General features: G+C 49.4%; 6 protein-coding genes, 1 long non-coding RNA gene and 1 pseudogene across 21 annotated transcripts in view; 1 reads left to right on the top strand and 7 right to left on the bottom strand.

Annotated features, from left to right (window-relative positions):
* Positions 1-744: 744 nt before the first annotated feature.
* Positions 745-7,360, bottom strand: LOC143827121 (uncharacterized). Its single transcript, XM_077316390.1, is given in 7 exon segments — positions 745-1,054; positions 1,057-3,156; positions 3,429-3,557; positions 5,096-5,222; positions 5,441-5,511; positions 6,470-6,602; positions 7,230-7,360. Coding segments are annotated over 6 exon segments (2,658 nt in total). The 5' UTR covers positions 6,531-6,602; positions 7,230-7,360; the 3' UTR covers positions 745-884.
* LOC143827133 (uncharacterized) lies at positions 1,761-13,145 on the top strand. Its single transcript, XR_013227198.1, has 3 exons — positions 1,761-1,893; positions 2,815-2,898; positions 13,015-13,145. It is a non-coding gene; the product is annotated as an uncharacterized LOC143827133 (long non-coding RNA).
* LOC143827123 (uncharacterized) lies at positions 11,450-15,515 on the bottom strand (annotated as a pseudogene). The gene is made up of 5 exons (XR_013227193.1): positions 15,378-15,515; positions 14,596-14,728; positions 14,157-14,227; positions 13,816-13,942; positions 11,450-13,419 (listed from the first exon to the last, which is right to left on the bottom strand). The product of XR_013227193.1 is annotated as an uncharacterized LOC143827123 (transcript).
* A 4,088-nt stretch (positions 15,516-19,603) lies between these two features.
* LOC143827122 (uncharacterized) lies at positions 19,604-24,857 on the bottom strand. The gene is given in 7 exon segments (XM_077316391.1): positions 19,604-19,913; positions 19,916-21,682; positions 21,955-22,083; positions 23,224-23,350; positions 23,565-23,635; positions 24,008-24,140; positions 24,745-24,857. Coding segments are annotated over 6 exon segments (2,325 nt in total). The 5' UTR covers positions 24,069-24,140; positions 24,745-24,857; the 3' UTR covers positions 19,604-19,743.
* A 63-nt stretch (positions 24,858-24,920) lies between these two features.
* On the bottom strand, positions 24,921-52,362 carry LOC143827499 (uncharacterized). The gene is given in 22 exon segments (XM_077317093.1): positions 24,921-28,811; positions 30,002-30,128; positions 30,334-30,413; positions 30,937-31,087; positions 32,229-32,447; positions 34,101-34,353; positions 37,150-37,282; positions 37,285-39,309; positions 39,719-39,847; positions 40,413-40,539; positions 42,073-42,152; positions 42,419-42,533; positions 42,791-43,258; positions 43,922-44,085; positions 45,340-45,393; positions 46,183-48,309; positions 48,651-48,779; positions 49,348-49,474; positions 50,219-50,298; positions 50,550-50,664; positions 50,922-51,394; positions 52,227-52,362. Coding segments are annotated over 21 exon segments (8,661 nt in total). The 5' UTR covers positions 51,345-51,394; positions 52,227-52,362; the 3' UTR covers positions 24,921-27,276.
* A 1,861-nt stretch (positions 52,363-54,223) lies between these two features.
* Positions 54,224-59,957, bottom strand: LOC143827124 (uncharacterized). 7 transcript variants are annotated; one of them, XM_077316394.1, is made up of 7 exons: positions 59,822-59,957; positions 58,517-58,989; positions 58,145-58,259; positions 57,814-57,893; positions 56,943-57,069; positions 56,246-56,374; positions 54,224-55,904 (listed from the first exon to the last, which is right to left on the bottom strand). In XM_077316394.1, exons 2-7 carry the CDS (start codon positions 58,937-58,939, stop codon positions 54,685-54,687), a joined length of 2,094 nt encoding a protein of 697 aa, XP_077172509.1. In that variant the 5' UTR covers positions 58,940-58,989; positions 59,822-59,957; the 3' UTR covers positions 54,224-54,684. The 7 variants fall into 7 exon arrangements, with proteins under 7 accessions (XP_077172509.1, XP_077172510.1, XP_077172508.1 ...); XM_077316395.1 differs by having other exon boundaries at positions 58,517-58,992; positions 59,822-59,942; XM_077316393.1 differs by having other exon boundaries at positions 59,810-59,942.
* A 1,861-nt stretch (positions 59,958-61,818) lies between these two features.
* LOC143827129 (uncharacterized) overlaps positions 61,819-68,398 on the bottom strand; it is a 14,744-nt gene continuing 8,164 nt past the window's right edge. Inside the window, exon 7 of the mRNA XM_077316414.1 lies at positions 61,819-63,247. Within this exon, the coding sequence (XP_077172529.1) occupies positions 62,280-63,247 (968 nt within the window). The 3' untranslated portion in view covers positions 61,819-62,279. The remainder of the gene's footprint in view (positions 63,248-68,398) is intronic.
* Positions 63,225-67,538, bottom strand: LOC143827126 (zinc finger protein 213-like). Of its 8 annotated transcripts, none has more exons than XM_077316409.1 (6): positions 67,406-67,538; positions 66,113-66,588; positions 65,741-65,855; positions 65,418-65,488; positions 63,841-63,966; positions 63,225-63,496 (listed from the first exon to the last, which is right to left on the bottom strand). In XM_077316409.1, exons 2-6 carry the CDS (start codon positions 66,533-66,535, stop codon positions 63,440-63,442), a joined length of 792 nt encoding a protein of 263 aa, XP_077172524.1. In that variant the 5' UTR covers positions 66,536-66,588; positions 67,406-67,538; the 3' UTR covers positions 63,225-63,439. The 8 variants fall into 8 exon arrangements, with proteins under 8 accessions (XP_077172524.1, XP_077172523.1, XP_077172521.1 ...); XM_077316408.1 differs by having other exon boundaries at positions 63,225-63,499; XM_077316406.1 differs by having other exon boundaries at positions 63,841-63,969.

The following is a 68,398-nucleotide window of genomic DNA, read 5'->3' on the forward strand; positions in this document are numbered from 1 at the left end:
TCCTGCACCCACACGGGGGAGCATTTGGCCTGGTGCACCTCATCCAGCCCCGATTTGTGCTCCTGCACGGGAGCTGGGGCCGTAAAGTTCCCAGTGCATAATCGGTCTAAGTGGCTCGCAGTTCCAAATTTTTTTGAAAAGTGATCAAACCAAGTGTTCGTGGAGTTTTGAGCTTCCAGTTGCTGATCAAATCTCATCAGCCCCCAGAAGTGTGCCTCATTTTTCTCTTTAGTGACTATCTCTAATGTCTTCCACATACCTTTTGCATAACCTTTATTTTTTGTTTTGGGCTTTTTTTGGATCAGGTTTACTTTTAACTTTGCTGCCCTTGGCATGTTAGATTCGCTCTGATCATATCTGCTCCGTCTCAGGCAATTTAGTAACTTCATTTTAGGCTCTCTGCACTCTTGATCAAACCAATTGTTCTTCCGATTTTGCCCAGCCCTTATAGGTTTGTCGCTACTGAACAGAGGTTCGAGGAAGCTAAGTATCTGAGCCACATGCAATAAAGCATCACACTCCCGGTCTGATGGTAACTGCTTTTCCTTCACAGTATGGTAAATTAGCAAAAGAATTAGGGAGGTCTTCCTCAACGGAGTTATCTAGTTGAACTGGCTCCAGTAAGGCCGGGCATTGTAAAATTAATGAGGGTATACTTGAGGAATTGAAGGCAAGAATAAAATTTTTTTTGCTGGCTGCAAATAATTGATGGGATCTACCTTTACGAGGTCTATTGAATCATGGTTCATCTTTAATAATTTTATTTATTTATTTATTTATGATATTTATATACCACCCACCCCGGAGGCTCAGGGCGGTTTACATGGAACGTATGAACAGTACATGAAACAATCCATAACATATGAATAATCATAACAATAATACTAATAACTGATAGTTGTAACTGTGTGGGTTCTTAGATGCTGCTGAACATGGAATTTCTGGCTGAATCTCCTGCTACACTCAGTGCAACTAATACGGTTCTCCCCTATGTGGCTTGTTTGATGGCGTTGAAGACCGCCATTAACACTGAAACTCTTTCCACACTCTGAGTATTCTCCCCCGTGTGGGTTCTTTCATGTTGCTGAAGAGTACTACTTTGACTGAATCTCTTTCGACACTCTAAACATTCAAAAGGTTACTCCCCGGTGTGGATTCTCTGATGCTGCTGAAGAGTGCGACTGTGACTGAATCTTTTTCCACTCTCTGAGCATCCAAAAGGTTTCTCCCCTGAGTGGGTTTTTTGATGTTCCTGAAGACCGCCACTACGACTGAATGTCTTGCCACACTCAGAGCATTCAAAAGGTTTCTCCCCTGTATGGATTCTTTGATGTTGTTGAAGACCACTGCTGCGACTAAATGTCTTGCCACACTCTGAGCATCCAAAAGGTTTCTCCCCTGTATGGATTCTTTGATGTTGTTGAAGTTCACCATTGCGACTAAATGTCTTGCCACACTCTGAGCATCCAAAAGGTTTCTCCCCTGTATGGATTATTTGATGTTGTTGAAGACCACCACTGCGACTAAATTTCTTGCCACACTCTGAGCATCCAAAAGGTTTCTCCCCTGAGTGGGTTCTTTGATGTTCCTGAAGATGACCACTGCGACTAAATGTCTTGCCACACTCTGAGCATCCAAAAGGTTTCTCCCCTGTATGGATTCTTTGATGTTGTTGAAGACCACTGCTGCGACTAAATGTCTTGCCACACTCTGAGCATCCAAAAGGTTTCTCCCCTGTATGGATTCTTTGATGTTTTTGAAGACCACCACTGTGACTGAATGTCTTGCCACACTCTGAGCATCCAAAAGGTTTCTCCCCTGTATGGATTTTTTGATGTTGTTGAAGTTCACCACTGCGACTAAATGTCTTGCCACACTCTGAGCATCCAAAAGGTTTCTCCCCTGTATGGATTATTTGATGACTTTGAAGACCACCACTGCGACTAAATTTCTTGCCACACTCTGAGCATCCAAAAGGTTTCTCCCCTGAGTGGGTTCTTTGATGTTCCTGAAGATGACCACGTTGACTAAATGTCTTGCCACACTCTGAGCATCCAAAAGGTTTCTCCCCTGTATGGATTATTTGATGTTTTAGAAGATCACCACTGCGACTAAATTTCTTGCCACACTCTGAGCATCCAAAAGGTTTGTCCCCTGAGTGGGTTCTTTGATGTTCCTGAAGATGACCACGTTGACTAAATGTCTTGCCACACTCTGAGCATCCAAAAGGTTTCTCCCCTGTATGGATTATTTGATGTTTTAGAAGACCACCGCTGCAACTAAATTTCTTGCCACACTCTGAGCATACAAAAGGTTTCTCCCCTGAGTGGGTTCTTTGATGTTCCTGAAGACCACCACTTTGACTAAATGTCTTGCCACATTCTGAGCATCCAAAAGGTTTCCCCCCCGTATGGGTTCTTTGATGTTGTTGAAGAGTGCCACTGCAACTGAACGTCTTGCCACATTCTGACCATCCAAAAGGTTTCTCCGTGTGGGTGTTTTGATGCCACTGAAGAGTGCTACTGTGACTGAATCTCTTGCCACACTGTAAGCATTCAAAGGGTTTCTCCCCTGTGTGGATGATTTGATGTCGCTGAAGAGTCCAACGTCGACTAAACTTCTTCCCACACTCTGGGCATCTAAAAGGTTTCTCCCCTGTATGAGTTATTTGATGTTCATGAAGATGGCCTTTATGACGGAATCTCTTTCCACAGTCAGTGCATCCAAAAGGTTTCTCCCCTGTGTAGATGCGTTGATGTTGTTGAAGACTGCTACTTTGACTGAATCGCTTTCCACACTCTGAGTATGCAAAAGGTTTCTCTACTCTATGAGTTACTCGATGTTCTCGAAGATGGCTTCTTTGACAGAATCTCTTTCCACAGTCAGAGAATGCAAAAGGTTTCTCCCCCGTGTGAGTTCTGTGGTGTACAAGAAGTTGTGATCTATTTTTGAAGTACTTTCCACAGTGAATGCATTTCTTTGCCTCCATTATCCTGTGGTTTGGAAAATGCACATTAATTTTTATTCCAGCTTGCTTCTCAACCACATGGCCGCCTTTCTTTCTCTGAAGTTGTCCTTGATTCCTTTCCTGGTCATTCACGTTTTCCTTTCGAACTCTCAGTTTCTCCACCTCCTCATTCCACTGGTCATCCTCTGCTGGAATAAAGAGAGAGGTCCTGTCAGCCCCTAGTCCTGCTTGGCTGATCTGAACACCCTTTCCCCAGAATATCTACTCTTTAAGGATACCTCATCCTCCCCCAAACAGCCACAGCTGCCCAGAAGGAGTTTTGAACCCCCAAGAAGGCCGCCCCTCCCACTCCTGCAGGGTGTATGATTGTATGAAACCAAATGTTGCTCAGGAGGGGGTCAGAAATACCCCAGGGCAGTTCATTGCCCCTTCCCTGTGTATCACCGTCAGAGATACTCACTCTCAGCCAGCTCCTGTGGGAAGGAAACCTGCCCTTGGGATCCTCTGGAGGAATTCGCCAGGAATTCTTGGCCTGCGAGCCCTTTGTCCGTCTCCACCAGAGTCTCTCTTGGCCTTCTGGCTTCTTTTGCTGAGGAAGGGAGAGAGAGAGAGATCATTCTTCTATGGGGAAAGCAAGAAATTCCAGCATTTAAATTCTGTTCAAAGGCTGGATCCGTGGTCAAGGTCAAAGGCCACAATCCCACCCAGTGTCAGGGGAATGGATCTGTGAGGAAAAGCACCTCAAGGCTTAAGGTGGTTATTAAGTGTCCTGGTCCCACCTGCAGGTATTCCTGCCTTGGGTCTCCCTTTTGAGCGAACAGCCTGATCTTTGTCAAGGCCGGACTTCAGTAGGTGGGAGCTGGTTCCTTGAGAGACCCTATATCCAGTCGTGAAACCGGGAGGGAGGGGGATTAAGGGGGCTCTGACAGCCTCTGGGAAATCCCATCGAGGAGGGCCCTTGATTGGGTTGTTGACCAGATGAACTTGGGGTCCCGGAAGGTATAGGCCAAAGGGAAGCGAGGTGGACGTTATCCTCATGACGTGCTAAGGGGGCTTGAGAGCTTCCTGGGTCATTAAGATGACCACTTTTGTGCATAGTAGGGTTAGGTAGCAACCGTTAACACATATACTGCTGCGAGGTTACCAATGACAGGACTCCCGTAGCACCCAGGACATCTGTACAGATGGCCACTGAATTCGATTAAACTCATGTTTGAGGTCTGACGGAACTGCCAGGGGATGTAAAGTTTCCCTCCTGTAGAACCAGGCCCAAACCCACCCACCCGCACCCCATGCCCACACCGGTTGTGTGTTCCCAGATCTCCACGGTCCTTGTCATCATCAAAGAAAGCATTAGAAGAAAAGCATGATATTTCAACACAAAGATAAGGTTTCACAGCTCCCTGGCAACCTGGGGCCACAGGCTTGAGATAGCAGCTCTACACTCGCCACCTCCAACTGGCTACGGATCCCTGGCCCTAAAGAGGCACGTGGGACCTCCACAAGGGCCAGGGCCTTTTCATTCCTGGCCCCCACCTGGTGGAAGGAGCTCCCTGAGGAGATCAGGACCTTCCTGAACTCCCACAATTGTGCAGGGCCTGCAAAAGGGAGCTCCTCCCCCAGACTGAGAGGTCGGACCTAGCTAGGGATTGGCCATCCTATTGTTTGTTGAAATGATGCTCTAGTGGGGATGTCATTGTTCTCCCTTAGATTGAAATCGTTCTCTGTAAATGTTCTACAAGGTTTAATGTAAACCGTCCAGAGCCATAGGGAAGGGCGATATCGACATCTAATCTAAATAAATTAATGAATTGAATAAAAATAAATTGTGAGCATTGAACTATGAGGACCAGGCTTTGGTTGCTGGGAGGGTCATTTGCAGATCACAGGTATTTGTAATACAGCAGGAAACGGTCTTCTGCCCTGTCAAAATGTCCTACTTGATTAGTGGAACTGGAGATGCCGGGGATTGAACCAGGGGCCTTCCGCATGCCAAGAAGGAGCTCCGCCACCCAGCCACAGGCCTCCCCAAGGCCTCAAAAGGGTGTATTGCTACTCAATATTTTGATTCAGGGCACATCAAAATGGCAGCCATTTGCAATTTTGGCCCCCGGGAGGGATCCTTACCCAGAAAGGCCAGATCCTGAGAGATCTCCCGCATGACTTCCTTGTGCAGAGCTCTTTGTCCGGGATCCAGCAGGGCCCACTCGGCCTCCGTGAAAGAGACGGACACCTCCTCCAAGGAAAAGGGGCCCTGCAGGAGAAAGGAGACCCCCCCACCCTCAGAGATCTCGCCTGGCAGATACTGAACCCCGGAAGGGAGGCATCTGGGAAGGGACAGGGCGCTTGGCTTGGTCTGGGTCAAGGGGAGGGGGCTCAGAGCATCTCCCGCCTGGACCCCTTGCAGAGACTGCAGGAGCCCCCCTGGGGGAGGAGGAGGGACCCGGGTTGACCCCCTCTCACCTCTCCTACCTGGACTGGAGGGGCAGCAGGTGCTTCCACACCTCTGAGGAGACGACTGTTCAGGGGCATCTCTGCCCTGCCTGCGAGGGAGACAAAGGAGGGAGGGAGGGTCTTTGCTAGCTTGTTCCCCGATTCTTTTATCACCTGATTCTTCGTACACTCAGCAAGCTTTTTCACACTTCTTACTAAATTCTGGGAGAGGCAGCAGGAAAGGCAGGAAGGCAGGAAGGCAGGCAGGCAGGCAGGCAGGCAGGCAGGCAGGCAGGCAGGCAGGCAGGCAGGAAGGAAGGAAGGAAGGAAGGAAGGAAGGAAGGAAGGAAGGAAGGAAGGAAGGAAGGAAGGAAGGAAGGAAGGAAGGAAGGCAGGAAGGCAGGAAGGCAGGAAGGCAGGAAGGAAGGCAGGAAGGAAGGAAGGTAGGCAGGAAGGAAGGCAGGAAGGTAGGAAGGCAGGAAGGAAGGAAGGAAGGAAGGAAGGAAGGAAGGAAGGAAGGAAGGAAGGAAGGAAGGAAGGAAGGAAGGAAGGAAGGAAGGAAGGAGGGGTGTTTGCTTGTTTGTTCTCTGCCACAAACACCAAGCTTTTTGACGCTTTTTACTAAATTCTGGGAGAGGCAGCAGGAAAGGCAGGAAGGCAGGAAGGAAGGAAGGAAGGAAGGAAGGAAGGAAGGAAGGAAGGAAGGAAGGAAGGAAGGAAGGAAGGAAGGAAGGAAGGAAGGAAGGAAGGAAGGAAGGGTATTTGCTTCTTTGTTCTCTTTCTCAAACACCGCTTTTTCACGCTTTTTACTAAATTCTGGGAGAGGCCGGAGGGAAACATGAGGTGTGCACAAGCCTCAGAGATTATAAAAGCTGAACGCAAGTTCCAGACCTTTGTACCTGGCCTGGGTGGGAGGGAAAGAGGGTGGGGGAAACGACCGGGAAACGAGGTTGCTGTTTTATGTATTATTTTATGAGTAAATCCATGGGGACACAGAGTGCCGCAAATCAATTCCGCATCGTGTGACGAAGAATTTAATTTTTTCCCTGACCGGCACCCTTGACCCACCAAATGCACCCAGGCAAGAGGAGTCCTTCCCACAGGTAGGCGCATCTTGGCCACGATCCATGGCCTGCGCCTTCTGCCCCTCCTCGGGCGGAGCTCCTTTGGTGGCTTCTGTCTTCACGGAGGGTCCCAACCCCTGGAACAAAAGAGAAGGAAGGGAGGAGAGCAAGGAATGGGTCTCTGCAACCGCAAGGATTATCTAGGGGGATAACAAATTATCCAGTCAAAGAGGCCGCTGACGGAGGCTAAGCAGATGCTGAACAATCCGGAAACGTTGCCACAAGCTGGATGGGCAGACCGGATTCAGAACAGGCTAGTGCAGTACAGTGGGGCTTCTCGGGAGTAACCCAGTCCTGGGCTGCCCCTCCCTCCCTCCCTCGTGCAGGGCTGGGGCTGCCCTTACGGCCGTCCTGGAGGGAATGCAAGGGACCTTCTCCTGTGAATGGCAAGAGAAACCCCACCGCAGTTCTGTGCCACCCAGTTCACAGCAGAGCCTCGCCGAAATGTTTCCCCGTCTGCTGCGCCCTCTGGCCCCCCCTCCCCCGTGGGGCCTTTGGAGCTTGGCTGGGTCCCAGGTCCCTCCCGAAGATGGGGCTGCCGGGCAACAGAGCCTATGGAAAGCAGCGGTCAGCTGCCTTCGTGGACCCATCCGTATTCAGAGAGAGATTATTTACTATCAAAGATAATTGGCCTGTAGTTCATAAAGGGACCCTTCCCTCTCTCTTCCAACATCTAACCCCCCCCCACCCCACGATTTACTTACAAGGAAACCTTCCCTAGATCCGGCTGCAAGCCTCCCCCACTCCTTTGCAAGGAACGTTCCCTGGATCTGCGCCTTGCCTCTTTGCTGCTGCTGCTGCAGACCTGACTTCTCTCTTGCCAAAAAGACACTCCCCCTCCCCTGGATGATCCTTTCCTCTCTTAGCCCCCCTCCCGTGCTTGGCCTCTCTAGGAAAGAAATCAGTCCCCTTAACCCTTGCAGAGCTGGACAGAAAAGAAAACAATCCCTTCTCCACCTTCCCTCGCTCAAACAGACTGACCAAGTGGATTCCGGCCGGGCTGCAGCTCAGGGGGGCTCCTCGGGAGTAACCTGCCCCGGGGCTACCATTAAGGTTGCCTACAGCATAGAAATGACCTGAGACATGCTTTCTTGAAAATATGCAAAAAGATTAACCGCTCTATGGACTAGAATCCATTGCAAAGTCTAATTGAAACGGTCTCCATATACTGTGCCCATAGCCCCGTTGGGATTTTAGGACTCAGCTGGGTCCTGAGTCCCTCCAGAGAAATATAGGCTAAGGGAGAGTGCTTGAACTGGAAGGCTCACGCCTTGAATAAATCTTTGTTGGTCTTAAAGGTGCTCCTGGACTATTGGGGCGGGGGAATAGTACTGTCTATGGACAACCAAAACCTCCACCCAAGATGTTTAACACAAGAGCCTCTTGTGGCGCAGAGTGGAAAGGCAGTAGATGTGCTGTCTGAAAGCTCTGCCCATGAGGCTGGGAGTTCAATCCCAGCAGCCGGCTCAAGGTCGACTCAGCCTTCCCTCCTTCCGAGGTCGGTAAAATGAGTACCCAGCTTGCTGGGGGGTAAACGGGAATGACTGGGGAAGGCACTGGCAAACCACCCCGTATTGAGTCTGCCATGAAAACGCTGGAGGGCGTCACCCCAAGGGTCAGACATGACCCGGTGCTTGCACAGGGGATACCTTTACCTTTAAGCACTTACATGACCTCTCCTACGTTTTCTTAGATGCCATGCAAGATTTCTTTTTTACAATTTAAATTTTCATACGCACAAACATTCAAAACATACACTATAGCTGCAGATGATTTCCACAGTGACTGAAACTCCACGCTTGGAGGATTCAAAAGGTTTTCCCAGTCTGTGAGTTCTTTAAAGCCACTGAAGAGGGCCACGGTCACTCAGTCTCTTTGTACTCTCAGAGCATCCGGAAGCTTTCCCCCCTGTGTGATGGCACGGGAGATGGTCACTCATACTGAATCATAATGAATCTTCTTATACACTCAAGACAAAAGTTATTGCACTAGGCCGTAGGCCATTAAAATTGTTAAAAATACACACAGAATAAAAAGTACACAATTCGTACGTTCTGCTCATTTGCCCACAGTATCTGCCACTAGGCTAGCTTGTATCTTTCTTGCAGCCAACGCAAAGGTGGTAAACCTTTGTGTCACAAATGGGTCCGTACAGGGAAGCAAATACCTTAATTTATCATGAGCGGAAGAAAATGCTCCTGGTATAATTTCATTTAGAAGTTTCCCCCTAGGATCTGTGCAAAGTGGGCACTCCAATAGAGAGTGTGGCAGATCTTGAACTGCTGGGTTCCCCCAGATACAGAGATGTCGCAAAAGAGGAATTTGAGCATATCTCCCAGTCAGAACAGAAGAGGGCATTGACTAAAATCTCAGGGCTAAAAATACTACCCTTAGCTTGCTCACATATATATATTATCCAGATACAGGGCTCTGCTGTGATCTTTCTTAAGGGTCTTAAACCACAGGGCACACCTGGACTGCACAATTTTTGCATCCTGGAGGAAAACACACTCTCTTAGGTCTTTGTTATTTCCTAATTTTGCTATCAATCATCTTGGACCGTGTAATGTGAAACAATACCATCTATGAAGGCAGAAAGTGGCCCTTTAACTTCTAAGGCAGAGTTAAAGCACTGATGGCTGAAAGAGTTTGCAGTAGGCAGTATATTTTTCTTCCACCATTTAGCAGGGCTAGATGAGCGCGAGCTCTAATAGAGGGAAGTCCAAGCTCTGTCCTTATCAAGGCAGCCCGGGCCCCTTTGGGAAGGGCTAAGACACATCTCATGAAGGTGTTCTGAATGGATTATAAGCCACTGAGCGCATGCTCCTTCCTGCCCCAAACTTCAATACCATACAGTAATCTGGGGATGATCTTAGTTGTGAAAAGTTTGATACCTGGTTCTATGAGGTGTCCCCCCTTTGTAGGGTAAAATCTCATGATTGCCCCCAAGGTCTTTATTGCTGAGGCTTTTAGGGATGCTACATGGACATTTCATGACAGGGTGTCAGAGAATGTCACACCTAAATACTTAAATGATTTTCATTATTCGATTTGGGTGCCCTGTATGCTCCAAGTTGATCTTTTTGGTTTTCTTTTAAAGACAATGATTTTTAGTTTTGATAGTTAACAGTTAGAGCATCCTCTCTATAGTAATCACCCAATCCGTCCAGCAGCCTACTTAATCCGACACTGATCAGAGAGAAAATTGCCATATCATCCGTATACAGCAAGACAGAGATTTTCCGCTGGCCTGTAGAGGTTGCCACAAATTGTATGCTGGCTAATCTCTGCACTATATCGTTAATGTCGTTCTTTTATCTTGTTAATGCCAGATGTTTTTATGTATCTTAAATTTGACTACTGGTCTAGTACCGTAATAATAAAGACTTGACTTGATATCGTTAATAAACAAATTAAAGAGCAAAGGAGCCAGGACCCAGCCTTGCTTGACTCCGTTTCTGATTGGAATATCCTTTGTTACAGATCCTGATGGTCCCACTTTAAGTTTTGCCAATGTGTCAGTACGTAATTGGCGCAAAAGGGACATAAGACGCTCATCCAACTTTGTCCTATCTAGCTTCTGCCAAAGCTCCCTAGCGATAGAGTCAAAGGCTGCTGCTAAGTCAACAAAGGCCACATATAAAGCTTTGGCTGGACCATTCATTCCATAAGCAGCCAGATGGTAAAGCGTTTGGCAGTGATCTATTGTGGAATGTCCTTTTCTGAACCCCGCTTGGTGTGGGAAGATTGCATTATTTTTATCGACCCAGTCTTCCAGCTTTTTAAGTAAAAATTTACCATAGATCTTAGAAGATATGTTTAATAAGCTAACTGGACGGTAATTGTATGGGTCTGTTTTATCCCCTTTTTTATGTTTTGGGACTACAATACTCGTCTTACAACCTTCTGGGAATTTACCCATGTTGTTGATTTGTATCAACATCTTGGCTAAGATCAGAGACCACCAGTCAGGAAAGGTTTTAAAGAAGTCAGAGGGTAGCAGATCTTCTCCAAGTCATTTGTCTGAAGCCAGCGCTGAAATTATATCTCTGACCTCTGTTGCTGCCACCGGGGCCCTGTGGATTGTCATCTGTCCCAGAGAGCTGGGATATGACCATTTATGCACTGGAGGTTTCATGCTGGGCTGCAGGCTGGAGTTTTAGTCGTGGCAGGTTGCTCTACCTGCACCCACACGGGGGAGCATTTGGCCTGGTGCACCTCATCCAGCCCCGATTTGTGCTCCTGCACGGGAGCTGGGGCCGTAAAGTTCCCAGTGCATAATCGGTCTAAGTGGCTCGCAGTTCCAAATTTTTTTGAAAAGTGATCAAACCAAGTGTTCGTGGAGTTTTGAGCTTCCAGTTGCTGATCAAATCTCATCAGCCCCCAGAAGTGTGCCTCATTTTTCTCTTTAGTGACTATCTCTAATTTCTTCCACATACCTTTTGCATAACCTTTATTTTTTGTTTTGGGCTTTTTTTGGATCAGGTTTACTTTTAACTTTGCTGCCCTTAGCATGTTAGATTCGCTCTGATCATATCTGCTCCGTCTCAGGCAATTTAGTAACTTCATTTTAGGCTCTCTGCACTCTTGATCAAACCAATTGTTCTTCGGATTTTGCCCAGCCCTTATAGGTTTGTCGCTACTGAACAGAGGTTCGAGGAAGCTAAGTATCTGAGCCAAAGGCAATAAAGCATCACACTCCCGGTCTGATGGTAACTGCTTTTCCTTCACAGTATGGTAAATTAGCAAAAGAATTAGGGAGGTCTTCCTCAACGGAGTTATCTAGTTGAACTGGCTCCAGTAAGGCCGGGCATTGTAAAATTAATGAGGGTATACATGAGGAATTGAAGGCAAGAATAAAAATTTTTTTGCTGGCTGTAAATAATTGATGGGATCTACCTTTACGAGGTCTATTGAATCATGGTTCATCTTTAATAATTTTATTTATTTATTTATTATATTTATATACCACCCACCTCGGAGGCTCAGGGCAGTTTACATGGAACGTATGAACAGTACATGAAACAATCCATAACATATGAATAATCATAACAATAATACTAATAACTGATAGTGGTAACTGTGTGGGTTCTTAGATGCTGCTGAACATGGAATTTCTGGCTGAATCTCCTGCCACACTCAGTGCAACTAATAGGGATCTCCCCTATGTGGCTTGTTTGATGGCGTTGAAGACCGCCATTAACACTGAAACTCTTTCCACACTCTGAGTATTCTCCCCCGTGTGGGTTCTTTCATGTTGCTGAAGAGTACTACTTTGACTGAATCTCTTTCGACACTATAAATATTCAAAAGGTTACTCCCCGGTGAGGATTCTCTGATACTGCTGAAGAGTGCGACTCTGACTGAATCTCTTTCCACACTCTGAGCATCCAAAAGGTTTCTCCCCTGAGTGGGTTCTTTGATGTTCCTGAAGACCGCCACTACGACTGAATGTCTTGCCACACTCTGAGCATCCAAAAGGTTTCTCTCCTGTATGGGTTCTTTGATATTTGTGAAGAGTGTTAGGGTGGCTGAATGTCTTTCCACACTCTGAGCATCCATACGGTTTCTCCCCTGTGTGGGTTGTTTGATGGCGCTTAAGATCGCGTCTCCGACTAAATCTCTTTCCACATTCTGTGCATCCAAAAGGTTTCTCCCCAGTATGGATTCTTTGGTGTTGTTGAAGATCACCACTGCGACTAAATGTCTTGCCACACTCTGAGCATCCAAAAGGTTTCTCCCCAGTATGGATTCTTTGGTGTTGTTGAAGATGACCACTGCGAGTGAATGTCTTGCCACACTCTGAGCATCCAAAAGGTTTCTCCCCAGTATGGATTCTTTGGTGTTGTTGAAGATCACCACTGAGACTAAATGTCTTGCCACACTCTGAGCATACAAAAGGTTTCTCCCCTGTATGGATTCTTTGATGTTGTTGAAGACCACCACTGCGACTAAATGTCTTGCCACACTCTGAGCATACAAAAGGTTTCTCCCCTGTATGGATTCTTTGATGTTCCTGAAGATGACCACTGCGACTAAATGTCTTGCCACATTCTGAACACACAAAAGGTTTCTGCCCTGTATGGATTCTTTGATGTTGTTGAAGACCACTGCTGCGACTAAATGTCTTGCCACACTCTGAGCATCCAAAAGGTTTCTCCCCTGAGTGGGTTCTTTGGTGTTGTTGAAGATCACCACTGCGACTAAATGTCTTGCCACACTCTGAGCATCCAAAAGGTTTCTCCCCTGAGTGGGTTCTTTGATGTTCCTGAAGACCACCACTGCGACTAAATGTCTTGCCACACTCTGAGCATCCAAAAGGTTTCTCCCCTGAGTGGGTTCTTTGATGTTCCTGAAGATGACCACTGCGACTAAATGTCTTGCCACACTCTGAGCATCCAAAAGGTTTCCCCCCCGTATGGGTTTTTTGATGTTGTTGAAGATAACCACTGCGACTGAACGTCTTGCCACATTCTGAGCATGCAAAAGGTTTCTCTACTCTATGAGTTACTCGATGTTCTCGAAGATGGCTTCTTTGACAGAATCTCTTTCCACAGTCAGAGCATGCAAAAGGTTTCGCCCCTGGATGAGTTGTTTGATGTTCTTGAAGATGGCCTCTCTGATTGAATCTCTTTCCACAGTCAGTGCATGCAAAAGGTTTCTCCCCTGTGTGGATGCGTTGATGTTGTTGAAGACTGCTACTTTGACAGAATCGCTTTCCACACTCTGAGCATGCAAAAGGTTTCTCTACTCTATGAGTTACTCGATGTTCTCGAAGATGGCTTCTTTGACAGAATCTCTTTCCACAGTCAGAACATCCAAAAGGTTTCTCCTCCGTGTGAGTTCTGTGGTGTGGTGCCCACACCGGTTGTGTGTTCCCAGATCTCCACGGTCCTTGTCATCATCAAAGAAAGCATTAGAAGAAAAGCATGATATTTCAACACAAAGATAAGGTTTCACAGCTCCCTGGCAACCTGAGGCCACAGGCTTGAGATAGCAGCTCTACACTCGCCACCTCCAACTGGCTACGGATCCCTGGCCCTAAAGAGGCACGTGGGACCTCCACAAGGGCCAGGGCCTTTTCATTCCTGGCCCCCACCTGGTGGAAGGAGCTCCCTGAGGAGATCAGGACCTTCCTGAACTACCACAATTGTGCAGGGCCTGCAAAAGGGAGCTCCTCCCCCAGACCTAGCTAGGGATTGGCCATCCTATTGTTTGTTGAAATGATGCTCTAGTGGGGGATCAAAATGGCAGCCATTTGCAATTTTGGCCCCAGTGTGGGATCCTTACCCAGAAAGGCCACAGCCTGAGAGATCTCCAGCATGACTTCCGCGTGCAGAGCTCTTTGTCCGGGATCCAGCAGGGCCCATTCGGCCTCCGTGAAAGAGACGGACACCTCCTCCAAGGAAAAGGGGCCCTGGAGGAGAAAGCAGACCCCCCCTCAGAGATCTCGCCTGGCAGAGACTGACCCCCGGAAGGGAGGCGTCTGGGAAGGGGCAGGGCGCTTCGCTTGGGGTGGGGCAAGGGGAGGGGGCTCAGAGCATCTCCCGCCTGGACCCCTTGCAGAGACTGCAGGAGCCCCCCTGGGGGAGGAGGAGGGACCCGGGCTGACCCCCTCTCACCTCTCCTACCTGGACTGGAGGGGCAGCAGCCGATTCCACACCTCTGAGGAGACGACGGTTCAGGGGCATCTCTGCCCTGCCTGCGAGGGAGACAAAGGAGGGAGGGAGGGAGGGAGGAAGGAAGGAAGAGTTTTTGCTTGTTTGTTCTCTGCCTCAAACACCAAGCTTTTTCACGCTTTTTACTAAATTCTGGGAGAGGCCGGAGGGAAACATGAGGTGTGCACAAGCCTCAGAGATTGTAAAGGCTGAATGCAAGTTCCAGACCTTTGTACCTGGCCTGGGTGGGAGGGAAAGAGGGAGGGGGAAACGAGGCCGCCCGGGGAAAGGAGGTTGCTGTTTTATGTATTATTTTATGAGTAAATCCATGGGGACACAGAGTACCGCAAATGAATTCCGCATCGTGTGACGAAGAATTTAATTTTTTCCCTGACCGGCACCCTCGACCCACCAAATGCACCCAGCCAAGAGGAGTCCTTCCCACAGGTAGGCGCATCTTGGGCACGATCCATGGCCTGCGCCTTCTGCCCCTCCTCGGGCAGAGCTCCTTCGGTGGCTTCTGTCTTCACGGAGGGTCCCGACCCCTGGAACAAAAGATGAGGAAGGGAGGAGAGCAAGGAATGGGTCTCTGCAACCGCAAGGATTATCTAGGGGGATAACAAATTATCCAGTCAAAGAGGCCGCTGACGGAGGCTAAGCAGATGCTGAACAATCCGGAAACGTTGCCACAAGCTGGATGGGCAGACCGGATTCTGACCAGGCTACTGCAGTACAGTGGGGCTTCTCGGGAGTAACCCAGTCCTGGGCTGCCCCTCCCTCCCTCCCTCGTGCAGGGCTGGGGCTGCCCTTACGGCCGTCCTGGAGGGAATGCAAGGGACCTTCTCCTGCGAATGGCAAGAGAAACCCCACCGCAGTTCTGTGCCACCCAGTTCACAGCAGAGCCTCGCCGAAATGTTTCCCCGTCTGCTGCGCCCTCTGCCCCCCCCTCCGTCCCCCGTGGGGCCTTTGGAGCTTGGCTGGGTCCCAGGTCCCTCCCGAAGATGGGGCTGCCGGGCAACAGAGCCTATGGAAAGCAGCGGTCAGCTGCCTTCGTAGACCCATCCGTATTCAGAGAGAGATTATTTACTATCAAAGATCATTGGCCTGTAGTTCAAAAAGGGACCAATGACCCCCCTTCCCTCTCTCTTCCAACATCTAACCCCCCCCCCACACACACACACACGATTTACTTACAAGGAAACCTTCCCTAGATCCGGCTGCAAGCCTCCCCCACTCCTGTGCAAGGAACGTTCCCTGGATCTGGTTCCCTCTTTGCTGCTGCTGCTGCTGCTGCAGACCTGACCTCTCTCTTGCCAAAAAGACCCTCCCCCCCCCTGCATGAGCCTTTCCTCTCTTAGCCCCCCTCCCTTGCTTGGCCTCTCTAGGAAAGAAATCAGTACCCTTAACCCTTGCAGAGCTGGACAGAAAAGAAAAAAATCCCCTCTCCACCTTCCCTCGCTCAGACTGACCAAGTGGATTCCGGCCAGGGTGCAGCTCAGGGGAGCTCCTTGGAAGTAACCCGCCCCGTTAAGGTTGCCTACAGCATTGAAATGACCTGAGACATGCTTTCTTGAAAATATGCAAAAAGATTAACCGCTCTATGGACTAGAATCCATTGCAAAGTCTAATCGAAACGGTCTCCATATACTGTGCCCATAGCCCCGTTGGGATTTTAGGACTCAGCTGGGTCCTGAGTCCCTCCAGAGAAATAGAGGCTAAGGGAGAGTGCTTGCACTGGAAGGCTCACGCCTTGAATAAATCTTTGTTGGTCTTAAAGGTGCTCCTGGACTATTGGGGCGGTGGAATAGTACTGTCTATGGACAACCAAAGCCTCCACCTAAGATGTTTAATACAAGAGCCTCTTGTGGCGCAGAGTGGAAAGGCAGCAGATATGCTGTCTGAAAGCTCTGACCATGAGGCTGGGAGTTCAATCCCAGCAGCCGGCTCAAGGTTGACTCAGCCTTCCATCCTTCCGAGGTCGGTAAAATGAGGACCCAGTTTGCTGCTGGGGGGTAAACGGTAATGACTGGGGAAGGCCCTGGCAAACCACCCCGTATTGAGTCTGCCATGAAAACGCTGGAGGGCGTCACCCCAAGGGTCAGACATGACCCGGTGCTAGCATAGGGGAGACCTTTACCTTTACCTTTAAGCAGTTACATGATCTCTCCTACGTTTTCTTAGATGCCATACAAGATTTCTTTTTTACAATTTAAATTTTCATACGCACAAACATTCAAAACATACACTATAGCTGCAGATGATTTCCACAGTGACTGAAACTCCACGCTTGGAGGATTCAAAAGGTTTTCCCAGTCTGGGAGCTCTTTAAAGCCACTGAAGAGGGCCACGGTCACTCAGTCTCTTTGTACTCTCAGAGCATCCGGAAGGTTTCCCCCCTGTGTGATGGCACGGGAGATGGTCACTCATACTGAATCATAATGAATCTTCTTATACACTCAAGACAAAAGTTATTGCACTAGGCCGTAGGCCATTAAAATTGTTAAAAATACACACAGAATAAAAAGTACACAATTCGTACGTTCTGCTCATTTGCCCACAGTATCTGCCACTAGGCTAGCTTGTATCTTTCTTGCAGCCAACGCAAAGGTGGTAAACCTTTGTGTCACAAATGGGTCCGTACAGGGAAGCAAATACCTTAATTTATCATGAGCGGAAGACAATGCTCCTGGTATAATTTCATTTAGAAGTTTCCCCCTAGGATCTGTGCAAAGTGGGCACTCCAATAGAGAGTGTGGCACATCTTGAACTGCTGGGTTCCCCCAGATACAGAGATGTTGCAAAAGAGGAATTTGAGCATATCTCCCAGTCAGAACAGAAGAGGGCATTGACTAAAATCTCAGGGCTAAGAATACTACCCTTAGCTTGCTCACATATATATATTATCCAGATACAGGGCTCTGCTGTGATCTTTCTTAAGGGTCTTAAACCACAGGGCACACCTGGACTGCACAATTTTTGCATCCTGGAGGAAAACACACTCTCTTAGGTCTTTGTTATTTCCTAATTTTGCTATCAATCATCTTGGACCGTGTAATGTGAAACAATACCATCTATGAAGGCAGAAAGTGGCCCTTTAACTTCTAAGGCAGAGTTAAAGCACTGATGGCTGAAAGAGTTTGCAGTAGGCAGTATATTTTTCTTCCACCATTTAGCAGGGCTAGATGAGCGCGAGGTCTAAAAGAGGGAAGTCCAAGCTCTGTCCTTATCAAGGCAGCCCGGGCCCCTTTGGGAAGGGCTAAGACACATCTCATGAAGGTGTTCTGAATGGCTTGTTAGCCACTGAGCGCTTGCTCCTTCCTGCCCCAAACTTCAATACCATACAGTAATCTGGGGATGATCTTAGTTGTGAAAAGTTTGATACCTGGTTCTATGAGGTGTCCCCCCTTTGTAGGGTAAAATCTCATGATTGCCCCCAAGGTCTTTATTGCTGAGGCTTTTAGGGATGCTACATGGACATTTCATGACAGGGTGTCAGAGAATGTCACACCTAAATACTTAAATGATTTTCATTATTCGATTTGGGTGCCCTGTATGCTCCAAGTTGATCTTTTTGGTTTTCTTTTAAAGACAATGATTTTTAGTTTTGATAGTTAACAGTTAGAGCATCCTCTCTATAGTAATCACCCAATCCGTCCAGCAGCCTACTTAATCCGACACTGATCAGAGAGAAAATTGCCATATCATCCGTATACAGCAAGACAGAGATTTTCCGCTGGCCTGTAGAGGTTGCCACAAATTGTATGCTGGCTAATCTCTGCACTATATCATTAATGTCGTTCTTTTATCTTGTTAATGCCAGATGTTTTTATGTATCTTAAATTTGACTACTGGTCTAGTACCGTAATAATAAAGACTTGACTTGATATCGTTAATAAACAAATTAAAGAGCAAAGGAGCCAGGACCCAGCCTTGCTTGACTCCGTTTCTGATTGGAATATCCTTTGTTACAGATCCTGATGGTCCCACTTTAAGTTTTGCCAATGTGTCAGTACGTAATTGGCGCAAAAGGGACATAAGACGCTCATCCAACTTTGTCCTATCTAGCTTCTGCCAAAGCTCCCTAGCGATAGAGTCAAAGGCTGCTGCTAAGTCAACAAAGGCCACATATAAAGCTTTGGCTGGACCATTCATTCCATAAGCAGCCAGATGGTAAAGCGTTTGGCAGTGATCTATTGTGGAATGTCCTTTTCTGAACCCCGCTTGGTGTGGGAAGATTGCATTATTTTTATCGGCCCAGTCTTCCAGCTTTTTAAGTAAAAATTTACCATAGATCTTAGAAGATATGTTTAATAAGCTAACTGGACGGTAATTGTATGGGTCTGTTTTATCCCCTTTTTTATGTTTTGGGACTACAATACTCGTCTTACAACCTTCTGGGAATTTACCCATGTTGTTGATTTGTATCAACATCTTGGCTAAGATCAGAGACCACCAGTCAGGAAAGGTTTTAAAGAAGTCAGAGGGTAGCAGATCTTCTCCAAGTCATTTGCCTGAAGCCAGCGCTGAAATTATATCTCTGACCTCTGTTGCTGCCACCGGGGCCCTGTGGATTGTCATCTGTCCCAGAGAGCTGGGATATGACCATTTATGCACTGGAGGTTTCATGCTGGGCTGCAGGCTGGAGTTTTAGTCGTGGCAGGTTGCTCTACCTCCTCTTCCTGCACCCACACGGGGGAGCATTTGGCCTGGTGCACCTCATCCAGCCCCGATTTGTGCTCCTGCACGGGAGCTGGGGCCGTAAAGTTCCCAGTGCATAATCGGTCTAAGTGGCTCGCAGTTCCAATTTTTTTGAAAAGTGATCAAACCAAGTGTTCGTGGAGTTTTGAGCTTCCAGTTGCTGATCAAATCTCATCAGCCCCCAGAAGTGTGCCTCATTTTTCTCTTTAGTGACTATCTCTAATTTCTTCCACATACCTTTTGCATAACCTTTATTTTTTGTTTTGGGCTTTTTTTGGATCAGGTTTACTTTTAACTTTGCTGCCCTTAGCATGTTAGATTCGCTCTGATCATATCTGATCCGTCTCAGGCAATTTAGTAACTTCATTTTAGGCTCTCTGCACTCTTGATCAAACCAATTGTTCTTCGGATTTTGCCCAGCCCTTATAGGTTTGTCGCTACTGAGCAGAGGTTCGAGGAAGCTAAGTATCTGAGCCAAAGGCAATAAAGCATCACACTCCCGGTCTGATGGTAACTGCTTTTCCCTCACAGTATGGTAAATTAGCAAAAGAATTAGGGAGGTCTTCCTCAACGGAGTTATCTAGTTGAACTGGCTCCAGTAAGGCCGGGCATTGTAAAATTAATGAGGGTATACTTGAGGAATTGAAGGCAAGAATAAAAAATTTTTTGCTGGCTGCAAATAATTGATGGGATCTACCTTTACGAGGTCTATTGAATCATGGTTCATCTTTAATAATTTTATTTATTTATTTATTTATGATATTTATATACCACCCACCCCGGAGGCTCAGGGCGGTTTACATGGAACGTATGAACAGTACATGAAACAATCCATAACATATGAATAATCATAACAATAATACTAATAACTGATAGTTGTAACTGTGTGGGTTCTTAGATGCTGCTGAACATGGAATTTCTGGCTGAATCTCCTGCTACACTCAGTGCAACTAATACGGTTCTCCCCTATGTGGCTTGTTTGATGGCGTTGAAGACCGCCATTAACACTGAAACTCTTTCCACACTCTGAGTATTCTCCCCCGTGTGGGTTCTTTCATGTTGCTGAAGAGTACTACTTTGACTGAATCTCTTTCGACACTCTAAATATTCAAAAGGTTACTCCCCGGTGTGGATTCTCTGATGCTGCTGAAGAGTGCGACTCTGACTGAATCTCTTTCCACACTCTGAGCATCCAAAAGGTTTCTCCCCTGAGTGGGTTCTTTGATGTTCCTGAAGACCGCCACTACGACTGAATGTCTTGCCACACTCAGAGCATCCAAAAGGTTTCTCCCCTGTATGGATTCTTTGATGTTGTTGAAGACCACCACTGCGACTAAATGTCTTGCCACACTCTGAGCATCCAAAAGGTTTCTCCCCTGTATGGATTATTTGATGTTTTTGAAGACCACCACTGCGACTAAATTTCTTGCCACACTCTGAGCATCCAAAAGGTTTCTCCCCTGAGTGGGTTCTTTGATGTTCCTGAAGATGATCACTGCGACTAAATGTCTTGCCACACTCTGAGCATCCAAAAGGTTTCTCCCCTGTATGGATTCTTTGATGTTGTTGAAGACCACTGCTGCGACTAAATGTCTTGCCACACTCTGAGCATCCAAAAGGTTTCTCCCCTGAGTGGGTTCTTTGATGTACCTGAAGACCACCACTTTGACTAAATGTCTTGCCACACTCTGAGCATCCAAAAGGCTTCTCCCCTGTATGGATTCTTTGATGTTGTTGAAGTTCACCACTGCGACTAAATGTCTTGCCACACTCTGAGCATCCAAAAGGTTTCTCCCCTGTATGGATTATTTGATGTTTTTGAAGACCACCACTGCGACTAAATGTCTTGCCACACTCTGAGCATCCAAAAGGTTTCTCCCCTGAGTGGGTTTTTTGATGTTCCTGAAGATGACCACTTTGACTAAATGTCTTGCCACACTCTGAGCATCCAAAAGGTTTCTCCCCTGAGTGGGTTCTTTGATGTTCCTGAAGATGACCACTGCGACTAAATGTCTTGCCACACTCTGAGCATCCAAAACGTTTCTCCCCTGAGTGGGTTCTTTGATGTTCCTGAAGACCACCACTGCGACTAAATGTCTTGCCACACTCTGAGCATCCAAAAGGTTTCTCCCCTGAGTGGGTTCTTTGATGTTCCTGAAGATGACCACTTTGACTAAATGTCTTGCCACACTCTGAGCATCCAAAAGGTTTCTCCCCTGTATGGATTCTTTGATGTTGTTGAAGTTCACCACTGCGACTAAATGTCTTGCCACACTCTGAGCATCCAAAAGGTTTCTCCCCTGAGTGGGTTCTTTGATGTTCCTGAAGATGACCACTGCGACTAAATGTCTTGCCACACTCTGAGCATCCAAAAGGTTTCCCCCCCGTATGGGTTTTTTGATGTTGTTGAAGAGTGCCACTGCGACTGAACGTCTTGCCACATTCTGAGCATGCAAAAGGTTTCTCTACTCTATGAGTTACTCGATGTTCTCGAAGATGGCTTCTTTGACAGAATCTCTTTCCACAGTCAGAGCATGCAAAAGGTTTCTCCCCCGTGTGAGTTCTGTGGTGTACAAGAAGTTGTGATCTATTTTTGAAGTACTTTCCACAGTGAATGCATTTCTTTGCCTCCATTATCCTGTGGTTTGGAAAATGCACATTAATTTTTATTCCAGCTTGCTTCTCAACCACATGGCCGCCTTTCTTTCTCTGAAGTTGTCCTTGATTCCTTTCCTGGTCATTCACGTTTTCCTTTCGAACTCTCAGTTTCTCCACCTCCTCATTCCACTGGTCATCCTCTGCTGGAATAAAGAGAGAGGTCCTGTCAGCCCCTAGTCCTGCTTGGCTGATCTGAACACCCTTTCCCCAGAATATCTACTCTTTAAGGATACCTCATCCTCCCCCAAACAGCCACAGCTGCCCAGAAGGAGTTTTGAACCCCCAAGAAGGCCGCCCCTCCCACTCCTGCAGGGTGTATGATTGTATGAAACCAAATGTTGCTCAGGAGGGGGTCAGAAATACCCCAGGGCTGTTCATTGCCCCTTCCCTGTGTATCACCGTCAGAGATACTCACTCTCAGCCAGCTCCTGTGGGAAGGAAACCTGCCCTTGGGATCCTCTGGAGGAATTCGCCAGGAATTCTTGGCCTGCGAGCCCTTTGTCCGTCTCCACCAGAGTCTCTCTTGGCCTTCTGGCTTCTTTTGCTGAGAAAGGGAGAGAGAGAGAGAGATCATTCTTCTATGGGGAAAGCAAGAAATTCCAGCATTTAAATTCTGTTCAAAGGCTGGATCCGTGGTCAAGGTCAAAGGCCACAATCCCACCCAGTGTCAGGGGAATGGATCTGTGAGGAAAAGCACCTCAAGGCTTAAGGTGGTTATTAAGTGTCCTGGTCCCACCTGCAGGTATTCCTGCCTTGGGTCTCCCTTTTGAGCGAACAGCCTGATCTTTGTCAAGGCCGGACTTCAGTAGGTGGGAGCTGGTTCCTTGAGAGACCCTATATCCAGTCGTGAAACCGGGAGGGAGGGGGATTAAGGGGGCTCTGACAGCCTCTGGGAAATCCCATCGAGGAGGGCCCTTGATTGGGTTGTTGACCAGATGAACTTGGGGTCCCGGAAGGTATAGGCCAAAGGGAAGCGAGGTGAACGTTATCCTCATGACGTGCTAAGGGGGCTTGAGAGCTTCCTGGGTCATTAAGATGACCACTTTTGTGCATAGTAGGGTTAGGTGGCAACCGTTAACACATATACTGCTGCGAGGTTACCAATGACAGGACTCCCGTAGCACCCAGGACATCTGTACAGATGGCCACTGAATTCGATTAAACTCATGTTTGAGGTCTGACGGAACTGCCAGGGGATGTAAAGTTTCCCTCCTGTAGAACCAGGCCCAAACCCACCCACCCGCACCCCATGCCCACACCGGTTGTGTGTTCCCAGATCTCCACGGTCCTTGTCATCATCAAAGAAAGCATTAGAGGAAAAGCATGATATTTCAACACAAAGATAAGGTTTCACAGCTCCATGGCAACCTGGGGCCACAGGCTTGAGATAGCAGCTCTACACTCGCCACCTCCAACTGGCTACGGATCCCTGGCCCTAAAGAGGCACGTCGGACCTCCACAAGGGCCAGGGCCTTTTCATTCCTGGCCCCCACCTGGTGGAAGGAGCTCCCTGAGGAGATCAGGACCTTCCTGAACTACCACAATTGTGCAGGGCCTGCAAAAGGGAGCTCCTCCCCCAGACCTAGCTAGGGATTGGCCATTCTATTGTTTGTTGAAATGATGCTCTAGTGGGGGATCAAAATGGCAGCCATTTGCAATTTTGGCCCCAGTGTGGGATCCTTACCCAGAAAGGCCACAGCCTGAGAGATCTCCAGCATGACTTCCGCGTGCAGAGCTCTTTGTCCGGGATCAAGAAGGGCCCATTCGGCCTCCGTGAAAGAGACGGACACCTCCTCCAAGGAAAAGGGGCCCTGCAGGAGAAAGCAGACCCCCCCTCAGAGATCTCTCCTGGCAGAGACTGACCCCCGGAAGGGAGGTGTCTGGGAAGGGACAGGGCGCTTGGCTTGGGCTGGGTCAAGGGGAGGGGGCTCAGAGCATCTCCCGCCTGGACCCCTCGCAGAGACTGCAGGAGCCCCCCTGGGGGAGGAGGAGGGCCCTGGGCTGACCCCCTCTCACCTCTCCTACCTGGACTGGAGGGGCAGCAGCCGATTCCACACCTCTGAGGAGACGACGGTTCAGGGGCATCTCTGTCCTGCCTGCGAGGGAGACAAAGGAGGGAGGGAGGGAGGGAGGGAGGGAGGGAGGAAGAGATTTTGCTTGTTTGTTCTCTGCCTCAAACACCAAGCTTTTTCATGCTTTTTACTAAATTCTGGGGGAGGCCGGAGGGAAACATGAGGTGTGCACAAGCCTCAGAGATTGTAAAGGCTGAACACAAGTTCCAGACCTTTGTACCTGGCCTGGGTGGGAGGGAAAGAGGGAGGGGGAAACGAGGCCGCCCGGGGAAAGGAGGTTGCTGTTTTATGTATTATTTTATGAGTAAATCCATGAGGACACAGAGTGCCGCAAATGAATTCCGCATCGTGTGACGAAGAATTTAATTTTTTCCCTGACCGGCACCCTCGACCCACCAAATGCACCCAGCCAAGAGGAGTCCTTCCCACAGGTAGACGCATCTTGGGCACGATCCATGGCCTGCGCCTTCTGCCCCTCCTCGGGCGGAGCTCCTTCGGTGGCTTCGGTCTTCACGGAGGGTCCCGACCCCTGGAACAAAAGAGAAGGAAGGGAGGAGAGCAAGGAATGGGTCTCTGCAACCACAAGGATTATCTAGGGGGGCAACAAATTATCCAGTCAAAGAGGCCGCTGACGGAGGCTAAGCAGATGCTGAACAATCCGGAAACGTTGCCACAAGCTGGATGGGCAGACCGGATTCTGAACAGGCTACTGCAGTACAGTGGGGCTTCTCGGGAGTAACCCAGTCCTGGGCTGCCCCTCCCTCCCTCCCTCGTGCAGGGCTGGGGCTGCCCTTACGGCCGTCCTGGAGGGAATGCAACGGACCTTCTCCTGCGAATGGCAAGAGAAACCCCACCGCAGTTCTGTGCCACCCAGTTCACAGCAGAGCCTCGCCGAAATGTTTCCCCGTCTGCTGCGCCCTCTGCCCCCCGTCCCCCGTGGGTCCCAGGTCCCTCCCGCCTTCGTAGACCCATCCGTATTCAGAGAGAGAATATTTACTATCAAAGATCATTGGCCTGTAGTTATAAAAGGGACCGATGACCCCTCCCTTCCCTCCCCTTTGTTACATAGTGGAGGAAAACCTACTCTCTCCCTTCCAACATCTAATCCCCCCCCCCCACACTCCATGATTTACTTGCAAGGAGACCTTCCCTAGATCCGGCTGCAATCCTCCCCCGCTTCCTTGCAAAGTGGGATCCCGCACTGGATTCTTCGCTGCTGCAGACCTGACCTCCTTCCTCTCTCTGGCCAAAAGTCACTCTCCACCCCCCTCCCCCAGAGGAAGCCCCCCCCCCCATTGCTTGGCGTCTCTAGGAAAGACATCTGTCCCCTTAACCCTTGCAGTGCTGGAGAGAAAGAAAAATGCTTCCCTTTCCACCTTCCCTGACTTGGACAGACAGATCTGCGGACCAGATTCCGGCCAGGCTGCCCACGGCAGAGAGGCTGGGACATGCTTTCTTGAAAACATGCAACTGACATTATTTTTTTTTTTAAAGATTAATAGTTCTATGGACTGGCATTCCTTGCAGAGTGTAATCGAAATGGTTTCCATGTATTGTGCCCACTGGCCCCTGTTTGGGCTTCTGGCCTTGGCTGGGCCCTGAGTCCGTCCAGAAAAACAGCGCTGCAGAAGAACGGAGCATTGTGAAAGTTTGCAGTCATTTGTCGCCTTTGTGGATGAACCCACAAATAGTCTGAGGAAGAGTGCTTGCCCTCGAAAGCTCACGCCTTGAATAGATCTTTGCTGGTCTTAAAGGTGCTCCTGGACTCTGACTTCTTTGTGGATGAGGTCCTGAACCAGACTCACAGACAGCCTGGAAACGCCTCCCCCAAACCAGATTTACATGTTCCTTTCAATTTTCGGACTTCTGTAGGAATGAGAAGATCATTATTTTGGCCTTTTGATTTCATTGTTGGCTTATCTACAGGGATTGCTGACAAAGTTTGCCAAGGAAAAGGCACACAGAATGAGATTTTGATGTGCCTGAAATTGAAACGTTCAAGACATCCAAATTTAAACAAGCCCAATTCACAGGACTATTCAAAATCATTTTTGTGCGCGAAAAACAGAGATTGTGGCATTATTTATTCCCACGATTTTTAAAGATTCGGCCCTTTCAAATTTGGTGCTTTTCACCATTTTTCTACAAGACGTGTATATTTGAAAATCGGTAGGAAAGGAGGGTGTGTTTGCAAGTATTTAGGAGAAAAAGAATTGTTTTTTGTACCCCTTTTCACTGCTTAGAATTGCCTTCACTCCCTCTGCATCCCATAATAGTTCCCCTGTGAGGTAGATGGGGCTGAGAGAACTCTCACAGGACTACTCTGTCACAACAGCTCTAACAAGATTGAAGTGCAGTACAAGAGCTTAAAGAATAGTTACAAAGGCAGCACATTGCTAGCCTTTATGGCTGGGCAGCAAGCAGACTACATGCCCGCACATCAACCGATGGAGAGAACAGAGAGTTTAAATGAAGGACACTGCTCTTCCTCAGTTTGGTGTAGTGGTGAAGTGGTTAGGAGTGCAGACTTCTAATCTGGCGAGCCGGGTTCGATTCTGCACTCCCCGACATGCAGCCACCTGGGTGACCTTGGGCCAGTAACAGCACTGATAAAACTGTTCTGACTGAGCAGTGATATCAGGGCTCTCTCAGCCTCACCCACCTCACAGGGTGTCTGTTGTGGGGAGAGGAAAGAGAAGGCGATTGGAAGCCGCTTTGAGCCTCCTTTGGGGGAGAAAAGCAGCATATAAGAACCAACTCTTCCTCTTCCTGAAGGAGGATGGCATGTTAACAAAAGGAATCCCACCTAGCTGCCTGAGATATTTCCAGTCTGAACTTTCTTTTTTTTCCAATTCAAATATTTTATTGTGATAGCAAACAAAATATCCAGACCCATTACTGATTCACCAATTCGCTAACCTAACATTCAATCACAACTAAATTCAAATATAGAATCACGACTTCTCTCCTAGTCCTGACAAATGAAATAGTAAAGCCTAAATCTGTGACATAACTATACTTAAAACCTGCTGTTGCTATATAAAATTTTAGAAATCTTCACAAAGTCTGAATAGTTTTTTCATATAATTCCAAAATAATGTCCGTTGTTTTACATATTTTTCGGGATCTTTGTAGATGGCCGACAATTTGGCAACTTCAGCATAGTCCACCAATTTCTTTAACCACTCTTTGTTCGAGGGACTATCGGGGCTCTTCCATTTAGAAGCAAAAAAATTCTGGCGGCAAAAGTCGCATGCATAAATAAAACTCTATGATCGTTATGGACCCTGCCCTCCAAAAGGTTCAATATTTTAGCATTTTTAAAAAATTCCTCAAGTTTAAATCTAATCCTGCTTTTTTTCCCATTTCCAAATAAAATCTTGAATATCCTTTGGCCAGATTTTTAAATATTTTATGGAGATAACTTTGTTAATGTCTGGAACAAGAATATTAACTTCGGAAGTAGAATCAGTCTGATAGCTGCAATTGGCCCCAATAGCAATTCCCAATCTGATCTTTCAAGTCTTCATAACAGTGTAAATATAAACAAATGATTTTGTGAACTACAACTGAATTGAAGGCAACTGATTGGCTATTTTGGCAAAGAATTATACGTCATGTGGCTGAATTTGGATGTCGTGACATAGTTTACTAATTTAACCTAATTAGCTTTTGCTTTGTGGGTTCTTTGCTGTGTGGGTTCTTTGATGTCGTTGAAGAGTGACACGCTGACTGAATCTCTTTCCACACTCTGAGCATCCAAAAGGTTTCTCCCCTGTGTGGATTCTTTGATGAGTTTGCAGAGCGCTACTGCAACTGAATCTCTTTGCACACTCTGAGCATCCAAAAGGTTTCTCCCCAGTGTGGGTTCTTTGATGTGTTTGCAGAGCACTACTGCAACTGAATCTCTTTGCACACTCTGAGCATCCGAAAGGTTTCTCCCCTGTGTGGGTTCTTTGATGTTGTCGAAGACTGCTACTGCGACTGAATGTGTTGCCACACTCTGAGCATGCAAAAGGTTTCTCCCCTGTGTGCGTTCTTAGATGCAGTTGAAGATGGCAACTTTGACGGAATCTCTTTCCACACTCTGAGCACACAAAACGTTTCTCCACACTATGAATTAATTGATGTCCTTGAAGATGGCTGCGCCGACGGAATCTCTTTCCACAGTCAGAGCATTCAAAAGGTTTCTCCCCTGTGTGGAAGTTTTTATGTGTTCGAAGAGCGCTACGCTGACCGAATCTCTTTCCACACTCTGAGCATTCAAAGGGTTTCTCCCCTGTGTGGAAGTTTTTATGTGTTCGAAGAGCGCTACGCTGACGGAATCTCTTTCCACACTCTGAGCATTCAAAGGGTTTCTCCCCTGTGTGAATTCTCTGATGCTGCCGAAGAGTGCTACTTTGACTGAATCTCTTTCCACACTCTGAACATCCAAAGGGCTTCTCTACTCTAGGAGGGATCTGATGTTCTTGTAGATGGCCTCTGTGATGAAATCTCTTTCCAGAGTCAGATGATGCAAACAGTTTCTCCCCTGTGTGGAAGTTTTGATGTGTTCGAAGATGGCTACTCTGACGGAATCTCCTTCCACACTCTGAGCATTCAAAGGGTTTCTCCCCTGTGTGGAAGTTTTGATGTGTTCGAAGATGGCTACTCTGACGGAATTTCTTTCCACACTCTGAGCATTCAAAGGGTTTCTCCCCTGTGTGGATGTTTTGATGTGTTCGAAGATGGCCTCTCTGACTGAATCTCTTTCCACAGTCAGAGCATGAAAAAGGTTTCTCCCCTGTGTGGGTTCTTTGATGGTTTTTAATGTGGCTACTCTGACTGAATCTCTTTCCACACTCTGCGCACCCAAACGGTTTCTCCCCTGTGTGGGATCTTTGATGTCTTTTATATTGGCTTTTGTTAATGAATCTCTTTCCACACTCTGAGCATCCAAAGGTTTTCTGCCCCATGTGCGTTCTGCGGTGCACAAGGAGATGTGATCTATTTCTGAAGTACTTTCCACATTGAATGCATCTCCTTCCCTCCATTATTCTGTGCTTTGGAAAATGCACATTAATTTTTCTTCCAGTTCGCTTCTCAACCACATGGCCACCTTTCTTTCTCTGAGGTTGCCCTTGATTCCTTTCCTGGTCATTCACGTTTTCCTTTCGAACTCTCAGTTTCTCCACCTCCTCATTCCGCTGGTGATTCTCTGCTGGAATAAAGAGAGAGGTGAATGTTATCCTCATGACATGCTAAGGGGGCTTGAGAGCCCCATCAAGATGACCAGTTTTGTGCAGAGTCACGTAGGTGGCCACCGTTACACATATACTGCTGTGAGGTTCCTGCCGAACTTCCCCAACGACAAGACTCCCGTAGCACCCAGGAAATCTTTACTGATGGGCATTGAATTCAATTGAAGGCATGTTTCGGGTCTGACAGGACTGCCAGGGGATGTAGCGTTTCCCTCCTGTAGAACCAGGCCCAAACCCACCCACCCACACCCCATGCCCACACCGGTTGGGTGTTCCCAGATCTCCATGGTCCATGTCGTCATCAAAGAAAGCATTAGAAGAAAGGCACGATATTTCAACGCAAAGATAAGGTTTCAGAGCTCCCTGGCAACCTGAGGCCACAGGCTTGAGATAGCAGCACCGTCTCCTCCAACCCCCACACCATAAGAGACAAGGCCCCAGGCCCCCAGGAGTGACATATAACAGGAATCCTGGCCCAGACAAGGCAGCCTGGGATAGCTTTAGCAAGGGGTGCCGTCTAACGCCAGGTATTCCACGCTTGAGATAGAACAGCTAGCGGTTCTTGTTTTTCTGCAGCGGCTCAGCTGCCTAAACTCTGCTGTGCAGAGAAAGCGTATTTTTAAATCCTTCGTGATGCTCTCTGTATTTTGAAAAGGAGCCTTCTTGTGAATCCACTGAACTGGGTGCAGCTCAGGTGCACAGAGTAGTGACCCATGAGGACCAGGGCTTCAGTTCTTGGGAGATCCTTGCAATACAAAAGGGTGTATACTAAAGGCTGGCAACAGAGAAATGAAAGTCTGGCCCCTTCCAGAGTCTTTGGGAGGGATTTCCATCCCCTTTGCAGCAGGCCGGGACAACTTCTCTGGCTTAGATTAAAGCAACAACACTGGCCTCAGTTGCCCCTGGGCTGGTACATATGCGAGAACGCAGGGAATGGCCTTTTACGCTGTCTAAACCTCCTACCGGATCTGTGGAACTGGAGATGCCGGGGATTGAACCAGGGGCCTTCCGCATGCCAAGAAGGAGCTCCACCACCCGGCCACAGCCCTCCCCAAGGCCTCAAAAGGGTGGACTGCTACTCAATATTTTGATTCAGGCCACATCAAAATGGCAGCCATTTGCAACTTTGGCCCCCAGGAGGGATCCTTACCCAGAAAGGCCAGATCCTGAGAGATCTCCCGCATGACTTCCCTGTGCAGAGCTCTTTGTCCGGGATCCAGCAGGGCCCACTCGGCCTCCGTGAAAGAGACGGACACCTCCTCCAAGGAAAAGGGGCCCTGAAGGAGAAAACAGACCCCCCCTCAGAGATCTCGCCTGGCAGAGACTGACCCCCGGAAGGGAGGCGTCTGGGAAGGGACAGGGCGCTTGGCTTGGGGTGGGTCAAGGGGAGGGGGCTCAGAGCATCTCCCGCCTGGACCCCTTGCAGGGACTGCAGGAGCCCCCCTGGGGGAGGAGGAGGGACCCGGGCTGACCCCCTCTCACCTCTCCTACCTGGACTGGAGGGGCAGCAGCCGATTCCACACCTCTGAGGAGACGACGGTTCAGGGGCATCTCTGTCCTGCCTGCGAGGGAGACAAAGGAGGGACGGACAAAACTTACTCACATCTGAAGCCTTGAGGGTAATCTGGATGAGTTTTAAGAGTGCCCTTGGGAATGCTGACTTCCCCAACCCGATTTCCAGCCTGACGCAACCTCCACAGGAGACCACATCTGCCCTAAGCCCCTCCCCAAAACTCCTGGGGGGGGGGACAGGCCACAGCCTGCCCCCCCTGCTCCAGCATCCTGCTCTCCCCAGCAGCCCACCAGATGGCCTTTTCAGTACGGGCAGAGAAGTCAGCTTTTCTCCATTAGTTTTCTGGGGCCCTGAGAACTGGTGTTCTGAGCTCTACTGCGCCAGAGGCTGGAGGCTCCCTTGATTCCCCAGGCGGGTTTCTCTTAGGGAAGGAAGGTTAGAAACTAATCCTACGGGAGGAATTCCCCGCTGCGCATTTGTCTAATTTCCCTTTAGAGGAATCATCGCAGTTCGGGGACACAGAGTGCCACCAAAGAACTGAATTTGTTTCCTGACCGGCACCCTCTACCCACCGGATTCACAGGGAGCCCCAATTGCACCCAGACAAGAGGAGTCCATCCCACAGGAGGGGGCATCTCGGGCACGATCCATGACCTGCATCATCTTCCCCTCCTCAAGAGGAGCTCCTTCGGTGGCTTCTGTCTTCATGGAGGGTCCCAACATCTGGAACGAAAGAGATGGAAGAGACCAAGGAATGGGGGCCTGCCCCGGTTTTCTTTCTTTCTTTCTTTCTTTCTTTCTTTCTTTCTTTCTTTCTTTCTTTCTTTCTTTCTTTCTTTCTTTCTTTCTTTCTTTCTTTCTTTCTTTCTTTCTTTCTTTCTTTCTTTCTTTCTTTCTTTCTTTCTTTCCGGGGAACAGGGACCACCAACAGAATCCTAGAGTTGCAAGGGACCTCATGTGTCATCTAGTCCAACCCCCTGCACTATGCAGGACACTCACCACCCTCTCGCTCATCCACTGTCACCTGCCACCCCCTTGAGCCTTCACAGAATCAGCTGCTCTGTCAGATGACTCTCCAGCCTCTGCTTAAAAACCTCCAAAGATGGAGAACCCACCACCTCCCGAGGAAGCCTCTTCCACTGAGAAACCGCTCTGACTGTCAGGAACTTCTTCATATCAAGCTTTTACGGAGATGCTTGTCTGGTCGTTTTGCAAACCGAATCACCTCTACGTGGCTCTCCTCAGTTTGGCCTCCGATGATCCTCCTGAAGGTCAACCAAACTGAAGGCCGAAGGATGGGTGTGAATGATGGTGGACATCTCCTAAGGAAGCCCATGGCTCTCAGAGGGGGACGGGGAGAGGGGGCCACGCTCCTCCAGGTGAGGCAGAAGGGCTGCCCGGAGGGAGAAGGGGCAGGCCAGAAATACCCAAGGAAGTGGCAGAAGGGGGCAGGGCATTGGCTCAAGTCTTTGGCAATCAATCGGCACCCATCGTTCCACCTGTGGCACCCCACCTGGGACTGCCCTTTGGGCCTCCTGGCTTGCAAAAGAGGTTCTGCCCTTAGCCGGAACCTGAACCCAGGCCTTGCTGGAAGAAGTGGGGGACGGAGGGAGGGGGCAGGCCTGTTGCCCTCTCCCTTTCCAGGTCTTCCTGGGGTCTGCACGCCTGGCAAAAGGCTACCCTTCCAAACCCCAGTGGCAGAGGGAGGGTCTTCCCCCAGAATGGTGTGGCTCTGTTCTCTGTGCCTGCCTGCCTTGGAGTGAACATGATCACCCATCGAAGGCCAGTTTGCTACACCGAATTGTCCTTGCACGCTTCCTCCAACCGCCCCCCGCCCTCCCCCAAATCCCCCCACCCTTCTTACACAGTGGAGGGAAAGCCATGCGGAGAGCTGCGTTTCTCGGGTCGAAGATCTAATCCCCTCCGCGACTTCCTTGCAAGGAGACCTTCCCTGGGCCCGGCTGCAATCCTCCCCCCCCCCCTCCTTGCAAGGGGCTCGTCCCCTGGATCGGGCTCTTGCCTCTTCCCTGCTCCTGCTGCAGCTGCTGCAGCTGCAGCTCTGACCTCCTTCCTCTCTCTGGTCCTAAAGGAGCTCACCCCCCCCCCCAGCAGAAAAGCCAGCCTCCTCTCCCTAGGCGTCTCTAGGAGACAGCTCGGTCGCTTTAACCCCTGCACCGCTGGACAAGAATTCCCGGGATGGGAATTCGCAGTAAATCCAATGCGTATGGGCAGCATGCGAAGCAGATTTGCTGCTCTTTTCCCCATCCATGATGTGCTTTCGTGGACTTCCGAGCCTGCCTCTCTGCTCCCCCCTGTGCCCTGCCCTTTATTGTGTTGTTGCTTTGTATTTCTGGTCGCATTTATCATTTTTTGAGAAAGCAACGCGTGCACAAAATACAATCCCAGAAGAAGAAGAAGAAGAAGAAGAAGAAGAAGAAGAAGAAGAAGAGTTGGCTCTTATATGCCACTTTTCTCAATCCGAAGGAGTCTCAAAGCGGCTTCCAGTCGCCTTCCCTTTCCTCTCCCCACAACAGACACCCTGTGGGGTTGGTGAAGCTGAGAGAGCCCTGATATTCCTGCTTGGTCAGAAGAGCTTTATCAGAGCTGTGACTAGCCCAAGTTCACCCAGCTGGTTGCATGTGGAGGAGCAAGGAATCAAACCCAGCTCACCAGATTAGAAGTCCGCTCTCCTAAGCACTAGACTAAGCTGGCTCCATATCTCTATTTGGTGACCTGAAATCAGCCCAGATCAACCACCTAATGTGTGTTCAGAGCTTTTAGGAACCCCTCTAGTCCCCACCCACCCATGGCACTAGAGGTGTGGTTTCCGAGATACGTTTTCTTGGTTTCTTCCTGCTTTCTGATTGCGCTCAGACGCATGATCTTGATTGTGATTCAGTGACAGGAAAGAAAGGGCTGTCCCCCAGTGAGCATAGGCCATCCCTAGCAGCTAGATGTTCTACGGTGGTCACCATTATGCTCCTCCACCACCCCCACCACCCCCAAAAACGGGGGCTTTCCCAAAGCAATTTGTGGCACGGCGTTTGTTGCTTTTGAAAAACTGGGCATGCCGCCATTTTTGGGGTGGCCTATGTGGCCACAATGGTTTTCCTCTGTGGCGAGATTCTCAATGGTGAACCTCTGGGGAGAGGCAAGGGTGCAGGAAGCACCGGCATGACGCCCTTGTGAATCAAATGCTCCTGACACTATTGAGCATGTTTTACTGGATTATCCCTTGTTTCTTGCCCAGTGACGGCCCTGTTCTGCCTCTTATACCCAGACGGAGAAACCATTCGAAAGACCCGATTGGCTCGTTTTTATTGCGTGATAAGGATGCCGATGCCACAGAATCCTGGAATCCTAGAGTTGGGAGGGACCTCCGGGGTCATCTAGTCCAACCCCCTGCACTGTGCAGGACACTCACGACCCTCTCGCTCCTCCACTGTCCCCTGCCACCCCCTTGAGCCTTCACAGAGTCAGCCTCTCCGTCAGATGGCTCTCCAGCCTCCGCCATTTTTAATATGGCTGAATTTCTGCCTTTGGTTTTCAAATGAAAACCTACAGAGCTATTTGGAGTCTTTCTGCTAAGCTTGCCCCTAACCTGCTTTATGCCAATAAAGTGGTTCTTAGGGCCATTTCCAAAAATAACGCACGCCTTAGGACACAGCAGAAGTGCCCCGGAGAGCCGAAACCTAGTCAAAGTCCACGGGGCAGGAGCGCAAAAGGAGTGCAAAACCCGGGAATTCCCCCGTAAGCTTCCCTCATGAGGGGGACCTCGAGAAATTCCTGCAATGAGGGTTTTGCTGGGCATCCATAGCGGGTGGCCAATCTCCCCCTCGCCATCCTCGGAATTCTTGCTTGGCGCCCTGAGGCTGAAGCGATGCATGATGGGAGTGTTCCGTTTGGCGGTTGGCTTTTGACGGTTGGTGGCTCGAGAGTCCAGAGATTTAACTGACTGAGGCGCTCTCTGTGTCCGTGTCGGGCTTGACCTGTCCGAAAACGCCAAGCAATCCCTCGTGAAACCATGTCCTAACCAGAGCCTTCGCTTTATGTGAACAAAGGGGGAAAGAAGGCGCATACCTGAGGCCAGGTTTTTACCTCAGAGAACAGGTCACTGTTCAAAGATGGCGCTTGACCGTTCTCTAGTGGCGCAACAAAATCAGCGTCCAGTGGGACCTTTAAGCCCAACAAAGATTGATTGATTGATTTGATTTCTATACCGCCCTTCCGTGTGGCTCATTCGTCTATTCAAGGTGTGAGCTTTCGAGTGCAAGCACTCTCCCTCAGACTATTTATTTGTTTATTATATTTATATACCGCCCTCCCCGGGGGCTCAGGGCGGTTTACATAATAACATAAGAACAATACATGGAACTGACCGCCATTCATTTGAATCTGTTGTCTAGTATGCCAGCAAACCCACCCATCATTACTGCGGGCGAGGATATACATTATTATTTGAAATAAGGAGAAAATGGCTTAGAAACTGCTGTTAGCACCTGGCGGCTTTTGTATACATTTTTCTCACTCCGCCGAACAAACTTTGATGGGGAAATTGAGAGGGGGGGGGGAATTGACCAGCTCCCACAAAAAAGATTTCATCCTATTTTAATTTCCCCCCAGCGAAGATACTGATAGGAATCAAGTGTTATCCTCAATATTTTTAGCATCAGACCCGAATAGTCGTGTCCCAGGGCCCACCACTGCTGTCACAATTTTATGGGAATTTCCAGCAGCCAGGTGCAATGCTGGTTATTTAGCATTTAGAGGGGTTTTTTAAAACCTTTTGAGATGCAGGTATGGCAAGGGAACCTTTGGCAGAGGGTTAGACGCCCACGTACGGATCTAGGCCATCGTGAGGTTGGTTGAACCTGATTTCAAAAGTGAGAGGAACATCTCATGACGTGGGACATGTTGTCACTGCTTTACAGATTGCTGGGCTCAGGATTGGAGACGCATGTGCTCCAGGAATTGGTGACCATGATGACACCCAAATCTCTGCGCAGCAACCATTGGGTAAGTTCTCTCTTTGCAACCCGGTGGCCTTTTACTTCTGCAATAAGGGAATTATCGTGCTATTATCTTACTGGCCGTCATCGTTGAGCTATATGACAGATTTTTGGCTAAGAAACGCCTGGAGAAATGCAAATGACATGCAGGGACCCAAACAGATTGGCTTCAGAAAAGGGAATTCGGTTTTCGATCGTTGTTCAGCGCTTGCCTTCCTAAGAGAGGGGGAAAACGAGACCTGCAAAAGGGAAACTTTTTGCAGCGTTTATGGATTTAAAACCGGCTTCTGACCTTATTCCCAGGGAACCTCTGTGTGAGAAGCTTGAATATCTAAAAACAGACCAAATACTTCTCTTTCTGACCACCCAACTGCATAAAGGAATCATGTGCCAGGTCAAATATACAGCAGGAGGACTGCTGAGGAAGGAAGCAAACATTGATATTGGGGCAAAACAGGGATGTATCTTGGCTCCGCAGCTTTTCAATCTCTTTCTATAAAGGTAAAGGTATCCCCTGTGCAAGCACCGAGTCATGTCTGACCCTTGGGGTGATGCCCTCCAGCGTTTTCATGGCAGACTCAATACGGGGTGGTTTGCCAGTGCCTTCCCCAGTCATTACCGTTTACCCCCCAGGAAGCTGGGTACTCATTTTACCGACCTCGGAAGGAGGGAAGGCTGAGTCGACCTTGAGCCGGCTGCTGGGATCGAACTCCCAGCCTCATGGGCAGAGCTTCAGACTGCATGTCTGTTGACTTACCACTCTGCGCCACAAGAGGCTCTCTTTCTATATGATCTTCCAAAAAGCGGAGGTCATTGGACATCCACCGATCCTAAAGAAAAGTCCTGGGCCGTTTAACTGAAGGGGAGAGTGTTATATTTGGAATTTTCACCACCTAGGGAGGGATGACTGCTTTATTGTGATTTTAATGTGGCCTTTTCAAGATGTTCCCTGCCATAAGCCAGAGGTCTGGGAGTGGTGGTCTTAGAAGTTTTTCAAACAAATAAATAAATATGAATATGCTGACGACACAGAAATACTATCAGGGACGAGAGTAAGTCTGTTGAGATACCCCTGTGCCTATATGTACCATTGCCAGAGCAATGTCCCACAAATGTGATAAATCTAAAATAATGGGGTTCCCCCCATTATATTATAAACATAGGTGGAAAATAGGGTCGAATGAGATTGAGCAACCCCCTCATTTTAAATATCTGGACATAACTTTGTCTGTTCTGTGTTGGGCAGAACACAGGAGATGTGTCAGAGAACCTACGAAAAGTTGGCTGGCATTGTTATCAGCCAGAGCCAGGGCCTTTTCGGTCCTGGCCCCAACCTGGTGGAATAAGCTCCCTCTTCCCAATCCTCTCTATAGATTTTTTTTTTCGGGGGGGGGGTTAGTGGGTTGAAGACCGCCATGTTTTGTTAGGAATCTGTTTCATTGTATGTGTGTCCGGAATTGTTTCAATGGGGTTTTTACTGGGTTTTTACATGGACAGATTGTAAACTGCCATGAGCCAGTACAGGAGTGGCATGTGATAAGTAAAAATAAATCCCATCATTGTAAAGGTAATCTTTGGATGCACTAAGCAGTTACATGTTCTCTCCTTCTATGGTTTCTTAGATGCCGTGCAAGATTTCTTTTTAAAAATTATTTAATTTTCATACACACAAAAACAAAAAAACATATACTATAGCTGAAGATGATTTTCATGTTGAGTGAAACTCCACGCTTGGAGAATTTGAAAGGTTTTTCCAATCTGTGATTTCTTTAAAGCCATTGAAGGGGGAAACAGTTTCTCAGTCTCTTTCCACTCTCTGAGCATCCGGAAGGTTTCCCGCCTGTGTGGGTTATCTGATGGTACTGAAGATGGTCACTCATACTGAATCTTTTCCCACACTCTGAGCTCCAAAGGTTACCTCCCCTGTGTGGGTTCTTAGATGCCGCTGAAGATGGAATTTCTGGCTGAATCTCCTGCCACATTCTGAGCAACTAAAAGGTTTCTCCCCTGTGTGGGTTGTTCGATGGCGTTGAAGACCGCCATTGTCACTGAAACTCTTTCCACACTCTGAGCATTTAAAAGGTTTCTCCCCGGTGTGAATTTTTTGATGTCGTTGAAGACCGCTACTGTCACTAAATCTGTTTCCACACTTTGAGCATCCAAAGGGTTTCTCCCCTGTGTGGGTTCTTTGATGCCGCTGAAGAGGGACTCTCAGACGGAATTTCTTTCCACACACACTGCATCCAAAAGGTTTCTCCCCGGTGTGGATTTTTTTATGTCGCAGAAGAGCAGGACAGTGACTGAATGTCTTTCCACACTCTGAGCAGCCAAAAGGTTTCTCCCCAGAGTGGGTTGTTTGATGCTGCTGAAGAGTACTACTGTCACTGAATTTTTTTCCACACTCTGAGCATTCAAAAGGTTTCTCCCCCGTGTGAGTTCTTTGATGTCGATGAAGACTTCTTCTTTCAGCGAATGCCTTTCCACACTCTGAGCATCCAAAAGGTTTCTCTCCTGCATGGTTACGTTGATGTTGTCGCAGATGGCTACTCTGATTGAATCTCTTTCCACACACTGAACATTCAAAAGGTTTCTCCCCTGTGTGGGTTCTTTGATGTTGCTGAAGATGGACTCTTTGACTGAATTTCTTTCCGCACACTGAGCATTCAAAGGGTTTCTCCCCTGTGTGGGTTCTTTGATGTTGTTGAAGATGGACACTTTGATTGAATCTCTTTCCACATTCTGAGCATCCAAACGGTTTCTCCCCTGTGTGGGTTCTTTGATGCACATGAAGAGTGACACTGTTACTAAATGTCTTTCCACACTCTAAGCATCCAAAGGGTTTCTCCCCTGTGTGGGTTCTTTGATGTTGCTGACGGGCGCTACTGTTACTGAATTTCTTTCCACACTCTGAGCACTGAAAGCGCTTCAACCCTGTGTGAGTTGTTTGATGTTGTTGAAGATGGCCTCTCTGACTGAATTTCTTTCCACACTTTGAGCATCCAAAAGGCTTCTCCCCTGTGTGAGTTCTTTGATGTTGTTTAAGTTTGACGCTCTGATTGAATCTCTTTCCACACTCTAAGCAACTAAAGGGTTTCTCTCCAGTGTGAGTTCTTTGATGTTGGAGAAGACCGCTACTATGACTGAATCTCTTATCACACTCTGAGCATCCATACGGTTTCTCCCCTGTGTGGGTTCTTTGATGTCGTTGAAGATCGCCACTCATACTGAATCTCTTTCCACACTCTGAGCATCCAAAAGGTTTCTCCCCTGTATGGGTTCTTTGATGTTTGTGAAGAGTGTTAGGGTGACTGAATGTCTTTCCACACTCTGAGCATCCATACGGTTTCTCCCCTGTGTGGGTTGTTTGATGGCGCTTAAGATCGCGTCTCTGACTGAATCTCTTTCCACATTCTGTGCATTCAAAAGGTTTCTCCCCTGTGTGGGTTATTTGATGTTGTTGATAGTGGCCACTCTGACTGAATCTCTTTCCACACTCTGAGCATTCAAAAGGTTTCTCCCCTGTGTGGGTTCTTTGATGCTTCTGAAGAGTGCCACTGTTGTTGAATCTCTTTCCACACTCTGAGCATCCGAAAGGTTTCTCCCCTGTGTGGGTTCTTTGATGTTGTTCAAGTTGGCGTCTCTGATTGAATCTCTTTCCACACTGTGAGCATCCAAAAGGTTTCTCTCCCTTGTGTATGCTTTGGTGCACAAGGAGGAGTGATCTATTTCTGAAATAGTTTCCACACTGAGTGCATTTCCTTGCCTCCATTATTCTGTGCTTTGGAATATGCACATTATGTTTTCTTCTGCTTCGCTTCTCAGCCATACAGCTGCCTTTCTTGCTCTGATGTCGGCCTCGATTCTTTTCCTGGACTTTCAAGTCTTCAATTTCAACTCCCAGGTCCTCTCCCTCCTCCTTCTTCTGGTGATCCTCTGCTGGAATAAAGAGAGGTCCTGTCAGCGTCCGTGAGGGCTAGAAGGTCCCCAGAATATCTTCTATTTCAAGATAACTCCCATCCCTCCCCCCTACTAACAGCCATAGTAGAGCTCTTGTCCAGAAGGAGTTTTGATGGCTCCTGATTTCAGGCCCCCAGAAGACCTCCCTCCCCCTCCAGCAGGCTGTCCAATTGTACCCACTCAAATCAGAAATCCCCCAGAGGCTAGTTCATTGCCCCTTCCCTGGGTATCACCGTCACTGGCAGTCTTCAAGCAAAGGCTGGAAACACACTTTTCTTGGATGCTTTAGGATGCTTTGGGCTGATCCTGCGTTGAGCAGGGGGTTGGACTAGATGGCCTGTGTGGCCCCTTCCAACTCTATGATTCTATGATTCTATGAGATACTCACTCTCAGCCAGCTCAGTTGGGGAGGAAACCTGCCCTCGGGATCCTCTAGAGGGACTCTCCAGGGATTCTTGGCCTGCAAGTCCTTTATCTGTCTCCACGAGAGTCTCTCTTGTACTTCTGGCATCTTTCACTGAGGAAGAAAGAAAGAGAGAGAAAGGGATCGTTCTTCTATGTGGAGAGAAATTAAAGCATAAAGATTCTTCCCAATGGCTAAATCCGTGGTCAAGATCAGTGGCCAGCATCCCAAGCATTGTCATGGGATTGAATCCATGAGGAAGAGCACCTGAGCTCCCTCAAGGGTTAAGGTGGTTACTAAGTGTCCTGGTCCCACCTGCAGGTGATCCTGCCTTGAGTCTCCCCTTTGAGCAAACAGCCTGATCTTTGTCAAGGTCAGAGTCCAGTAGGTAGGAGCTGGTCCATCAAGAGACCCTGTATGCCAGTGGTTCTCAACGTGGGGGTCGGGACCTCCTTGTTGGAGGTCGAACAACACTTTCAAAGGAGTCGCATGACAGGCAGAGCAGATGTTCATAACCTCATCCAGGAGGAAAAGACCTTCCGGGTGCCAAGATGATGCTCTGCCACCAGGCAGGTCCTTCCCCAAGGCCTCAAAACGGTGGAGTGGTATTCGATATTTTGATTTGTGCCTCATCAGAATGGCCGCCATCCACACCTTTGGCCCCATGAACGATCCTTACCCAGAAAGTCCAGATCCTGAGAGATCTCCCGCATGACTTCCCCATGCAGAGCTCTTTGTCCGGGATCCAGCAGGGCCCATTCGGCCTTCGTGAAAGAGACGGACACCTCCTCCAAGGAAAAGGGGCCCTGCGGGAGAAAGCAGACCCCCCCCTCAGAGATCTCGCCTGGCAGAGACTGACCCCCGGAAGGGAGGCGTCTGGGAAGGGACAGGGCGCTTGGCTTGGGGGGGGTCAAGGGGAGGGGGCTCAGAGCATCTATTTTTTTAGTTTTATTATGGTCATAGACCAACAAAAGATGATGCAAAACATCCATTAGAACCAGAAATTACAACATCTTAAAATGTAGTAAAACCAAATAAAATACATAATAAGAATACATAATAAAAATACATCAGCACAGCTGTCCAATTCACTTGAAACAGACTGTTCTATTACGAATTTTCATCGCTTCTGCACTAAATTTGGCAACACTATAGGTTTATTTATTTTATTTATTATATATTTATATACCGCCCTCCCCGGAGGCTCAGGTTGTATCATCATCTACATCTCTAAGCGGCAGATAAATGTAGAATTCTCCTGAACGCCCTGGGAATCTGCCTAACAGTGGAAGAATTGGACTAATTCGAATGTCATCGTTATAATATTGAAATTGAGGGCGAATATGGTCCAAGGTTTCTATATGTCCAGAGCCACAGGTCCGTTTCCTTTCGATATGGGGTATTTTTCTATATCTTCCTTCTAATATAACCGAGGGGAAAGCGTCACAGCGTGCCCAAGGGATGGTCCTCCTCCTATAACTAGATCCTTCAAGTTTGGCCAAATGGGTTCTTAGCTAGATCCTGTTGGCGTTCTATGCCAGTGAATCTCTGCTTAACAGCTTCTTTGGCCTGATCGTACCCCATGCTCAGTAGGAGCCCAGGAGGGGACCCCAAGAGTGCAGTTTTAGGCCCCATCTTCATGAATACTGTCTCAAGTCTCAGAGTAGCATTAGAGACACACTTTGGCAATCAAAAGAGCAGATCTTAAAAATTTAGATTGACCCCTCTCCAAGGCTGCAAGATTTGAGAAGGGACCCAACTGTGTGCCATATGGTAGTTGTGACCCTGCCTTGGCTTTGAACAATTTGAGAGCTGCAGTTATACTTTGTCCGCCTTTTGATCTCAACATTTTAAGAATTGTGTTTGCACTTTTCTGTCCATTTCTGATCACATAGTCCCAATGGGCTTTCCAGCTACCAGAAAAACTACCCCTCAACAGGTAACAAACCTGTTCAATTCTATGCCCATCAACGATCCAGGGAGATCTCTTGGGTTTTTTTAAGCAAATTTTGGTTTTCTGGTAATTAAGTTCTAAATGGTCCTTTTTCCAGGACAATAAATAAAGCTTTCAAGGGCTCCTGTAAGTCCAACAGCTGTTTTGGATAAAATTCATGCATCATCTGCATAGAGCAAGGTTGAAAGGTGTTTTCCAGCAAGGTTCGTGGGGTAGAAATTGATTATATACAAAGGTGGCCCACCATATCATTAATATAGGAATTAAAAGGTCAAGGGAACAGGGCTCAGAGGATCTCTTCCCTGGGCCCCTTGCCGAAAATGCAGAAGGCCCCAGAGGAAAGGAGGAGGCCCCCAGGCTGACCCCCCTCCCACACCCTGCTCACCTCTCCTACCTGGACTGGAGGGGCAGCAGGTGCTTCCACACCTGTGAGAAGACACTGGTCCAGGGGCATCTCTCCCCTGCCTGTGAGGGAGACAAAGGAGGGCGGGAGGAAGGAAGTGTGCTTGTTTGTTCCCTGCCTAACACACACACACACCCCTTCCAGGCGTCGGGACACAGGGTTCTGTGTATCGCAACATATCTCACACCATTCCTCACATGGAGTGGACGTCAAGTACAGCAAACAAACTCTGTGTTGTGGGAGGAAAATTTTTTTTTCCTGAATGGAGCCCTCTACCCACCAAATTCACGGGGTGCCCCAATCGAATCCCGGCACAACAAATTCTTACCACCAGATTGGGTCTCTTGGGCACGCTCCACAGCTTGCGCCCTCTGCCCCTCCTCAAGAGCAGGGCCTTCCTCCTTAGGGATTGCAGCTTCTGTGTTCACCGATGGTCCCAGCGTCTGAAAAAGCAGTGGAGGAGAAGTGTAAGATGTGGAAGGGAGGAGACCAAGCCGTGGGTCCTGCCCCACTCCCGGACTCTGCCCCCTTCGGCAGCAGACCCGGTGACCTATCTGGAGGGATGAGAAATTCTCCAGTCGAAGAGGCCCCTGAAGGAGGATGCTTAATCACACCTTTGAGAGATGTGTGGCAGGGAACCTTGTGGAGAAGGCCAGAGACGGTTGCTTGAATTGGACGTCCCTGGAGGAAGCCCCCTCACCTGTCCGGCCCGCCTCTTCTCCTCGGCCTGGCTCAGGAGGAAGCCTTCGGCCAGGGCCACCGCCTGGGAGCTGCTCTCCGGCCCGCATCCTCTCACCCAGCGTTGCATTTCTCCAGGCAGGACGGCCAGGAATTGATCCAGGGTCACCCGGTCCAGGATCTGCTGCTTGGAGTGCCTCTCCGGCTCCAGCCAGTGGCTGCAAAGTCCGTGGAGCCGGCTGCAAACCTCCCGGGGCCCAGCAGCGTCTTGGTAGCGGAAGCGCCTGAATCGCCGGCGATATCCCTCGGAGATCCCCACGTTCTTATGCAGGATCTCTGGCCCAGCCCTACTCCAGAATTCAGTTCCGGTCCCTGCCTGTCCGGGCTGAGGGTCTTTCCAGGACCTCCGGCCAACTCCTGGTCCTTCTGGGTCCTGCTCCTCCATCTCCTTTTTCTTGGGTTGCCTCCGAATGTGAAGAGAAGCCTTGAGCTACTGGGGAAGAAGGAGAGGAGGGAAACGCACATCAGCAAGGCCATCTCCTAAGGAAGCCCAAAGCGTCAGGCAAGAGCCCCCCCCCATGGCTCTCAGGGGGGGGGAGAGGGAGAGGGTGTCACGCCCCTCCAGGTTAGGCAGAAGGGCTTCCGGGAGGAAGGTCAGAAATAGCTCAGGCGACCGCCCTGGCCCAATGATTCGGTAGTCAGGACAGGGACTCAATGGGCACCACCCGTTCCTCCGAGTGACCCCTCCTGGGACTCCCCGCTGGGCCTCTTGGGTTGCAAAAGCAGCTTTGAGTTTTTCAAGGTCCTGGGACTCGAACCCAGGTCTCCGTGGAAGAAGGAGATAGGTGACTATCGTGGGACTGTGTCATCGTGGGTCTTCCCCCCTGGGGTCTGCCCCTCTCTCCCGGGTGGCTTAAGCCTCCCCCCAACCCCAGGGGCAGGGAAGGGTCTTCTCCCGCCCCCCTCCCTGCAGAAGGAGGCCAACTCCCGGGTCCCCCACTGGGCTTTTCCCTGGGAGAGAAAGACTCGGATCCCCCCACCCGCCCCCAGCCCAAACCACCCCCCTTCCCATCCCTTTTACATGGTGGAAGCAAACCGATGCAAAGAGCTGCATTACATATGACATATTATCATTCGCGCCCCCATGCCCTACTCGCAAGGAGACCTTCCCCCGATCCTGCTGCAATCTTCCTCCTCTTCCTTGCAAGGAGACCTTATTGGGATCCGGCTCTCGCCTCTTCTCTGCTGCTGCGGATCTGACCTCCTTCCTCGCCGTGGTCAGAAAGGAACTTCTCCCCCCCGCAGAACACCCTTCTTCTTAGCCCCCCCCCGGCCTCTCTAGCAACAGCTCTATCCCTTTAACCCCTGCAGTGCTGGACAGAAAGGGAAATGCTCCAGTCCTCGTTCCGTTTTTCCAGATTTGGACGGACGGACCCGATTCCGGCCCGGCTGCGGCTCAGTGGGGCTCCTCGGGAGTAACCCCACCCTGGATTCACCCCCGGAGTCCCTCGTGCAGGGCCGCGTCTGCCAGTGAGAGCGCAGAGCTGACCTCAGGCTGGGGCACATGTTGTCCAAAGAAATGCAACTGACATGTGTGCTTTAAATGTTAAGCTGAATACAACAACTGTTCTACCGGATATAATGCATTGCAAAGTCTTACATAAATATGTTTTCCATCTACTGTGGCCACTGCCCCCTCCGTTGGGACTTGTCTGGGTCCTGAGTCCCCCTAGAGAAAGAGCTGCAGACGGACAGAGCGATTGGAAAGTGTGCAGATAAGTTTAACTTTGTGGATGAGACACAGATCCAGATTCACAGCACTTTGAGGATTAGGGGAATCTTTACTGAAGGGATTATTTACAAATATATAAGCATTTGTATCAATCTGCTTACTGAAGCACAGTACAAATGCTTAGAGTCGTTACAAAAGCAGCACATTGCAAGCCTCTATGGCTGGGCTGCAAGCAGACTCCATGCCCACAAATAAGCAGAAAGCCTAAATAGAGGACGCCGCTCCTCCTTGCTTCAGAGCACACTGATCTGCTCTTCCTCTTTGATCCTGTCACGAATGAACATTTGTGTGGATTAAATGATGAAGAAACAATGGTGATGACATGAGCCTAAAGGTTTTGTCTGGAAATACTTCCCAGATTTAAGTGGAGGCCCTTGCTGATGTAATTTATAAGCTCAAGTGGTATCCCTTGTGACATGGTACAACATATGGAGCAAAATAATGGCTTGCATTCATCTTCTGTGAAACTCTGATTCAGGCTTTGGGATTGTGGATTCTTTAGTAGGCTGCAGTCTTTATAGGTTAGCAGTTTATCTTTATAATTTCTTGACTATAAACAGCCTCTTTTCCCGATACCCGTAACGGAATCTTTGGATAAAGTCCCATCTTTTATTCATTCCATAGCCTCAAAACTCTCTGTATAATAAAACAGTCTTTAACGTCTATCTTCATCACCCTTTATAAAAATTAAAAAAAAACATAAAAAACCATGCCAATCACATCTTACATCCTGTACTTCTAATTCTAGCAATCGTTTATTGCTAAGCAATATCCATTACCGAACAACATGCAGCAAAACAAGCCTTTGCCAATTTTGTAGATGTCAGGAAGATCTGGATTGGCAGAGGGGGGGGGGGCAAGCACTGAAAAGGCCCTCCTTGGTGTAACTACTTTTACAGCCATTCGGAACTCCCAACACCTGGATGTCTGAAGGTGACCCTCATCAGAACCAGCTGGCGAAACGCTTCTTTCTCCTATGGATTCTTTGAAGAACATGAAAATTGGATCTGTCAGTCAAGCTCTTGCTGCACACTGAACATTTTGGAGGTTCCTCCCTTGGGTGGACTCCACCAGGAGTCCTGAGGAGACATGACCTGAATTTCAATTTCCTTCAACAGGAAAAGCCCATCTTGGGTTTCTTCCCCCACAGAACTATGTGACAGCATCAGACCTGGCGAAAGCATCTTCCACAGTCAAACAAGTTTAAATACAACTTCCTAGATAAAAATTTCTGTGTAGACCAGTGGTTCTCAATCGTCTTAATGCCGCGACCCCCTTTCAGTCACCAAGGCCACCCCCTGGGAAAAGGGCCGATCGACCCCCAGGTTGAGAACTGCTGGTGTAGACTGATGTTTTCTACAAGAGTTGATATAGTTTCAATTATTGTTATGTCTGTGGCTGTCTTTTAGGAGTGAATCAGGAAAAAAGCTCTTTGGATGCACTAAGCAGTTACATGTTCTCGCCTTCTTTGGTTTCTTAGATGCTGTACAAGATTTCTTTTTACAAATTATTTAAAATTTCCATACACACAAAAACAAAAAAAACATATACTATAGCTGAAGATGATTTTCAGGTATTTCCAGCATGTGAGTTCTTTAAAGCCATAGAAGAGGGCTAGGGTTACTCAGTCTCTTTCCACTCTCCGAGCATCCAGGAGGTTTCCCCCCTTTGTGGGTTATCTGAAGGCATACATACTGAATCTTTTTCCACATTCTGAGCTCCAAATGTTACCTCCCCTGTGTGGGTTCTTAGATGCCACTGAAGATGGAATTTCTGGCTGAATCTCCTGCCACATTCCGCGCAACTAAAAGGTTTCTCCCCTGTGTGGGTTGTTCGATGGCGTTGAAGACCGCCATTGTCACTGAAACTCTTTCCACACTCTGAGCATTTAAAAGGTTTCTCCCCGGTGTGAATTCTTTGATGTCGTTGAAGACCGCTACTATCACTGAATCTGTTTCCACACTTTGAGCATTCAAAGGGTTTCTCCCCTGTGTGGGTTCTTTGATGCCGCTGAAGAGGAACTCTCAGACGGAATTTCTTTCCACACACACTGCATCCAAAAGGTTTCTCCCCTGTGTGGATTTTTTTGTGTCGCATAAGAGCAGGACAGTGACTGAATGTCTTTCCACACTCTGAGCAGCCAAAAGGTTTCTCCCCAGAGTGGGTTGTTTGATGCTGCTGAAGAGTACTACTGTCACTGAATTTTTTTCCACACTCTGAGCATTCAAAAGGTTTCTCCCCCGTGTGAGTTCTTTCATGTCGATGAAGTCTTCTTCTTTCAGCGAATGCCTTTCCACACTCTGAGCATCCAAAAGGTTTCTCTCCTGCATGGTTACGTTGATGTTGTCTTAGATGGCTACTCTGATTGAATCTCTTTCCACACACTGAACATTCAAAAGGTTTCTCCCCTGTGTGGATTCTTTGATGTTGCTGAAGGTGGACTCTTTGACTGAATTTCTTTCCGCACACTGAGCATCCAAATGGTTTCTCACCTGTGTGGATTCTTTGATGCACGTGAAGAGTGTCACTGTTACTAAATGTCTTTCCGCACACTGAGCATCCAAATGGTTTCTCACCTGTGTGGATTCTTTGATGCACGTGAAGAGTGTCACTGTTACTAAATGTCTTTCCACACACTGAACATTCAAAAGGTTTCTCCCCTGTGTGGGTTCTTTGATGTTGTTGAAGATGGCTTCTTTGACTGAATTTCTTTCCACACTCTGAGCATCCAAAAGGCTTCTCCCCTGTGTGAGTTCTTTGATGTTGTTTAACTTTGACACTCTGATTGAATCTCTTTCCACACTCTAAGCAACTAAAGGGTTTCTCTCCAGTGTGAGTTCTTTGATGTTGGAGCAGACCGCTACTATGACTGAATCTCTTATCACACTCTGAGCATCCATACGGTTTCTCCCCTGTGTGGGTTCTTTGATGTCGTTGAAGATCGCCACTCATACTGAATCTCTTTCCACACTCTGAGCATCCAAAAGGTTTCTCCCCTGTATGGGTTTTTTGATGTTTGTGAAGAGTGTTAGGGTGGCTGAATGTCTTTCCACACTCTGAGCATCCATACGGTTTCTCCCCTGTGTGGGTTGTTTGATGGTGTTTAAGATCACATCTCTGCCTGAATGTCTTTCCACATTCTGTGCATTCAAAAGGTTTCTCCCCTGTGTGGGTTATTTGATGTTGTTGATAGTGGCCACTCTGACTGAATCTCTTTCCACACTCTGAGCATTCAAAAGGTTTCTCCCCTGTGTGGGTTCTTTGATGCTTCTGAAGAGTGCCACTGTTGTTGAATCTCTTTCCACACTCTGAGCATTCAAAAGGTTTCTCCCCTGTGTGGGTTCTTTGATGCTTCTGAAGAGTGCCACTGTTGTTGAATCTCTTTCCACACTCTGAGCATTCGAAAGGTTTCTCCCCTGTGTGGGTTCTTCGATGTTGTTCAAGTTGGCATCTCTGACTGAATCTCTTTCCACACTGTGAGCATCCAAAAAATTTCTCTCCCTTGTGTATGCTTTGGTGCACAAGGAGTAGTGATCTATTTCTGAAGTACTTTCCACAAAGAATGCATTTCCTTGCCTCCATTATTCTGTGCTTTGGAGTATGCACATTACATTTTCTTCCGCTTCGCTTCTCAGCCATACAGCTGCCTTTCTTGCTCTGATGTCGGCCTCGATTCCTTTCCTGGTCTTTCACGTCTTCAATTTCAACTCCCAGGTCCTCTCCCTCCTCCTTCTTCTGGTCATCCTCTGCTGGAATAAAGAGAGATCCTCTCAGCGTCCGTGAGGGCTAGAAGGTCCCCATGCATCTACTGACTGCAGGAGAAGAAGGATTCAGGGCCCAGTAGCGTTGTCCTGCTTAGATGATATGAACCCCCCTCAGCCTTTCACTAGAATATCTTCTATTTCAGGGCAACTCCCACTCATCGGCCCTACTAACAGCCTACTAACAGTTTTGATGGCTCCTGATTTCAGGCCCCCAGAAGACCTCCCTCCCTCTCCAGAAGGCTGTCCAATTGTCCCCACTCAAATCAGATATCCCCCAGTGGCTGTTCATGGCCCCTTCCCTGGGTATCACCGTCAGAGAGACTCACTCTCAGCCAGCTCCTGTGGGAAGGAAACCTGTCCTTGGGATCCTCTGGATGGACTCGCCAGGAATTTTTGCCCTGCAAGTCCTTTATCTGCCTCCACAAGAATCTCTCTTGTACTTCTGGATTCTTCTGCTGAGGAAGAGAGAAAGAGAGAGAGAAAGGGATCGTTCTTCTATGGGGAGAGAAACTAAAGCATAAAGATTCTTCCCAATGGCTAGATCCGTGGTCAAGATCAGTGGCCAGCATCCCAAGCAGTGTCATGGGATTGAATTTGTGTGGAAAAGTACCTGAGCTCCCTCAAGGGTTAAGGTGGTTATTAAGTGTCCTGTCCAACCTGCAGGTGATCCTGCCTTGAGTCTCCCCTTTGAGCAAACAGCCTAATCTTTGTCAAGGTCAGACTCCAGTAGGTGGGGGCTGGTCCATCGGGAGACCCTGTATGCCAGTGGTTCTCAACGTGGGGGTCGGGACCTCCTTGTTGGAGGTCAAACGACACTTTAAAAGGAGTTGCATGACAGGCAGAGCAGATGTTCATAACCTCATCCAGGAGGAATGGACCTTCAGGGTGCCAAGATGATGCTCTGCCACCAGGCAGAAGTCCCTCCCCAAGGCCTCAAAATGGTGCAGTGGTATTCGATATTTTGATTTGTGCCTCATCAGAATGGCCGCCATCCACACCTTTGGCCCCATGAAGGATCCTTACCCAGAAAGGCCAGATCCTGAGAGATCTCCCGCATGACTTCCCAGTGGAGGGCTATTTGTCCGGGATCCAGCAGGGCCCACTCGGCCTCTGTGAAAGAGACGGACACCTCCTCCAAGGAAAAGGGGCCCTGCAGGAGAAAGCAGACCCCCCCTTAGAGATATCACCTGGAAGAGACTGAACACCGGAAGGGAGGCGTCTGGGAAGGTACAGGGCGCTTGGCTTGGGGTGGGTCAAGGGGAGGGGGCTCTGAGCATCTCCCACTTAGACCCGAAGCAGAGTGGTAAGGCAGCAGATATGCTGTCTGAAAGCTCTGCCCATGAGGCTGGGAGTTCAATCCCAGCAGCCGGCTCAAGGTTGACTCAGCCTTCCATCCTTCCGAGGTCGGTAAAATGAGTCCCCAGCTTGCTGGGGGGTAAACGGTAATGACTGGGGAAGGCCCTGGCAAACCACCCCGTATTGAGTCTGCCATGAAAACGCTAGAGGGCGTCACCCCAAGGGTCAGACATGACTCGGTGCTTGCCCAGGGGAGACCTTTACCTTAACCTTTACCTTTAAGTTCTAAATGGTGCTTTTTACAGTACAATAATAAAGCTTTCAAGGGCTCCTTTAAGTCCAACAGCTGTTTGGGATAAAATTAGTGTCTCATCTGCATAAAGCAAGGTTGAAAGGTGTCTTCCAGCAAGTTTCAGGTGGGGTGGGGTGGAAATTGATGATTACAACGGTGGCCCACCATATCATTAATATAGGAATTAAAAGGTCAAGGGAACAGGGCTCAGAGGATCTCTTCCCTGGGCCCCTTGCTGAAAATGCAGAAGGCCCCAGAGGAAAGGAGGAGGCCCCCAGGCTGACCCCCCTCCCACACCCTGCTCACCTCTCTTACCTGGACTGGAGGGGCAGCAGGTGCTTCCACACCTGTGAGAAGACACTGGTCCAGGGGCATCTCTCTCCTGCCTGTGAGGGAGACAAAGGAGGGCGGGAGGAAGTGTGCTTGTTTGTTCCCTGCCTAACTCACACACACACCCCTTCCAGGCGTCGGGAGACAGGGTTGTGTGTATCGCAACATATCTCACACCATTCCTCACATGGAGTGGACGTCAATGCGCTCTGTGTTGTGTGAGGAAAAACATTTTTCCTGAATGGAGCCCTCTACCCACCAAATTCACGGGGTGCCCCAATCGAATCCTGGCACGACAAATTCTTACCACCAGATTGGGTCTCTTGGGCACGCTCCACAGCTTGTGCCCTCTGCCACTCCTCAAGAGTAGGGCCTTCCACTTTAGGGACTGTAGCTTCTGTGTTCACCGATGGTCCCAGCGTCTGAAAAAGCAGTGGAGGAGAAGTGTAAGATGTGGAAGGGAGGAGACCAAGCCGTGGGTCCTGCCCCACTCCCGGACTCTGCCCCATTCGGCAGCAGACCTGGTGACCTATCTGGAGGGATGAGAAATTCTCCTGTCAAAGAGGCCCCCAAAGGAGGATGCTTAATCACACCTTTGAGAGATGTGTGGCAGGGAACCTTGTGGAGAAGGCCAGAGATGGTTGCTTGAATTGGACGTCCCTGGAGGAAGCCCCCTCACCTGTCCTGCCTGCCTCTTCTCCTCGGCCTGGCTCAGGAGGAAGCCTTCGGCCAGGGCCACCGCCTGGGAGCTGCTCTCCGGCCCGCATCCTCTCACCCAGCGTTGCATTTCTCCAGGCAGGACGGTCAGGAATTGATCCAGGATCACCCGGTCCAGGATCTGCTGCTTGGAGTGCCTCTCCGGCTCCAGCCAGCGGCTGCAAAGTCCGTGGAGCCGGCTGCAAACCTCTCGGGGCCCAGCAGCGTCTTGGTAGCGGAAGCGCCTGAATCGCCGGCGATATCCCTCGGAGATCCCCACGTTCTTATGCAGGATCTCTGGCCCAGCCCTACTCCAGAATTCAGGCCCAGTCCCTGCCTGTCCGGGCTGAGGGTCTTTCCAGGACCTCCTGCCAACTCCTGGTCCTTCTAGGTCCTCCTCTTCCATCTCCTTCCGCTTTTCTTGGGTTGCCTCTGAATGTGAAGAGAAGCCCTGAGCTACTGGGGAAGAAGAAGAAGAAGAAGAAGAGGGAAACAGAGATCAGAAGGAAGCTGAACGAAAATGGAGCTACACCACCCACCCTGGTCAAGCCCTACTCTGGATCACCCTTGAGGGCTCGAAAGAGCTTTCTTCTTGTGGTTTCTGCATGAGGGTCAATATCTTTGGGCTATGTTAGGAGTCAAGATTTGAAAAACAAGCTCGTTTGGTCCTTTTCTAAATTGAATCATCCCTGCTTGGCTCTTCTCAGAGTCTGGCCTTGGTCATCTGGCATCAGCTGTCCATCCTTGGAGCTCAAGGTCAACCAAGGCCAAAGGATGGGTGCGAATGATGGGGGGGCATCTCCTACGGAAGCCCAAAGCGTCAGGCAAGAGCCCCCTCCCATGGCTCTCAGAGAGGGAGAGGGGGGTAGGTGGCTCTCGTGGGACTGTGTCATCATGGGTCTTCACCCTGGGATCTGCCCCTCTCTCCCGGGTGGCTTAAGCCTCCCCCCAACCCCAGGGGCAGGGAAGGGTCTTCTCCCGCCCCCCTCCCTGCAGAAGGAAGCCAACTCCCGGGTCCCCCACTGGGCTTTTCCCCGGGAGAGAAAGACTCGGATCCCCCCACCCGCCCCCAGCCCCATTTCCGCAGGGGAGCCCTGCAGAGGGTCCCAGACTCCCGGGAGGGGCAGCAACTGAGCGCCGGTTTCATACTCCGAATTCTTCGGGGAAATACAGATATCTGCCCCCGCCCCCACAAATATTCCTTTTACATAGTGGGAGAAAACCGATGCAAAGTGCTGCATTTTCTCATTCGCGCCTCCCCATCCCCATGTCCTACTCGCAAGGAGACCTTCGCCCGATCCTGCTGCAATCTTCCTCCTCTTCCTTGCAAGGAGACCTTATTCGGATCCGGCTCTTGGCTCTTCTCTGCTGCTGCGGATCTGATCTGACCTCCTTCCTCGCCGTGGTCAGAAAGGAACTTCTCCCCCCCCCCCCCGCAGAACACCCTTCTTCTTAGCCCCCCCCCCGCCTCTCTAGCAACAGCTCTATCCCTTTAACCCCTGCAGTGCTGGACAGAAAGGAAAATGCTCCAGTCCTCGTTCCGTTTCCCCAGATTTGGGCGGACGGACCCGATTCCGGCCCGGCTGCGGCTCAGTGGGGCTCCTCGGGAGTAACCCCGCCCTGGATTCAAACCCCGGAGTCCCTCGTGCAGGGCCGGGGCTGCCATTGGGGGCGCAGAGCTGACCTCAGGCTGGGGCACATGTTGTCCAAAGAAATGCAACTGACATGCGTGCTTTAAATGTTAAGCTGAATAGAACAACAGTTCTACGGGATATAATCCATTGCAGTCTTACATAAATGTTTTCCATCTACTGTGCTCACTGCCCCCTCCGTTGGGACGTGGCTGGGTCATGAGTCCCCCTGGAGAAAGAGCTGCAGAGGGACAGAGCGATTGGAAAGTGTGCAGATCAGTTTACCTTTGTGGTTGAGACACAGATCCAGATTCACAGCACTTTTGAGGATTAGGGGAACCTTTACTGATTATTTACAAATATATACCATATTGGTCTGCTTACTGAAGCACAGTACAAATACTTAAAGAGTCATTACAAAAGCAGCACATTGCAAGCCTCTGTGGCTGGGCTGCAAGCAGACTCCATGCCCACAAATCAGCAGATGGAGAGAGCAGAGAACCTAAATGGAGGATGCTTCCCCTCCTTGCTTCAGAGGACACTGACCTGCTCTTCCTCTTTGATCCCATCACGAATGAACATGTGTGTGCATGAAATGATGAAGAAACAATGGTGATGACATGAGCCTAAAGGTTTCATCTGGAAATACTTCCCAGATTGAAGTGGAGGCCCTTGCTGATGTGATTTATAAGCTCAAGTTTGTGGTATCCCTTGAGACATGGTACAACATATGGAGCAAAATAATGGCTTCAATTCATCTGTGAAACTCTGATTCAGGCTTTGGGCCTGTGGATTCTTTAGTAGGCAGCAGTCTTTATAGATTTCTTGTTTATAAGCATCCTCTTTTCCCGATACCCATAATGGAATATCGGGATATGGGATAAAGTCCCATCTTTTATTCATTCCATAGCCTCAAAACTCTCTGTATAATAAAACAGTTTTTAATGTCTACATTGATCACCCTTTTATAAAAATTTTTAAAAAACATAAAAAAACATGACGATCACATCTTACATCCTGCACTTCTAATTCTAGCAATCGTTTATTGCTAAGCAATATCCATTACCAAACAACATGCAGTGAAACAAGCCTTTGCCAATTTTGTAGATGTCAGGAAGAGCTGGATTGGCAGATAACCTGATGTAGGGAGTTTCACAGAGGGGGGACGGGGAAGCACTAAAAAGGCCCTCCTTGGTGTAACTACTTTTACAGCCATTCGGAACCCCCAACACCCAGATGACTGAATATGACCCTCATCAGAACCAGCAGGAGAAACGCTTCATTCTCCTACGGATTCTTTGAAGAACATGAACATTGGATCTGTCAGTCAAGCTCTTGCTGCACACTGAGCATTTGGGAGGTTCCTCCCTTGGGTGGACTCCACCAGGCTAAAGGTGACCTGAATTTCCATTTCCTTCCACAGGAAAAGCCCATCCTTGGTCTCTTCCCCCACAGAACTATGTGACAGCGTCAGACCTGGCTAAAGCACCTTCCACAGTTGAACAGTTTTAAATACCGCTTCCTAGATTTCTGTGTAGACCAGTGGTTCTCAATCTTCCTAATGCTGCAGCACCCTTTGGGTCACCAAGGCCACCCCGTGGGAAAAGGGTCCCATCCAGAATTGCTGGTGTAGACTGAAGTTTTCTACAAGATATAGTTTCAATAATGTTTATTTCTGTGGCTGTCTTTTAGGGGTGAATCAGGAAAAATCAGGAAAAAAGCTCTTTAGATGCACTAAGCTGTTACATCGGCGCAAACTTAAATGGACTCCAGGGAATGGTAGAGGCCAGGAAGATCATTGTCCATGGGGTCGCGATGGGTCGGACACGACTTCGCACAGTTACATGATCTCTCCTTCTATGACTTCTTAGGTGATGTACAAGATTTCTTTTTTTTTAAATTAATTATTAAATTTTAAAACACACAAAAACACAAAACATATCATATAGCTAAAGAATATTCATACTGAGTAAAACTCAACACTCGGAGAATTCAGAAGGTTTTTCCAATTTGTGAGTTCTTTAAAGCCACTGAAGAGGGCTACTGTTACTCAGTATCTTTCCGCTCTCCGGGCACCCAGAAGGTTACTCCCCTGTGTGGGTTATCTGAAGGCATTCATACTGAATCTTCTTCCACACTCTGAGCTCCAAGCAGTTGCTCCCCTGTGTGTGTTCTTTGATGTTGCTGAAGATGGAATATTTGACTGAATCCCTTGTCACACTCTGAGTATCCAAACGGTTGCTCCTCTGAGTGGGTTCTTTGATGCCGCTGAAGATGGAATCTCTGGGTGAATCTCTTGCCACACTCTGAGCATCCAAAAGGTTTCTCCCCTGTGTGGGTTGTTTGATGGCGTTGAAGATGGAGTCTCTGACTGAATGTCTTTCCACATTCTGAGCATGCAAAAGGTTTCTCCCCCGTGTGGGTTCTTTGGTGCAGCTGAAGAGTGCCACTGTGACTGAATCTCTTTCCACACTCTGAGCATCCAAAAGGTTTCTCCCCTGTGTGGGTTCTTTGATGTTGTTGAAGAGTGCCACTCTGACTGAATCTCTTTCCACACACTGAACATCCAAAAGGTTTCTCCCCTGTGTGGGTTCTTTGATGCTTCCGGAGAGTTCCACTATCGCTAAATCTCTTACCACACTCTGAGCATTCAAAAGGTTTCTCCCCTGTGTGGGTTCTCTGATGCTTCCGAAGAGTTCCACTCTCGGTAAATGTCTTTCCACAATCTGAGCATGCAAAAGGTTTCTCCCCTGTATGTGTTCTTTGATGTTGTTGAGTATGGAGTCTCTGACTGAGTGGATTTCCAAATTCTGAGCATGCAAGGGGTTTCTCTCCTGAGTGAATCCTTTGATGCCGCTGAAGAGTGCCACTGTGACTGAATCTCTTTCCACACTCTGAGCATCCAAAAGGTTTCTCCCCTGTGTGGGTTCTTTGATGCTTCTGAAGAGTGCCACTGTTGTTGAATCTCTTTCCACACTCTGAGCATTCGAAAGGTTTCTCCCCTGTGTGGGTTCTTCGATGTTGTTCAAGTTGGCATCTCTGACTGAATCTCTTTCCACACTGTGAGCATCCAAAAAATTTCTCTCCCTTGTGTATGCTTTGGTGCACAAGGAGTAGTGATCTATTTCTGAAGTACTTTCCACAAAGAATGCATTTCCTTGCCTCCATTATTCTGTGCTTTGGAGTATGCACATTACATTTTCTTCCGCTTCGCTTCTCAGCCATACAGCTGCCTTTCTTGCTCTGATGTCGGCCTCGATTCCTTTCCTGGTCTTTCACGTCTTCAATTTCAACTCCCAGGTCCTCTCCCTCCTCCTTCTTCTGGTCATCCTCTGCTGGAATAAAGAGAGATCCTCTCAGCGTCCGTGAGGGCTAGAAGGTCCCCATGCATCTACTGACTGCAGGAGAAGAAGGATTCAGGGCCCAGTAGCGTTGTCCTGCTTAGATGATATGAACCCCCCTCAGCCTTTCACTAGAATATCTTCTATTTCAGGGCAACTCCCACTCATCGGCCCTACTAACAGCCTACTAACAGTTTTGATGGCTCCTGATTTCAGGCCCCCAGAAGACCTCCCTCCCTCTCCAGAAGGCTGTCCAATTGTCCCCACTCAAATCAGATATCCCCCAGTGGCTGTTCATGGCCCCTTCCCTGGGTATCACCGTCAGAGAGACTCACTCTCAGCCAGCTCCTGTGGGAAGGAAACCTGTCCTTGGGATCCTCTGGATGGACTCGCCAGGAATTTTTGCCCTGCAAGTCCTTTATCTGCCTCCACAAGAATCTCTCTTGTACTTCTGGATTCTTCTGCTGAGGAAGAGAGAAAGAGAGAGAGAAAGGGATCGTTCTTCTATGGGGAGAGAAACTAAAGCATAAAGATTCTTCCCAATGGCTAGATCCGTGGTCAAGATCAGTGGCCAGCATCCCAAGCAGTGTCATGGGATTGAATTTGTGTGGAAAAGTACCTGAGCTCCCTCAAGGGTTAAGGTGGTTATTAAGTGTCCTGTCCAACCTGCAGGTGATCCTGCCTTGAGTCTCCCCTTTGAGCAAACAGCCTAATCTTTGTCAAGGTCAGACTCCAGTAGGTGGGGGCTGGTCCATCGGGAGACCCTGTATGCCAGTGGTTCTCAACGTGGGGGTCGGGACCTCCTTGTTGGAGGTCAAACGACACTTTAAAAGGAGTTGCATGACAGGCAGAGCAGATGTTCATAACCTCATCCAGGAGGAATGGACCTTCAGGGTGCCAAGATGATGCTCTGCCACCAGGCAGAAGTCCCTCCCCAAGGCCTCAAAATGGTGCAGTGGTATTCGATATTTTGATTTGTGCCTCATCAGAATGGCCGCCATCCACACCTTTGGCCCCATGAAGGATCCTTACCCAGAAAGGCCAGATCCTGAGAGATCTCCCGCATGACTTCCCAGTGGAGGGCTATTTGTCCGGGATCCAGCAGGGCCCACTCGGCCTCTGTGAAAGAGACGGACACCTCCTCCAAGGAAAAGGGGCCCTGCAGGAGAAAGCAGACCCCCCCTTAGAGATATCACCTGGAAGAGACTGAACACCGGAAGGGAGGCGTCTGGGAAGGTACAGGGCGCTTGGCTTGGGGTGGGTCAAGGGGAGGGGGCTCTGAGCATCTCCCACTTAGACCCGAAGCAGAGTGGTAAGGCAGCAGATATGCTGTCTGAAAGCTCTGCCCATGAGGCTGGGAGTTCAATCCCAGCAGCCGGCTCAAGGTTGACTCAGCCTTCCATCCTTCCGAGGTCGGTAAAATGAGTCCCCAGCTTGCTGGGGGGTAAACGGTAATGACTGGGGAAGGCCCTGGCAAACCACCCCGTATTGAGTCTGCCATGAAAACGCTAGAGGGCGTCACCCCAAGGGTCAGACATGACTCGGTGCTTGCCCAGGGGAGACCTTTACCTTAACCTTTACCTTTAAGTTCTAAATGGTGCTTTTTACAGTACAATAATAAAGCTTTCAAGGGCTCTTTTAAGTCCAACAGCTGTTTGGGATAAAATTAGTGTCTCATCTGCATAAAGCAAGGTTGAAAGGTGTCTTCCAGCAAGTTTCAGGTGGGGTGGGGTGGAAATTGATGATTACAACGGTGGCCCACCATATCATTAATATAGGAATTAAAAGGTCAAGGGAACAGGGCTCAGAGGATCTCTTCCCTGGGCCCCTTGCTGAAAATGCAGAAGGCCCCAGAGGAAAGGAGGAGGCCCCCAGGCTGACCCCCCTCCCACACCCTGCTCACCTCTCTTACCTGGACTGGAGGGGCAGCAGGTGCTTCCACACCTGTGAGAAGACACTGGTCCAGGGGCATCTCTCTCCTGCCTGTGAGGGAGACAAAGGAGGGCGGGAGGAAGTGTGCTTGTTTGTTCCCTGCCTAACTCACACACACACCCCTTCCAGGCGTCGGGAGACAGGGTTGTGTGTATCGCAACATATCTCACACCATTCCTCACATGGAGTGGACGTCAATGCGCTCTGTGTTGTGTGAGGAAAAACATTTTTCCTGAATGGAGCCCTCTACCCACCAAATTCACGGGGTGCCCCAATCGAATCCTGGCACGACAAATTCTTACCACCAGATTGGGTCTCTTGGGCACGCTCCACAGCTTGTGCCCTCTGCCACTCCTCAAGAGTAGGGCCTTCCACTTTAGGGACTGTAGCTTCTGTGTTCACCGATGGTCCCAGCGTCTGAAAAAGCAGTGGAGGAGAAGTGTAAGATGTGGAAGGGAGGAGACCAAGCCGTGGGTCCTGCCCCACTCCCGGACTCTGCCCCATTCGGCAGCAGACCTGGTGACCTATCTGGAGGGATGAGAAATTCTCCTGTCAAAGAGGCCCCCAAAGGAGGATGCTTAATCACACCTTTGAGAGATGTGTGGCAGGGAACCTTGTGGAGAAGGCCAGAGATGGTTGCTTGAATTGGACGTCCCTGGAGGAAGCCCCCTCACCTGTCCTGCCTGCCTCTTCTCCTCGGCCTGGCTCAGGAGGAAGCCTTCGGCCAGGGCCACCGCCTGGGAGCTGCTCTCCGGCCCGCATCCTCTCACCCAGCGTTGCATTTCTCCAGGCAGGACGGTCAGGAATTGATCCAGGATCACCCGGTCCAGGATCTGCTGCTTGGAGTGCCTCTCCGGCTCCAGCCAGCGGCTGCAAAGTCCGTGGAGCCGGCTGCAAACCTCTCGGGGCCCAGCAGCGTCTTGGTAGCGGAAGCGCCTGAATCGCCGGCGATATCCCTCGGAGATCCCCACGTTCTTATGCAGGATCTCTGGCCCAGCCCTACTCCAGAATTCAGGCCCAGTCCCTGCCTGTCCGGGCTGAGGGTCTTTCCAGGACCTCCTGCCAACTCCTGGTCCTTCTAGGTCCTCCTCTTCCATCTCCTTCCGCTTTTCTTGGGTTGCCTCTGAATGTGAAGAGAAGCCCTGAGCTACTGGGGAAGAAGAAGAAGAAGAAGAAGAGGGAAACAGAGATCAGAAGGAAGCTGAACGAAAATGGAGCTACACCACCCACCCTGGTCAAGCCCTACTCTGGATCACCCTTGAGGGCTCGAAAGAGCTTTCTTCTTGTGGTTTCTGCATGAGGGTCAATATCTTTGGGCTATGTTAGGAGTCAAGATTTGAAAAACAAGCTCGTTTGGTCCTTTTCTAAATTGAATCATCCCTGCTTGGCTCTTCTCAGAGTCTGGCCTTGGTCATCTGGCATCAGCTGTCCATCCTTGGAGCTCAAGGTCAACCAAGGCCAAAGGATGGGTGCGAATGATGGGGGGGCATCTCCTACGGAAGCCCAAAGCGTCAGGCAAGAGCCCCCTCCCATGGCTCTCAGAGAGGGAGAGGGGGGTAGGTGGCTCTCGTGGGACTGTGTCATCATGGGTCTTCACCCTGGGATCTGCCCCTCTCTCCCGGGTGGCTTAAGCCTCCCCCCAACCCCAGGGGCAGGGAAGGGTCTTCTCCCGCCCCCCTCCCTGCAGAAGGAAGCCAACTCCCGGGTCCCCCACTGGGCTTTTCCCCGGGAGAGAAAGACTCGGATCCCCCCACCCGCCCCCAGCCCCATTTCCGCAGGGGAGCCCTGCAGAGGGTCCCAGACTCCCGGGAGGGGCAGCAACTGAGCGCCGGTTTCATACTCCGAATTCTTCGGGGAAATACAGATATCTGCCCCCGCCCCCACAAATATTCCTTTTACATAGTGGGAGAAAACCGATGCAAAGTGCTGCATTTTCTCATTCGCGCCTCCCCATCCCCATGTCCTACTCGCAAGGAGACCTTCGCCCGATCCTGCTGCAATCTTCCTCCTCTTCCTTGCAAGGAGACCTTATTCGGATCCGGCTCTTGGCTCTTCTCTGCTGCTGCGGATCTGATCTGACCTCCTTCCTCGCCGTGGTCAGAAAGGAACTTCTCCCCCCCCCCCCCGCAGAACACCCTTCTTCTTAGCCCCCCCCCCGCCTCTCTAGCAACAGCTCTATCCCTTTAACCCCTGCAGTGCTGGACAGAAAGGAAAATGCTCCAGTCCTCGTTCCGTTTCCCCAGATTTGGGCGGACGGACCCGATTCCGGCCCGGCTGCGGCTCAGTGGGGCTCCTCGGGAGTAACCCCGCCCTGGATTCAAACCCCGGAGTCCCTCGTGCAGGGCCGGGGCTGCCATTGGGGGCGCAGAGCTGACCTCAGGCTGGGGCACATGTTGTCCAAAGAAATGCAACTGACATGCGTGCTTTAAATGTTAAGCTGAATAGAACAACAGTTCTACGGGATATAATCCATTGCAGTCTTACATAAATGTTTTCCATCTACTGTGCTCACTGCCCCCTCCGTTGGGACGTGGCTGGGTCATGAGTCCCCCTGGAGAAAGAGCTGCAGAGGGACAGAGCGATTGGAAAGTGTGCAGATCAGTTTACCTTTGTGGTTGAGACACAGATCCAGATTCACAGCACTTTTGAGGATTAGGGGAACCTTTACTGATTATTTACAAATATATACCATATTGGTCTGCTTACTGAAGCACAGTACAAATACTTAAAGAGTCATTACAAAAGCAGCACATTGCAAGCCTCTGTGGCTGGGCTGCAAGCAGACTCCATGCCCACAAATCAGCAGATGGAGAGAGCAGAGAACCTAAATGGAGGATGCTTCCCCTCCTTGCTTCAGAGGACACTGACCTGCTCTTCCTCTTTGATCCCATCACGAATGAACATGTGTGTGCATGAAATGATGAAGAAACAATGGTGATGACATGAGCCTAAAGGTTTCATCTGGAAATACTTCCCAGATTGAAGTGGAGGCCCTTGCTGATGTGATTTATAAGCTCAAGTTTGTGGTATCCCTTGAGACATGGTACAACATATGGAGCAAAATAATGGCTTCAATTCATCTGTGAAACTCTGATTCAGGCTTTGGGCCTGTGGATTCTTTAGTAGGCAGCAGTCTTTATAGATTTCTTGTTTATAAGCATCCTCTTTTCCCGATACCCATAATGGAATATCGGGATATGGGATAAAGTCCCATCTTTTATTCATTCCATAGCCTCAAAACTCTCTGTATAATAAAACAGTTTTTAATGTCTACATTGATCACCCTTTTATAAAAATTTTTAAAAAACATAAAAAAACATGACGATCACATCTTACATCCTGCACTTCTAATTCTAGCAATCGTTTATTGCTAAGCAATATCCATTACCAAACAACATGCAGTGAAACAAGCCTTTGCCAATTTTGTAGATGTCAGGAAGAGCTGGATTGGCAGATAACCTGATGTAGGGAGTTTCACAGAGGGGGGACGGGGAAGCACTAAAAAGGCCCTCCTTGGTGTAACTACTTTTACAGCCATTCGGAACCCCCAACACCCAGATGACTGAATATGACCCTCATCAGAACCAGCAGGAGAAACGCTTCATTCTCCTACGGATTCTTTGAAGAACATGAACATTGGATCTGTCAGTCAAGCTCTTGCTGCACACTGAGCATTTGGGAGGTTCCTCCCTTGGGTGGACTCCACCAGGCTAAAGGTGACCTGAATTTCCATTTCCTTCCACAGGAAAAGCCCATCCTTGGTCTCTTCCCCCACAGAACTATGTGACAGCGTCAGACCTGGCTAAAGCACCTTCCACAGTTGAACAGTTTTAAATACCGCTTCCTAGATTTCTGTGTAGACCAGTGGTTCTCAATCTTCCTAATGCTGCAGCACCCTTTGGGTCACCAAGGCCACCCCGTGGGAAAAGGGTCCCATCCAGAATTGCTGGTGTAGACTGAAGTTTTCTACAAGATATAGTTTCAATAATGTTTATTTCTGTGGCTGTCTTTTAGGGGTGAATCAGGAAAAATCAGGAAAAAAGCTCTTTAGATGCACTAAGCTGTTACATCGGCGCAAACTTAAATGGACTCCAGGGAATGGTAGAGGCCAGGAAGATCATTGTCCATGGGGTCGCGATGGGTCGGACACGACTTCGCACAGTTACATGATCTCTCCTTCTATGACTTCTTAGGTGATGTACAAGATTTCTTTTTTTTTAAATTAATTATTAAATTTTAAAACACACAAAAACACAAAACATATCATATAGCTAAAGAATATTCATACTGAGTAAAACTCAACACTCGGAGAATTCAGAAGGTTTTTCCAATTTGTGAGTTCTTTAAAGCCACTGAAGAGGGCTACTGTTACTCAGTATCTTTCCGCTCTCCGGGCACCCAGAAGGTTACTCCCCTGTGTGGGTTATCTGAAGGCATTCATACTGAATCTTCTTCCACACTCTGAGCTCCAAGCAGTTGCTCCCCTGTGTGTGTTCTTTGATGTTGCTGAAGATGGAATATTTGACTGAATCCCTTGTCACACTCTGAGTATCCAAACGGTTGCTCCTCTGAGTGGGTTCTTTGATGCCGCTGAAGATGGAATCTCTGGGTGAATCTCTTGCCACACTCTGAGCATCCAAAAGGTTTCTCCCCTGTGTGGGTTGTTTGATGGCGTTGAAGATGGAGTCTCTGACTGAATGTCTTTCCACATTCTGAGCATGCAAAAGGTTTCTCCCCCGTGTGGGTTCTTTGGTGCAGCTGAAGAGTGCCACTGTGACTGAATCTCTTTCCACACTCTGAGCATCCAAAAGGTTTCTCCCCTGTGTGGGTTCTTTGATGTTGTTGAAGAGTGCCACTCTGACTGAATCTCTTTCCACACACTGAACATCCAAAAGGTTTCTCCCCTGTGTGGGTTCTTTGATGCTTCCGGAGAGTTCCACTATCGCTAAATCTCTTACCACACTCTGAGCATTCAAAAGGTTTCTCCCCTGTGTGGGTTCTCTGATGCTTCCGAAGAGTTCCACTCTCGGTAAATGTCTTTCCACAATCTGAGCATGCAAAAGGTTTCTCCCCTGTATGTGTTCTTTGATGTTGTTGAGTATGGAGTCTCTGACTGAGTGGATTTCCAAATTCTGAGCATGCAAGGGGTTTCTCTCCTGAGTGAATCCTTTGATGCCGCTGAAGAGTGCCACTGTGACTGAATCTCTTTCCACACTCTGAGCATCCAAAAGGTTTCTCCCCTGTGTGGGTTCTTTGATGCTTCTGAAGAGTGCCACTGTTGTTGAATCTCTTTCCACACTCTGAGCATTCGAAAGGTTTCTCCCCTGTGTGGGTTCTTCGATGTTGTTCAAGTTGGCATCTCTGACTGAATCTCTTTCCACACTGTGAGCATCCAAAAAATTTCTCTCCCTTGTGTATGCTTTGGTGCACAAGGAGTAGTGATCTATTTCTGAAGTACTTTCCACAAAGAATGCATTTCCTTGCCTCCATTATTCTGTGCTTTGGAGTATGCACATTACATTTTCTTCCGCTTCGCTTCTCAGCCATACAGCTGCCTTTCTTGCTCTGATGTCGGCCTCGATTCCTTTCCTGGTCTTTCACGTCTTCAATTTCAACTCCCAGGTCCTCTCCCTCCTCCTTCTTCTGGTCATCCTCTGCTGGAATAAAGAGAGATCCTCTCAGCGTCCGTGAGGGCTAGAAGGTCCCCATGCATCTACTGACTGCAGGAGAAGAAGGATTCAGGGCCCAGTAGCGTTGTCCTGCTTAGATGATATGAACCCCCCTCAGCCTTTCACTAGAATATCTTCTATTTCAGGGCAACTCCCACTCATCGGCCCTACTAACAGCCTACTAACAGTTTTGATGGCTCCTGATTTCAGGCCCCCAGAAGACCTCCCTCCCTCTCCAGAAGGCTGTCCAATTGTCCCCACTCAAATCAGATATCCCCCAGTGGCTGTTCATGGCCCCTTCCCTGGGTATCACCGTCAGAGAGACTCACTCTCAGCCAGCTCCTGTGGGAAGGAAACCTGTCCTTGGGATCCTCTGGATGGACTCGCCAGGAATTTTTGCCCTGCAAGTCCTTTATCTGCCTCCACAAGAATCTCTCTTGTACTTCTGGATTCTTCTGCTGAGGAAGAGAGAAAGAGAGAGAGAAAGGGATCGTTCTTCTATGGGGAGAGAAACTAAAGCATAAAGATTCTTCCCAATGGCTAGATCCGTGGTCAAGATCAGTGGCCAGCATCCCAAGCAGTGTCATGGGATTGAATTTGTGTGGAAAAGTACCTGAGCTCCCTCAAGGGTTAAGGTGGTTATTAAGTGTCCTGTCCAACCTGCAGGTGATCCTGCCTTGAGTCTCCCCTTTGAGCAAACAGCCTAATCTTTGTCAAGGTCAGACTCCAGTAGGTGGGGGCTGGTCCATCGGGAGACCCTGTATGCCAGTGGTTCTCAACGTGGGGGTCGGGACCTCCTTGTTGGAGGTCAAACGACACTTTAAAAGGAGTTGCATGACAGGCAGAGCAGATGTTCATAACCTCATCCAGGAGGAATGGACCTTCAGGGTGCCAAGATGATGCTCTGCCACCAGGCAGAAGTCCCTCCCCAAGGCCTCAAAATGGTGCAGTGGTATTCGATATTTTGATTTGTGCCTCATCAGAATGGCCGCCATCCACACCTTTGGCCCCATGAAGGATCCTTACCCAGAAAGGCCAGATCCTGAGAGATCTCCCGCATGACTTCCCAGTGGAGGGCTATTTGTCCGGGATCCAGCAGGGCCCACTCGGCCTCTGTGAAAGAGACGGACACCTCCTCCAAGGAAAAGGGGCCCTGCAGGAGAAAGCAGACCCCCCCTTAGAGATATCACCTGGAAGAGACTGAACACCGGAAGGGAGGCGTCTGGGAAGGTACAGGGCGCTTGGCTTGGGGTGGGTCAAGGGGAGGGGGCTCTGAGCATCTCCCACTTAGACCCGAAGCAGAGTGGTAAGGCAGCAGATATGCTGTCTGAAAGCTCTGCCCATGAGGCTGGGAGTTCAATCCCAGCAGCCGGCTCAAGGTTGACTCAGCCTTCCATCCTTCCGAGGTCGGTAAAATGAGTCCCCAGCTTGCTGGGGGGTAAACGGTAATGACTGGGGAAGGCCCTGGCAAACCACCCCGTATTGAGTCTGCCATGAAAACGCTAGAGGGCGTCACCCCAAGGGTCAGACATGACTCGGTGCTTGCCCAGGGGAGACCTTTACCTTAACCTTTACCTTTAAGTTCTAAATGGTGCTTTTTACAGTACAATAATAAAGCTTTCAAGGGCTCTTTTAAGTCCAACAGCTGTTTGGGATAAAATTAGTGTCTCATCTGCATAAAGCAAGGTTGAAAGGTGTCTTCCAGCAAGTTTCAGGTGGGGTGGGGTGGAAATTGATGATTACAACGGTGGCCCACCATATCATTAATATAGGAATTAAAAGGTCAAGGGAACAGGGCTCAGAGGATCTCTTCCCTGGGCCCCTTGCTGAAAATGCAGAAGGCCCCAGAGGAAAGGAGGAGGCCCCCAGGCTGACCCCCCTCCCACACCCTGCTCACCTCTCTTACCTGGACTGGAGGGGCAGCAGGTGCTTCCACACCTGTGAGAAGACACTGGTCCAGGGGCATCTCTCTCCTGCCTGTGAGGGAGACAAAGGAGGGCGGGAGGAAGTGTGCTTGTTTGTTCCCTGCCTAACTCACACACACACCCCCTTCCAGGCGTCGGGAGACAGGGTTGTGTGTATCGCAACATATCTCACACCATTCCTCACATGGAGTGGACGTCAATGCGCTCTGTGTTGTGTGAGGAAAAACATTTTTCCTGAATGGAGCCCTCTACCCACCAAATTCACGGGGTGCCCCAATCGAATCCTGGCACGACAAATTCTTACCACCAGATTGGGTCTCTTGGGCACGCTCCACAGCTTGTGCCCTCTGCCACTCCTCAAGAGTAGGGCCTTCCACTTTAGGGACTGTAGCTTCTGTGTTCACCGATGGTCCCAGCGTCTGAAAAAGCAGTGGAGGAGAAGTGTAAGATGTGGAAGGGAGGAGACCAAGCCGTGGGTCCTGCCCCACTCCCGGACTCTGCCCCATTCGGCAGCAGACCTGGTGACCTATCTGGAGGGATGAGAAATTCTCCTGTCAAAGAGGCCCCCAAAGGAGGATGCTTAATCACACCTTTGAGAGATGTGTGGCAGGGAACCTTGTGGAGAAGGCCAGAGATGGTTGCTTGAATTGGACGTCCCTGGAGGAAGCCCCCTCACCTGTCCTGCCTGCCTCTTCTCCTCGGCCTGGCTCAGGAGGAAGCCTTCGGCCAGGGCCACCGCCTGGGAGCTGCTCTCCGGCCCGCATCCTCTCACCCAGCGTTGCATTTCTCCAGGCAGGACGGTCAGGAATTGATCCAGGATCACCCGGTCCAGGATCTGCTGCTTGGAGTGCCTCTCCGGCTCCAGCCAGCGGCTGCAAAGTCCGTGGAGCCGGCTGCAAACCTCTCGGGGCCCAGCAGCGTCTTGGTAGCGGAAGCGCCTGAATCGCCGGCGATATCCCTCGGAGATCCCCACGTTCTTATGCAGGATCTCTGGCCCAGCCCTACTCCAGAATTCAGGCCCAGTCCCTGCCTGTCCGGGCTGAGGGTCTTTCCAGGACCTCCTGCCAACTCCTGGTCCTTCTAGGTCCTCCTCTTCCATCTCCTTCCGCTTTTCTTGGGTTGCCTCTGAATGTGAAGAGAAGCCCTGAGCTACTGGGGAAGAAGAAGAAGAAGAAGAAGAGGGAAACAGAGATCAGAAGGAAGCTGAACGAAAATGGAGCTACACCACCCACCCTGGTCAAGCCCTACTCTGGATCACCCTTGAGGGCTCGAAAGAGCTTTCTTCTTGTGGTTTCTGCATGAGGGTCAATATCTTTGGGCTATGTTAGGAGTCAAGATTTGAAAAACAAGCTCGTTTGGTCCTTTTCTAAATTGAATCATCCCTGCTTGGCTCTTCTCAGAGTCTGGCCTTGGTCATCTGGCATCAGCTGTCCATCCTTGGAGCTCAAGGTCAACCAAGGCCAAAGGATGGGTGCGAATGATGGGGGGGCATCTCCTACGGAAGCCCAAAGCGTCAGGCAAGAGCCCCCTCCCATGGCTCTCAGAGAGGGAGAGGGGGGTAGGTGGCTCTCGTGGGACTGTGTCATCATGGGTCTTCACCCTGGGATCTGCCCCTCTCTCCCGGGTGGCTTAAGCCTCCCCCCAACCCCAGGGGCAGGGAAGGGTCTTCTCCCGCCCCCCTCCCTGCAGAAGGAAGCCAACTCCCGGGTCCCCCACTGGGCTTTTCCCCGGGAGAGAAAGACTCGGATCCCCCCACCCGCCCCCAGCCCCATTTCCGCAGGGGAGCCCTGCAGAGGGTCCCAGACTCCCGGGAGGGGCAGCAACTGAGCGCCGGTTTCATACTCCGAATTCTTCGGGGAAATACAGATATCTGCCCCCGCCCCCACAAATATTCCTTTTACATAGTGGGAGAAAACCGATGCAAAGTGCTGCATTTTCTCATTCGCGCCTCCCCATCCCCATGTCCTACTCGCAAGGAGACCTTCGCCCGATCCTGCTGCAATCTTCCTCCTCTTCCTTGCAAGGAGACCTTATTCGGATCCGGCTCTTGGCTCTTCTCTGCTGCTGCGGATCTGATCTGACCTCCTTCCTCGCCGTGGTCAGAAAGGAACTTCTCCCCCCCCCCCCCGCAGAACACCCTTCTTCTTAGCCCCCCCCCCGCCTCTCTAGCAACAGCTCTATCCCTTTAACCCCTGCAGTGCTGGACAGAAAGGAAAATGCTCCAGTCCTCGTTCCGTTTCCCCAGATTTGGGCGGACGGACCCGATTCCGGCCCGGCTGCGGCTCAGTGGGGCTCCTCGGGAGTAACCCCGCCCTGGATTCAAACCCCGGAGTCCCTCGTGCAGGGCCGGGGCTGCCATTGGGGGCGCAGAGCTGACCTCAGGCTGGGGCACATGTTGTCCAAAGAAATGCAACTGACATGCGTGCTTTAAATGTTAAGCTGAATAGAACAACAGTTCTACGGGATATAATCCATTGCAGTCTTACATAAATGTTTTCCATCTACTGTGCTCACTGCCCCCTCCGTTGGGACGTGGCTGGGTCATGAGTCCCCCTGGAGAAAGAGCTGCAGAGGGACAGAGCGATTGGAAAGTGTGCAGATCAGTTTACCTTTGTGGTTGAGACACAGATCCAGATTCACAGCACTTTTGAGGATTAGGGGAACCTTTACTGATTATTTACAAATATATACCATATTGGTCTGCTTACTGAAGCACAGTACAAATACTTAAAGAGTCATTACAAAAGCAGCACATTGCAAGCCTCTGTGGCTGGGCTGCAAGCAGACTCCATGCCCACAAATCAGCAGATGGAGAGAGCAGAGAACCTAAATGGAGGATGCTTCCCCTCCTTGCTTCAGAGGACACTGACCTGCTCTTCCTCTTTGATCCCATCACGAATGAACATGTGTGTGCATGAAATGATGAAGAAACAATGGTGATGACATGAGCCTAAAGGTTTCA

The sequence above is a fragment of the Paroedura picta genome, chromosome 17, assembly GCF_049243985.1.
Source record: "Paroedura picta isolate Pp20150507F chromosome 17, Ppicta_v3.0, whole genome shotgun sequence".
Classification (NCBI taxonomy): Eukaryota; Metazoa; Chordata; class Lepidosauria; order Squamata; family Gekkonidae; genus Paroedura; species Paroedura picta.

Coding starts and splice junctions, on each gene's coding strand:
- LOC143827124 (XM_077316394.1), bottom strand. CDS start 58,939: ATGGAAGAGGAGGACCTAGAAGGACCAGGAGTTGGCAGGAGGTCCTGG. Junction 57,894..58,144: donor CCAAGAGACCCAATCTGGTG/GTAAGAATTTGT, acceptor TCTCCCTCACAG/GCAGGAGAGAGATGCCCCTG. Junction 55,905..56,245: donor CCCACAGGAGCTGGCTGAGA/GTGAGTCTCTCT, acceptor TCTTTATTCCAG/CAGAGGATGACCAGAAGAAG.
- LOC143827126 (XM_077316403.1), bottom strand. CDS start 66,535: ATGGAAGAGGAGGACCTAGAAGGACCAGGAGTTGGCAGGAGGTCCTGG. Junction 65,489..65,740: donor CCAAGAGACCCAATCTGGTG/GTAAGAATTTGT, acceptor TCTCCCTCACAG/GCAGGAGAGAGATGCCCCTG. Junction 63,500..63,840: donor CCCACAGGAGCTGGCTGAGA/GTGAGTCTCTCT, acceptor TCTTTATTCCAG/CAGAGGATGACCAGAAGAAG.